Raw genomic sequence first — 71,245 nt, 5'->3', positions numbered from 1 at the left:
CATATTGCAGTGCCCCTATATTGCTTCTGTGAAGTTTCTGATTAGTGTCAGGCTCTCCAACGTTTTTACTCGGTTTAAAACTAGAAACCATAGAAGTTGGGCATCCCTTAGCCCCAACCATATTGGCTTTCTCTAAAAGATATTTGATGTAAGAAGATAGACAAAGATGTAACCATTCTCAGTCTTAATGACTTCAACCCCAAGAAATAGATTCACCTCCCCAAGATCTTTTAAATAAAAGTAAGAGTTTAAGTGAGATATAAGTTTCTAGATTGAGGAAGGAGAATTCCCTGTCCCTTCTTTGCTTGAAGAAAATGGAAGCATCAGCTTTAGACTATGACTCTTTGAGAAAAACCCAAAGATAGAGCACATAATGAACAGTAAAACAACCATGCCCTTGATGCCTATTTGAGCACATTTATAGCCTTTTTCATTTTGCAAGCCAAGTGTTGCCCCTCCCCTTGCTCAAATCCAAATGGTTATTTCATATAGATATCTTTTTCTAGATCACCATTTAAGAATACATTATTAATGTCCAAGTGAGTGTCAGACCATCCAAAAGAAACAGCCAGACTAAGAATGACTCTGATTGTTGTAGGCTTAACAACATGACTAAAAATCTCAGTAAAATCAAAACCGGACTGTGAAAACCCTTGAGCAACTAGTCTAGCTTTTATGTCTAGAGATTTCTCCAGAAAAATGAAATTTCTACTTAAAAATCCAAGTATGTCCAACGAGGTTCTTTCCTGGTGGAGTGTGGTTAGAACCCAAGTATGATTCTTAAGAAGAGCAATGACCTCAGATAGCATAGTAGCCTTCCTAATAGGGATCAAAATGTCCTCGAGAGCAGACCTGCGAATGAGATTAGGCGAGAGAAAAATAGAGTAGATTTTTGGTTTAAATGAATAAATATTTCTATCATGTATTGACATGTATTACGGCAAAGAATTGCGGTCATCATGTGCCCTCCATCCTAAAAATAGATAGTATACTTGGTAAATAACATGATACTTTAGGAAATGTCGTTTTGTGTATTAATTAGACAGAGAAAAAAATATATTTGTATTAATATCAGAAAGAACTCTTCCTTAGAAAATATAAATCTTTTATATTATAAATTAAAAAAAAAGTATGACATCTATTATGAGATGAATGGAGTATTATTTTTCGGCTAGACGAATACTCAAAAAGCTCTGCTTTCATTCACTTGAAAAAGTAAGCATCATCCAAACTAGGCATGCACAACGGTTCCAAACCGCCGGTTCCGGTTCATGAACCGGCGGTTCACGGTTCATCATATGCATGAACCGGAACCGGCCGAGCCAAGGGTCCCAGCGGTTCCGGTTCCGGTTCAAAAATCCGCCGGTTCATGAGGCGGTTCAAAACCGCCGGTTTTTGGCATGAACCGGCGGTTCAACCGAAAATTAAAAAAATACTTTTTATTTATAAAAATTGATTTTTATACTTAAAAACAATTTTTACAAATAAATAAATACAAGAAATTCATAATAGCCCATAGATATTTGATGGGCTTGTAAATTTATGAAACCATTCTTGGTTGTTTCTCTTTTATAGAGACATCCTTGAATGTTTTATGTTTCACTTTCAATGTGGGACAAAATCATTCTTGGTTGTTTCTCTTTTATAGAGACATCCTTGAATGTTTTATGTTTCACTTTCGATGTGGGACAAAATCATTCTTGATTGTTTCTCTTTTATAGAGACATCCTTGAATGTTTTATGTTTTACTTTCAATGTGGGACAAAATATGTTGAAGTATTTTCTTTTATAACTACATGTTTAGAGCATTCATTCATCTTTTTCCAATGTGGGATACAAAACTTTCTTTCATCTTCTACTTTTCTTCATGTTTTGTATAATATATATAAACAAAATTATTATTCAAATATATTCTTGATTGATAAAAATAAAGAATTATTGAGAAATATGATTTGTATATAGAAAATATTTATTTGTATAATAATTATTGTTAGGTTTATACAATTTGTATAAGAATTACTCTTTCAATGTGTATAATATTATTTATTAGTTAACCGATACATAAATTTATAAACCTAAGCAGATCATTAATGATAAAGAACCAATGAATAATAGTTTATGTAATAATATTTGTTGTTAAATTATAATAATAGAAGATAGAGTATTAATATAGACGAAGAATGATGGACGATCTATAATATACTTATAAATAAAGACTTTTATCCCACATTGAAATAAAGAGTAACACATCCAAAATGTGTAACTATAAAAGAGAATAATTCAATATACTATCTTCTAAATTAAATAAAATCCAATATACTCTCATCCAAGTATTGACATTTTAAAAATCAAATCCAACTTTAAGTATGGAGTAATTTTTTTTTTTGTCTTTTTAGTCTTTATTATGTATAAAATGTGCTTAAACAAATTTCAAAAAATAAGGTGAAAATTACAATTTTATTGATAATAAATTTGAATTAGACTAAAAATTACAACTTATAATGAATATATTTTATTTACAAAAACTAATAAGCACTACTTAAAGTTAAACCTTTTGATTTTTAAAATATCAATACTTAATATTGGACTTGAGCATTTAAATTGGAAGAGAGTGTATTGAATTATAGGGAAAACACTACTTGAATTATAGAGAGTGTATTGAATTATAGAGAGTGTATTTCAACTTATAATGAATATATTTTATTTACAAAAATTAATAAACACTACTTAATATTTTATTTATCATTAATGATTTGCTTATGTTTATAAATTTATGTATATGTTAACTAATAAATAATATTATACACATTGAAAGAATAATTCTTATACAAATTGTATAAACCTAACAATAATTATTATACAAATAAATATTTTCTATATACAAATCATATTTCTCAATAATTCTTTATTTATATCAATCAAGAATATATTTAAATAATAATTTTGTTTATATATATCATACAAAACATGAAGAAAAGTAGAAGACAAAAGAAAGTTTTGTATCCCACATTGGAAAAAGATGAATGAATGCTCTAAACATGTAGTTATAAAAGAAAGTGCTTCAACATATTTTGTCCCACATCGAAAGTGGAACATTAAACATTCAAGGATGTCTCTATAAAAGAGAAACAACAAAGAATGATTTTATCCCACATCGAAAGTGGAACATAAAACATTCTAGGATGTCTCTATAAAAGAGAAACAACCAAAAATGATTTTGTCCCACAACGAAAGTGGAACATAAAACATTCAAGGATATCTCTGAAACAACCAAGAATGATTTTGTCCCACATCGAAAGTGGAACATAAAACATTCAAGGATGTCTCTATAAAAGAGAAACAACCAAGAATGAGTTTGTCCCACATCGAAAGTGGAACATAAAACATTCAAGGATGTCTCTATAAAAGAGAAACAACCAAGAATGGTTTCATAAATTCGCAAGCCCATCAAATATATATGGGCTATTACAAATTTCTTGTATTCATTTATTTGTAAAAATTGAAATATAAAAATCAAATTTTATAAATAATTTTTTTCTAAAAAAAATCGGTTGAACCGGCGGTTCAACCCTGAACCGGCGGTTTGAACCGTTGAACCGCCGGTTCAAACCGGTAAACTGCCGGTTTTGAACTGCCGGTTCACGGTTCACGCATCCTTCGACCCTGAACCGGCCTGTTGGAACCGGCAACCCGCCGGACGGTTCAAACCACCGGTTCCGGTCCCGGTTCCGATTCATGAACCGGCGGGCCCGAACCAGCGATTAACCGCCAGGCCGGTTCGGTTTGTGCACGCCTAATCCAAACAATAAAGTCATTATAATTCTGAAACTAGATCTTGTGAGCTCATATAAATATAATTTGCAGTGACAAACTGACAAATTTAATTCACAAGCACTAATATCAAAAAGATAATCAAGAATTCCCCAAATATGAAAAATAATCAAGATTTAATATTATTTACGAAGAATGTCTAGTGTGATGTTATTATTTATTGTAATAGAATTAAATTATAACTAATTGATTTTTTTACAATAAATCTTTATCTCAAACACCTCTTAATATAATACTACTATAAATTGACTTCAACTCGAAAACAATTAAATGTGATAATATTGTAGAGAAGACTTTTCTCTAAATTATTTTCTCTCTTCAGTCCCTAAGCATGAAGAGATAAAAGTTGAAGAGGAAAGGAAGAAGCAAGAAAGGAACTAGCCGTTGGAGTTAGTTAGTTTGTTAGGAAATAGCCGTTGGAAGCCCTTGTTTCTTGATTCTTGATTCCATTCTGTTAGTGGCAGTTACCACAATTGTATGAGCTTTAAGTAGCTCAGTTTTCACTTGTATTCTAGGTTAGGAATCAATCAATAAAAGAGAATCCTTTTTCTCCAAGAAATCATCAATCTCTCTTCTTCTTCAATTAGTGTGTGTTCTTTGTGTGTGTGAGTGTTCATACTGAGTGTGTGTGAGTTACTCGGAGAGTGTGTAAGTCTTGTGTGCTGATCTAACAAGTGGCGCCGTCTGTGGGAAGTTGAGGCTGATTTGCAGAAGTTCAGATAGTCTCAGAGATGGCAGCAAGGCTAGATGCAGAGAAATTCACATGCAAAAACGATTATGGCTTGTGAAAAATGAAGATGAAGGCAGTCTTGATCCAACAAGGCTTAGCAGCAGTTCTTGCACCTGCAACAGAGAAGGGAAAGACTCCTTCTCTTGATGAAAAATCGCAGGCCAAGTTTGATGAGATGCAGCTCAAAGCCCATCCTGTAGTCATCTTGTGCCTAGGTGATAAAGTGTTGAGGGTGTACAAGAAGCCAAGGCTGCAGTGGAGATCTTGGAGAAATTAGATAAAGTCTATTTGGCTAAATCCTTAGCAGATAGGCTTTACATGAAGAAGAGGCTATAGTCCTACAGTTTTACTGCTGAAAGATCAGTAATAGAGCAACTGGAGGAGTTTAACAAGATCATTGATGATCTTGGCTCTGTTGATGTCAAGATTTCAGATGGAGATAATGTTATCTTGACACTCAATGCCTTGCCTAGCTCTTATGATCAACCGAGTGATGCCATCATCTATGACAGAGATAAGCCAATCACCTATGTAGAGGTGTATTCAGAGAAGTACCAGCAAAGACTCTAATGTACAAGCTGCAAAGGCCTTAAATGTTAAGAAATTCAAAAAGTAGAAATTCAAGAAGAAATTTGAAGATTCTAAAGCCTCCAGCTCTGATGCTCAGAAAGAAACCAAATCTTGTTACTGGTGTAAAAAACCAGGGCACTTAAGGAAGGATTGTTATGCATGGAAGAGGAAGCAAGCCTCTGAGGGAAAGGGACAAAATACTTCTGATTGTGTGGAGAGTGTAGATCCTCCAGCTCAACTTCTGAATGTAGTTGATAAATGAGTCAGTCAGAGGTGGATCATGGACTCTGGGTGCAGTTTCCATATATGCCCCAACAAGAGTTGGTTTCATGAGCTTCAAGAAAGAGAAGGAACTGTTCTCCTAGGCAATAATCATATCTGCCAGATTAGAGGGATAGGGAAGGTGAAGCTGTGCCTACAAGATGGTTCTATAAAAATTCTTGCTGGAATGAGATTTATTCTTGAAGTAAAAAGGAATTTCATCTCATTAGGAATGTTGGAGCAGAAAGGCTTCAACATATTACTGAATCAGATGTCTGTGAGGTCTGGGGATTAAGTGGTGATGGAGGCTGGCAGAGAGCATATCCTTTATTATGTCACTACTAAAGCTGTTGATGGTGAAAGCAATGCTGTGTCAGATGATGAGCTTGAGGCTGTGGCACATGAGATTGGGCCATCCAGCTGAAGGAAGCATGAAAGAACTGACAAAGAAAGGCCTAATTCCTGGAGATAACAACAACAAGATGGATCCCTGTGAGCAAAGCATCCTTAGAAAGGCAAAGAAGGCTCCCTATCCTACAAGTATTTTTCCTCTACATCACCTCTTGACTACATACACAGTGATCTTAGGGGCCCCTCACCTGTTAATTCAGTTGGTGGTGGGAGATATTATCTTTCTATTATTGATTATTATACTAGAAAACTTTGGGTCTATATTCTTTTGCAAAGTTCAAAATGTGGTGCAAAGAGGTGGAGTTAGAAAATGGAAGAAGTGTGAAATGCTTTAGGACTGACAATGGCCTAGAATATCTTTCTACTGAGTTTGATTTGTTTTGCAAAGAGAAGTGCATGAAGAGGCATAGGTCAGTCCCTTGCAATCCCCAACAAAATGGGGTTGCAGAGAGGATGAATAAAACAATACTTGAGAGAGTAAGGTGTCTGGTTCTTGGCTCTGGTTTGAGCAGCAGGTTCTGGGGTGAGGCAGTGTATACAGTTGCCTATCTCATCAACAAATGCCCTACTACAGCCTTAAAATCTGAGACCCCAGATTATATGTGGTATTGAGCTCACAGTGACTACTCAAAGTACAAGGTGTTTGGGTGTGCAGTCTATGCTCATACTAGGCAAAGTAAGCTTGAAGTTAGGGCTCTAAAGTGTATCATGTTGGGCTATCAGAAAGGTGTTAAAGGGTATAGGCTCTGGTGTATTGAGCCTGGAAACAGAAAGTAATCATCAGTAGGGATGTGGTGTTTGTTGAGAATCATATGCCTTACTTAAAAGAAAATAAGAACTCTGATGAAGCTGACAGTGACTTCTTCAAGGTGGAGTCTGTGGGACTGCTGAGCCAAGGTGCAGGTGGAGTTAGTGACTCAGAGAGTGAGTCTGAGATAGAGAATGATGATGCTTCAAATTAAGGTGGAGGTAGTACTGAGACTACAGCTACAGATACCAGAGAGTATCAGATTGCCAGAGATAGAGGAAGAAGAAATGCTAAACCTCTTGAGAAATTCTCTGATGTGGTCTATTATGCTCTTTGTGCTGCTGAAAACATTGATCTTGCTGATCCTCTCACTTATAAGGAAGCCATGAGAAGTAAAGACAGAGAAAAAGGGATAGAAGCCATGAATGAAGAGATTGAGTCTTTACTCAAGAATAAAACCTAGATTTTGGTGGATAAATCTCTGCTCAAATCTGATGGGAAGGAAAGGAGATTAGTAACTTCAAATGGGTGTTTAAAAAGAAGATTGAAACTACTGATAAAGACAGAATTAAGTTCAAAGCTCGTTTGGTGGCTAGAAGTTTTACACAGCAAGAAGGTGTGGACTTCAATGAGGTGTTTGCTCCTGTTGTGAAGAACACTTCCATTAGAATTTTACTAGCTGTGGTGAATCAATTGGATTGGGAATTGCAGCAGCTTGATGTCAAGACTGCTTTTCTCAATGGAGATCTTGAGAAAACTATTTTCATGGATCAGCCTGATGGTTATGTGAAAGTTGGAGAAGAAGACAAGGTTTGCTAGCTGAAAAAGAGCCTTTATGAACTAAAACAAAGTTCTAGGCAGTGGAATAGGAAGTTTGATGAGCATATGAGGAAAATTGGTTTCATAAGGTCAAAATTTGATGACTGCATTTACATAAAGAAGAAAGGCAGTATACCAGTTGCCTATCTATTGCTTTATGTAGATGATATGCTCCTTGTTGGACCATCTATGGCTGAGATACAGAAAGTCAAGGAAGATTTGAAGTCTAGTTTTGAAATGAAGGATCTGGGTGAAGCAAGGAAGATCCTGGGCATTAATATTCAGAGGGACAGAGGCTGTAAAAGGTTATGGCTGCTTCAAATTGACTACATTGAGAAAGTTCTGAAAAAATTCAATATGGACAATGCTAAAGCTGCATCAACACTTCTATCATAGAGTTTTAAGCTGTCAAAGGAGCAGGCTCCTAAATCTAAACAAGAAGCACAGGAGATGGAGTCTATTCCTTATGCTAGAGTGGTTAGAAGCATTATGTACACTATGATCTGTACAAGGCTAGACCTGGCCCATGCCATTTCTGTTACCAGCAGGTATGTGGCAAATCTTGGGAAAGAGCATTGGAATGCTCTTAAGTGGATTCTGATATACATGAAGTGGACTAGTAGCTGGGGAATTGTGTTCAATGGCTGTGATAAGGTGAGTGAGGAGGTACTGGTGGGCTACTGTGATGCAGATTATGTAACAAATTAGGATAATAGGAAGTCCCAAACTGGTTATCTCTTTACCATATTTGGAACTGTGGTTAGCTGGAAATCTGGGCTACAGAGCAGAATATATGACTCTCACAGCAGCTGTGCAAAAGAGCTTCTGGATTCAGGGTGTGATATCAGATTTTGGTTTTGATCAGATAACTATGGTGGTGCATTGTGATAGCAGTTCAGCTATATGCTTGGCTAGGCATCAGTATTTCCATGAGAGGAATAAGCATATAGACATCAGACTACATTTCATTAGAGATGAGATTGAAAGAGGAAGAGTGAAGGTGGTCAAGATTGATACTTTGCACAATCCAGCTGATATGCTCACCAAGTCTCTGGGAAGAGACAAGTTTGATCATTGCAAGGAATTGATCAAGGTGTGTTGCAAGAACTGAAGTGTGTACTCAGGTGGAGAATTGTAAGAAATGAGTTCACATTCAGTCCCTAAGCTTGAAGAGATAAAAGTTGAAGAGGAAAGGAAGAAGCAAGAAAAGAACCAGTCGTTGGAGTTAGTTAGTTTGTTAGGAAATAGCCGTTGGAAGCTCTTGTTTCTTGATTCTTGATTCCATTCTGCTAGTGGAAGTTACCACAATTGTATGAGCTTTAAGTAGCTCGGTTTTCACTTGCATTCTAGAGTTAGGAATCAATCAATAAAAGAGAATCCCTTTTCTCCAAGAAATCATCTATCTCTCTTCTTCTTCAATTAGTGTGTGTTCTATGTGTGTGTGAGTGTTCATACTGAGGGTGTGTGAGTTACTCGGAGAGTATGTAAGTCTTGTGTGCTGATCTAACATTATGATTTTCCTAAAACGAGTGCAAAGAAGAAGCGACTAAGCTACGAGGGAATGGAGGTAGTAGTCACTTGAGTTTCTCGATCGAGCATTAATTAAACACATATTCGAGTCTATTAATGTACTCCCTCTGTTCCATAGTAATGGAGCCGTTTCTTTTCTGCACGGAGATTAAGAAAATTGTGTTAGGTGAGTTAAGTAAAGGGAGAATAAAGTGGAAAATGAAAAAAGTAGAGAGATAAAGACAGAATAAAGTAAGAGAGAGTAAAGTAGGTGTGGAGAAATGTGTTGACTTTTACTAAAAAGGAAAATGACTCTATTACTATGGAACGTACCAAAATGATAAAATGACTTTATTACTATGAAACGGAGGGAGTAGCTTATAAGAACTAAAAATAATTGCAAATGAACAATCTATTATAATATAGATAAGGACAATATGAGTATTATATCCATATAGACAAATAATAAAACACTAACTAATGCAATCGACACTTGAAATACTATTTGAAAAATCAAGACTTTGGAAAAGGTTTTATAACTAAAAGGAAATTAAGGCAATTTATATAAAAACCAAGTAAATAACAGGATTGGTCAAACAAAATTGGAAATTCTATAATACTGATTTCACTAACTCTTAATCCAATTAACTATTAATTTAGATATTTTATGATAAATATTGGAATTAGAAAGACGATCACTTATGTATACTAACTAAACCTTCTGTCAAGCAATCTGGAATATTGATAACATTTAAGGGTCCATTAAAGATCATACTCTATCTCTCTAATAAAAATAGGAACTTTTGGGATAATACAAGTTTTAATGCACAATTAGTAAAGTAAGAAAGAGTTAGAAAGAAAGAGTAATTGTAATATTGTTAGTGGAAAATGATGTTCACCTCATTAGAGCATCTCAAAAGAGGAAAGGTATATAGAAAAGGTATATCATCCATTTACCTTCTTAAAGAGAGAAATATACCTTTACAAGAACTTACAAAGTCTAAAAAGAAAAATAGTACTCCCTCCGTCCCGTGCTACTCGCACGTTTGCTTTTCGGCTCGTCACAAAGTCCTTACACTTTTTATAATTTAAGTTAGAATTAATGCATTTAATTAATATGTTAGTTTAAGTTAAGAGCTCTTTTATTAAGTGATGTCTCATTACACCTAAAATTCTTTTTTAATTACACAAAAAAATCAATCCCAAATTTACGGCCTAAAATAAAAAGTGCGAGTAGCATGGGACGGAGGGAGTATATAGAAAGCTAAATTATGTTATAAAATAAAAAAATAGTACAAAATGCATTCCAAAACGTAAAAGTATAATACCTTCTGAAATACATTCCCTCTGGAGAATATTTTTTTACGGAAAGAAGACAAATATGGTAGTCATAAAGATACCTCTTTAAAATGGGAAAATATATATTATCTTCCAAAATACATCTTCTTTTGGAGAATAATTTTTCATAAAAAGAAGGCAAATATGATGGTTATAAGACTTTACTTTTCCATTACCTCTCCTCTTGGAGATGCTCTTAGAGAGAAATCGGTTACCAAAATAGAAGTGTGTTATTTTTATGGAACGGACGAAAATGGATAAAGTTTCCAATTTTATGGGACAAAAGGAGTATGTTGTTATTATTAATAAATTCAACTATTTTTTCTTTTTCCATAAATACTTTCAATTAATTTTTTTCAGTTAAAACACTATATATTCTAAAATCACATACTAGCCAGCAATCATCATCTTTTTTAAAATTGGAGTACCTCACATCTAAAATAATTTGTCTAATAAAAAGTTTCCTTATTCCATGATTTACTTTTCTCCATCTCTGTGTCCCTTTCCTTCAAAACTATATCCTACATTTTGATTAATTACTCCGTATATTTCTTGTTCTTGTATCCTATGATAAACATAGATGTCTCACTCTGTGGGGATGGGGTGTGTGTTTACTTTTCAAATTTGTATGAAGCATGCCATTACACAAAAACATAAAAATACAACACCGACTGTTTATACTACTTCATATATGAAGAAAATGGTATAGAAGAGTCTGAATGCTATTCGAGCCGCGACTTGGCCTCATCCAACAGCTTGGCCGCCTCGCCGTCGTTGGGATTCTCTCTTACCAGCACTTGACAATCTTGCAAACAAGCTCCCCAGTTTCTCATCTACGGCCACAACCAACTCATTAGTCACTACATATTTATACATATCGTATGGTGTAGGGATGTCAATCGGGTCGGCCCAGCAGGTTTCGGACCAATCCTATTCGGGTTGCGGCTCAATCAAGTGCGGGCTAATCGGATTATTTTTCGGGTTGTAAAAGTTTAGCCCTAACCCTAAAAGATCGTGTTTCGGGATAGCCTAACGGGTTAATCAGGTTGCGCTACCGATAAAATTAACACGCAATCAATCCAATAAATAATGATGAAAATATTTATATTTGTAAAATGTAAAATATTTATTTATGATAAATTTGAGATATATGCTTAAACTCAAACATAACATTATCAAATGCTAATATTTGAGATTTGTGCAAAATAAAACATAGACATATTTCGGAAAATTTTAAAGCATGTTTTAGAAATTTAAATACTCCATCCGTCCCAATAAATCTGAAACATTTGGTTTCTAGCATGTGATTTTATACAGCATAGTTTTGTGAGTTAATGAATAGAGAGTAAAATAAAAAAGAAGAAAAAGTAGAGACAGTGTTGTTTCCATATTAGGAAACGTTTCATTTTTAATGGGACAACCAAAAAAGGAAAACGTTTTATTTTCAATGGGACAGGGGAGGTATTTTTTTAGTGAATCTGAAGTTTCTAATTGAAAGTTATTTTTTTAGTTATCGATATTATAATAATAATCAATGAAGTGTTGGATTAGTAGCTAAAAAAATAGAACAATTGAAATTTTACCGGGTTTTCGGGTCAGTCCATCGGTTTTCGGGTCAGACCCTAATGGGTTGTGGGCTAATCGGGTTGTAACTTTATCGGGCTAGAAATTTTCAACCCTTGCCCTATAGATTTGGCGGACTATTCGGGCCAGCCCACAGGTAGCGTGCCACATTGACATCCCTAGTATGTGGTTTTTCAGCTTATGAAATAAATATGTACCTTAGCGTAACAGTCGGCTCTTCTTAGTCTTGCTTTGGTATAACCCGGTCGAATGCTGAGTGCAGCGTTGCAATCCTCTACCGCTTTGTTGTAGTGGTTGAGTTTCGCTTCACAAGCAGCTCTGTTGCATAGGAGCAAGGCATTGTTGGGGGCATGCTCCAGCCCTTCTCCATACGCCCCACGCGCCTCCTCGTATCGTCCCGCCTTGAAATGATCGTTCCCCTTTGATCTCGCTGCGCTCAGTGCCTGTGCCCTCCTCGTCGCACTTCTTGCTTCTTTGTTGTTGGGGTCGAGCCTACACGCCCCTTCCGCTGCAGCCCAAGCATCGTCGAACCTCCCTTCTGCCATGGCCACTCGAGCTTGCATCACTAATAGGCTTGCGCTTGCAATAGGCCCGAAGAACTTTGTGCACTCCTCGGTGTCTAAATCTGGGCCGTCCGCCATGGCTTGGACCGCTTCTTGATGCCGGTTCAGCTTTAGCAACGCCTCGGCTTTCAAAGCAAATATCTTTATCCATAAAAAAAAAACAAGATTTACTGAATTGCCATAGTAGATTGAGTTTTACTAATCTTATCTCTCGTTCGATTGTGCTTTTCTCAATATGTATCTTTGTCCGCCTTCATAATGCAAAGATTTTATTTATCTAATGATTAACCACTACACTAACTAACCCCCTAAGACTGATTCAATCATAGATACTACCTCCGTCCTGCATGAGGAGTCAAATTTTACTTTTCAGTACTCGTTTTATAAAAATGATAATAAATAGTTAAAGTACAGAAATAATAAAATAAGAGAAAGAATAATTTAGAGAAGACTCTTATCCACATTATTCTCTCTCTTAATTTATGCGGGACGGAGGTAGTAAATCACATTGTGGCTTATCTCATATTGTATCTCACTATTATCTTGTCTAACGAACTGAACATCACCGAAATAATTATCTCATGTATACATACCAAGGGAGCAGAATCAGCACCGGCGCTTGTAGCCAATGCGGTTTCCTTGAATAACGTGGTCCAGTCGTGCTGCCTCTTTGCCTCGGTGCACTTGTGCAAGTGGCTCTGAACCTTTGCAGCCCTATTCATCGCATCAGGATCGGCCTCAGGCCCGGCCTGTTTGAAATGGTACAACCCTTTTTCAGGATCTCCTAATCTGCCAAAACATAAGGGACCGTTTGGTAAGGAAGATGATACGCCAAAACATGATAACGATACATATTTTAGACCAGATAAAAGAGTTAACCAATAACCTGACATAAAGCGTTGCCAATCTATTATGAGCTCGTTGGTAAAACGGATCAATCCTGATAGCTTCCCGGCACTCCAATGCAGCTTCTAGAAGCTTCCCCATGGCCGTGAGCGCGGCACTCTTGTTGCTCCGGTAAGCTGCTTTATTCGGATCAACGGAGATTGCTGCTTCATAGAGAGACAGAGCCTCTGCAAAGTCACCATTCTTGTAATGCTCATTGCCTAATATCTTGAGCTCCTCTGGGTCCATCCGTGTCGACAGAGCCCTACAAAACACGTCGCCCTTTTCGCTCTTCTTGGCGGCCTTTCGAGGCGCTTCATTTCTCCTTGCATAACTTCTCTGCTCAATAACCTCATTGGGCTGCCTCAGATTCCCCAGATTACTATGCAGCATCACATTCCCTGACGACGCCCTCACAAGACTCCCAGCCCCCTTCACCATCTGATGATCCTTGATCATCGAGTCCAGCTCCCCGGAAAGGCCCATCCCGGGGAGAGGCACCTTCCTCCCCTGCACCGGCTCCACATTCCTAGGAGGAGTCGCGGCCTGGGGCGGATGGTGCTGGCGGACGGGCTGGGACTTGTAGTTTGGGCCGGGACGGGGAATGACTCTGTCTCCCTGCGTTTGATCATTAGATGGATCAATTTTAACATTAGGCCTTTGGACTTTGGGTGTTTGAACAGGCGTTGGAGAAGGTGATTTTCTTGGCCTTCCAAAGACTGCGCCAAGTAGGCCACACCCTGATCTTCTCTCAGGAGAGCAGTCCCCCATGAGAGAGAGATTAAAAGTTTGGTTGGAAGGTGAATTTACAATTCATCAATCTTGTCTTGTTCATTTTTTATTTTTTTTAATTTCATTTTTTGCTTGAGTTTCTTACATTGCATCCGAGGAATTTGGAGTAACTAAGATTAAATTCTACTATCCTTTGTGTGGAGGGAAATCGAGCGCGGATCCTATAAGAAATGAGGCCCTCTAGATTTTAAGGAATAGAATCATAGTTTAAATATCTTATACACTTTCTGTACTATGATTCATATTAGGCTAAACTCCTCCTGCCACATCATCAGCACTTAAAAACTCCTCATGCCACATCATCAGGACAACCAACTGAACAAGCAATAGGCTACCTACAATAAACAAAATTATAAAAACAAATAATTAACAATCACACAAAATACGGAATTAAATTTACGACACAGATACGAGATAATTCAATAAAAATATTAAAACTAAAAAAACATTAATTAAAATAATACACTGGAGTAGACCCGTTGTTGTGCTCCATTGGACCCCATCCACTTCCCACGGGTATCGTGGGAGTTTGAGACCCGCTCGTCACTGGAGTAGACTAGTTGTTGTGCTCCATTTCGCGTTGTTGCTCTTGTACAGAAATTAAGATAGAGAGAAAACTCGTTAAAACAAGTGGTGTGAATGAAAATGAAGTGCAAATCGCGTATATATAGTGTTTCGAAAATTAAATAAAATAAAATAAAAAAAATCGGCGTCATCATGAGCTATCCCCATTCGTACACTGGAAGTGGCCACGTCGTGGCTTGGCCCGGCGGCATCTTCATTCGTCCAATTAGTCAGTTTTGGACCTTCTTGTTCGACGATCATGTTGTGCATGATAATACACGAGTACATGACATCAGCAATGCAGTCGTCATACCACAAACGGGTTGGACCCTTCACCGCCGCCCATCGACCCTGGAGCACACCAAATGCTCGTTCCACATCCTTGCACGCTGCCTCCTGTCGGCTCTCAAAGTACATCTTCTTTTCGTCGATTGGAGATCTAATCGTCTTCACAAAGACGGGCCACCTAGGGTATATCCCATCCGCCAAATAGTAGCACATATCATGTTGGTTGTCATTGATGACAAAACTGATGGCCGGACTGAAGCCCATGCACTGCTCGTTGAAAAGGGGCGACGGCTGTAGGACGTTGATGTCGTTGTTCGACCCGACTACCCCAAAATATGCAAGCCAAATCCACAGACGGTAGTCTGCTACGGCTTCGAGGATCATTGTGGGGTTCTTGCCTTTGAAGCCAGTCGTGTAGTGCCCCTTTCAGGCGGTGGGGCAGTTCTTGCAATCTATACTGCCCAACATCTCGGGAAACCCACGCACCGTCCCGTGCATATCCATCAGATCCTGGCAGTCTTGGGGGGTAGGCTTCCGCAAGTACCTCTCCCCAAATATTTGTATAACACCCTGACAAAAACACTTGAGACATTTGCAGGCAGCCGTCTCGCCGATGTGGAGGTACTCGTCGAACATGTCGGTCGCGCCTCCATAGGCCAACTGCCTAATTGCAGCAGTGCACTTCTGTATAGGCGAGTGACCGGGTCTGCCACTCGCATCCTTCCTGAATCGGAAGTACTTGTACCGACGCTCTAAAGCATTCACGATACGCATAAATAGATCCCGGTGCATCCTAAAACGCCGCCGGAAGATGTTTTCTCCAAACCGTGGCTGCTCAGCGAAATAGTCGTCAAACAACCGTTGGTGTGCAGCGACGTAGTCGCAGTGTACTACAGCTCGATGCTGGATGGGGCGAGGTACCGCCGGCTGCTGCTGCAGCAAGGCCTCCCTCATTAGGTAATTTATCTCAGCGAACGTATTGGCCCGTATATGTTCACGGATTCGCAGCGATACTTCATCATCCCAGCCACTGCCACCCGTACCACTACCACTACCACCTGCACTACTACCATTAGCCATTTCAGGATGTCGAGAAATGCAGAGACAAAGAAGATAAACTCGTTAATACAAGCGGTGCGAATGAAAATGAACCGAAATGAGTCGTATATATAGAGTTTTTTTAAAAATAAAATAAAATTGCTCTCGTTCGTCGAGGACCCACAGTAGCGGACGAGACGACGGACGAGCGCCTTATCCGACGGGCGAGAGGTCGTCCGTCTGGCTCGTCCGTCGCGCTCGTCCGCCCCAAGAGTGGACGTCCCGGACGGACAACCCGCTCGTCGGTCGGACGTCCGCCGGGACGTCCGCTATAGTTGATGCTCTAATCATCATTCTCATCATCTCTGTAATTTTACCAATTATACATTAATTCTCATATTGTTCTAAATATTCTTATTTTTTGAGACAATGAGTATAATATAAATATATTTCCATAATGTACAACCCCCCGTGTGGTAGAGTGCAAAAAATGATGTGATCGTTGATTCCAGTGGCGAACGGAGTTAAGGACAAGGGGGTACGACTATACCCCAAAATGCTGAATAGCCTAGTGGTAAAATACTCATATTTTATAGTGTAAGACGCAGGTTTGAATCTACTAGGTGTATTTTTTGCTATTTAGTCTTTTATTTTTACTTTCATTTGTTAACTGTTTTGTTTTTATTGCTATTAGTCTGTATTTTTGTTTGCATTTATTAACTGTTTAACTTTTACTATTACGTATTACTGAATTTAAGTATTTACTATTATTAATAATATCTATCTAATGTACGATTAAACATAGAGTAGTATAATTTATTAGTTGATTTTTTCATTTGTTTTTTACACAATAAAAGCATGTGTATAGTTGAATCTAATCTTTATTATTTATAGTTTTCAATTATGTTCATATTTGAAATTCTGTAAATTATATGATGCATTTTCTTTTATTTTAAATATTAAAAACTATTTTAAAAGTGAAATAAGTTCTCAATTAGAAAAGAACCTCTATTTAAATAGTACTCCGTAGTAAAAATATTTCAACTAATAACACTTTAATATCATCTATTTTTATATACAATGAAGTGACTTGCTAAAAAAATTGAGATAACGACTAAAAAAAGTTACATCTCCATGCCGATTTAACTATATATCGCACCCCCAATCTCAAGTATATGGATCCACAACTGGTTGATTCATATTAACAACCGATTCCATAGACAAAAAATGATGAAGAGGACATGCACCTTTTTCTCAATAGTTTGACCATTTCTTCTCAATAATTATTGAAACACTTTACCATTAATTAGAATAAGTGAAATTATTACAAACTAAAATGGCTCTCTATTCGCCCCCTCCCATATATGAGTTTTTCAGCAATACAAGATACGCCCCGGTAGTGTTCTCGGATTGGCGTTTCATCTCCAAAGATAAAACGGCTATGTTGTATGATGCAATACAACATAAGTTCATGTCTCCAAAGATAAAACGGCTATCTCGGATTGGAGTTTTTTCAGCAATACAAGATACGCCCCGGTAGTCTCCCCGAAATTCAAGCATGAATGCAGCCCAACTGAATTTTCTCCTCAAAATATGGTTCATGTTGTCGGTTTTGTCAAGTTCGTTAAGCACTACACATAAGTTCATGTTTCACTCAAGTCACCTCTTAAAATGTAAAGGTGTTTCTCTCAAAACGCACCACATGCAATCAATAAGATATCACTTAGTCAAAATAGCTCGAAAGGGGCTTTGGTTGTAGTGAGGCTTTTGGACCTTTTGAGTTGCATCGGATGGATCCTAGGGGTCCTAAGCTCGATGTAAAGAATGAAACTACGCATATGAAATGTGTGAACACACTTACAAAAATCAAAACCAATGCATGATGAACTTATGAACTTCATATATGACTTTGTCGCACATCAACTTTCTTCTTGCTTTTTGTGCTTCATTCTCCTCTTTTCTTGTTCCTCTTCTTTTTCTTTATTTGTCTTTTCTTTTACGTACTTCTTCTCTTTCTCTTTCTTCTCCCTTTTTTTTCTTTCCATTTCTTGATCTTTTCTATTCTTTTCTTTTTCATTCCCTACTTTTTCCTCTTCTTTCTTTATCTTTTCTTCTTTTTCTTCTTTTTTTCCTTTTGTCTTGTTCTTGACTCAAGGTTTCATCTTTTTTCCTTTTTTCTTGATCTCCTCTTTTTCTCTCTTTTCGTTTCTTTTCGATTTATTCATGTTCTTTTTCTCAAAAAGGTTCTCAAGGCAACAACATTCTTCATCTTCAAATCGGATAAGATTCACCACATTCGGATTGACTAAACAAGTGTGTAATATGCATAGTTGGGGTATGGATGTAGGCATTAATGTGACTAAGGCAAATACTTTCTGGCTATCAAATGAACAAGGCCTAAGCTTCAAAATAGATCACTAGAGACAGCTCATTAGGGAGGATTATCAACACAATTGAGGCTCAAGTGGCTATCATAATGCCCTCAAACGTTTGCCAAATGATCAAGCGATATCCAAGATTGTGAAAGTCACACACACTCAAAAACACTTACAATAAGATAGAAGAAAGTATTCTACTTTAGAAACAAATCCGGAGGTTAAAACAAATGAGTAGTGCTCTACTTTTTCATTATACAAACGTCATCCAACAACCCATTATTTGGAAAGGGAACTTCAATCGCATTCAAGCTCATTTTAAGGGAAAATATTTTGCAAAGTCTATACATCAAGGTTTGACTAAAAACACAAAAACCTTTAAAAAACAACTGGGACTTACTTAACGAACTGATTTGCACAGTTAAATGATGAAAAACAAAACTACTAAAAACAAATAATCCCACTCCTCACACTTAGACCTTGCTTGCCCCCAAGAAAGTTTGTTTAAAGTGTTAGAAAATGAAACATTTGACAAAATCCAACATTGAAAAAGAAACCAACTAAAAACACAACACATCGTCGGCAAGGCCACAAACACAAAGCATGCAAGGCCAGCTAGGCCACATATATGCAAAATAAGGTCGGCAAGGCCAAAATTACAGAAAACTTTAAACATACATCACACAATACATACATACAATAAATACAAGAAAGAGTTGGATAAAGTTCACCCCCACCTTTTGGGAGAGGGGTACGAGCTGATGCGGCAGGTGGTGGTAGCTGGTGCAGCTCCCTCGAGGGCTGGTTGGGAGCTGGTTCTGGAGTATTGGATGGTGCAGGAGCAGTGGATAGTGCAGGAGCTGGTGTAGAGAATGGTGCAGGAGCGGGTGTAAGTCGAAGCTGGGCTAGTTGCCCCACAATTAGCATAAGTCTCTCAATGTCAGCCTTGAGATCCTTTTGGCCTTGAGCTTGAGCGGCCCGAGTCTCGCGTAGCTCCCGTGTAACTTCCTTATGGTTGTTTATACAACCGTCAATTTCTTCTCCAGCTTTTTGAGTCGTTTGTAGGCTGCTTTCTTGTCATTAGATGCTTGAACCTATCCACTCCTGCACATCTACAAGAAATCATCATATTGGGGTTTTGCCCACAACGTAGAACCGAGGGCCACCCCCAAGGATGTGAATCAAACCTGCATCCCTTAAAATTTCTAAATTGAATTTCTTTGGTAGAGGAACTTGGGGGTTAGTTTCCATGGGGGATGGAGAGTCACCAAAATCAAAATTATCATGAATGAATTTTTCAAGAAAATGACACAAAGTGAGAGGGACCAAAATCAAAATTATCATGAATGAATTTTTCAAGAAAATGACACAAAGTGAGAGGGACCCGACTAGCTGTATTTGATATGATAAGCTTTTCAAAATACTAGATGCACATGCACACCTCTCTTTATACACCAAATGTAATAAAGTGTAGCTGCCGAGATCCGAGAATATGAGGTAGACATGCCTATGAGGTTTGTGACTAGGTATGTTTGAAACAAACATAGGAGGGGTCTAGGATGTCTTGCCCAAAGGCGTGTGTATTGTGGTAAGTTCTCTTTCTCCCCGTGATCTTCACCCATGCCTCATTTAGGTCACTCAATATGTGTTTCCGGGCGCTCACACTCTAGCCCAGTAGCTTCACCACTTTTTATTTCTCTCATAGAATACAAACCATGCTCACACTCAACTCGTGAAGACTCATCCGATAGTGAGTGCTGAAAAGCCTAATGTGTACGCTAGGTGTGGACAAATCATTGGTCACCTCAAACCGAAAAGTCGTGAAAAAGTCATCCACAAGTATGTGTGTTAAGTTGCGTGACTCCAAAAATAATAACCAAGTAAACCCTTTCATTTTTATATATTCAACAAATTTATCTTGCACTCGTTATTCATCAAGGGTGGAAAAATCTACCGTACGACCGGATTTATAGAACTTGAGGTTTTTATCCCGTTTTTCATAGGTGTCCTCTAGCTTGGGATCATAAAATTCAGTGAGAGATCTCACATTTTCCATGTTGAACTCCACGTAGAACTTGTCAAAGCTATCTGATAGCTCGAGGGGTGCAATTTCAGGTGTACGAAGATGTCTCTCCTCCTCAGAACTGGAGGAGCTATCGGTAGATGAATTCCCTTCAATGGCACTATCCAATGGAGTACGTATCATTGGTCCATGCAGTCGGGGTGCCCTTAGGGCAACTATCGATAGTCTTGTCCCCTAGAAAATCATCCACTTCCTCAATGGAAGGGTCCCCACCCTCGTGTTGCTTCCCTTGTCCTCTAGGAATCGCAAGGAGGTGATGGTGGCGATTCATTCTCTGCTTCTCCTTCTTCGTCGGGCTCACTTGCAGTATGTCCGTCTTCTGGAACTCTGTTCACATCGAGGTGGTTGGGCGTTTGGCACTCTTGGCTTAGGCTCTTCCTTTCGACATCTTTATGGCTTTGGATGTGGATTTGGTCCTTGTCACGCCCTAACTTTCTAAGGATAGAAAGCTCGGGTTATCGCAACTAGTGGGGGATTAAAGAAAAGGGGAAGAAGAGGGAAGACAATTTTATAATTGGACTTGGCTCAAAATCATAGAAATAACTTGAATAAAATCAGAGTATCATCTCGAAAATTACACGAACTCGGAAGAAATATTATTTAGCGGAAGCGTTCAAGAGCGAATGACATCATGTATGGAGACACGATGCATCCAAATACTATCGAAGGAAATTCATCATCTCTGCTCAACACCGCCCATCGTCATCACTACTCAACCTGCATATTTTTAAAACATATGCAGGGCTGAGTACTTGATATACTCCGTGGTCACTTGCCAAAATACATTTTCATAAAAATATCATGTCAATCCCTTATTGATTGAGTGACATCGGGGTTTTAACTTTGAATGAGCCCGAGTACACTGAAAACATTTCCTCTTAAAAACATAGTTGTGCAGACTAACTTCCTTTCATCATTCACCATATCTGAACTATACATGACAGAGAATGTTGCCACATTCAAAGTCACTAGACCGGCCAACTCGAAAGATGACGGTCAATCTACATGTTGTGTACACTAGTCCGAGTAGAGTTTGCAGCTCTACTGGGACCCGAATTTGATTAACTATACATGGCAAAAACCACTTCAGATAGGCATTCCATAAAACAAAACATGGCATGACATAACATATATTTTCTCATAGAACGTGCTTGAAACATAAACCATATTTAAAAAGAAAGCCCACACAATAATGTAGGATAGAAATGCCCACCTCGTTCGCATAAAAGATCTCGCAACTTGTAAATTCCTCATTCCGAACTTAGAGTCTCACAGAAAAATCCCCTTTTAAGTAACAAGGTAGTAACACAACAATTAGCGTGAGAAAACTACTAATTAGAATGCATGCATCCTAATTAAAGTCTTTTATCTCGTTTCTCGGTTTTTCGCATATTTTTTATTATTCGGCGGCCGCCCAAGGCGTCGCGTGTGACGCCGGTCGGCCGCTTACACCCATAATTCCTCCATTGGCTCCTCGTATTTTCCTCCATGATATCGAATTAAAAACCCAAAATTATTGAAGCGCATAACTAAATTATCGCAACAACTTCCTGTCGTAATTATATTTATTTCGGACTTGGGATAAAATTATTTGTACTTCGAAAAATTCCAGAATCAATTAAATTATCAGCCCAAAGATTTAATTAATTTGGCCCAAGATTGATTTTACTACCGGCCCAACAAAAGATAACAACCCAAACCACCTTATTCCTCCCATTCAATTAAAATTATGAGGTCCAATTAGAAGTCAAACTTACTCCCTTCCATCACTATCGCTATTGGAGAAGGATTGTCTGCTGTGGTTAAAACCATCATGTGCAACAAAGCGCAAAAATTTTCTAATAAAACGGCAGCAACCATTTAAGATTCATTTCATCCCCTCACCCCCACCCCCACTCCCTACCCCTACCCTACGTTTTCTATTAATCCATTTACATTTTGTTTGAATCCAGCAAACACTTATATATTCTTTTCATTTCCCACAGTAAGTTGATAAACAATTCTTTTAATCTCCACTCAACTTTATTTTTTTAATCGTTTGGCACGAAACTTGGCATGAACTATTTCTTTAAATTCATTTATGCTTTTAGGTAACAAATTCTGTTGAATTCTTATCATAATTATAATACTTTTAGTTATATTTCTTATTGAATTCATTCACATTAATTTAATTTTTTGTTACATTAAAAATGCCATTGAATCCTTTGTAATAATTTTCTTAAATATTTCATATTTATTAATTATTTTTGTAAATTGACTATACTATGATTGAGTTTCAATAACAAACATTTGATTTAGAAGTAAATTTTTGGCTAGCCATTTTAATTTTGCTCATTTTGATAATTAAATTTAAGGTATTTTTTACTAAATAAACAAATAAAAGTATACCATAAAAAATAAAAATATTAAGGAAAAGAAGTAAATTTCTGTTAAACCACAACATACACTTTTTTTCTTTTAATTATTTTACGGAATATCTTTTAATTTGTAATAACTAAATCTAATTTAAATATCAAAATGACTTATAACTAAAAACATTAATATATAAAATACTATATAACAAAGAAATCCTAATAAATAGGAGTAACAAAGAAATCCTAATAAATAATTAAAGGATTTAGTAGTACACACCTCTTAAGTATATATCCAAACAAAACGAAAATGGATTAAAAGGAAAACATGGGGTAGGAATAGGGGGTATGGGGTGGGATGAAATGAATCTTAAATGGTTGCTGCCGTTTCATTAGAAAACTTTTGCGTTTTGTTGCACAGCAGAGGATCCTTCTCCATCGGTCCCTCCTCACCTCACTTTCTCCGCCCCACATCGTCGATCCCCAATTTCGAAGAAGTTTGTCGACTCCTCTGCCACCGCCGCGCTGCTCCGACGCCACGCCGGCGGGTCAGTCTTCGCCAGCTACCGTCGCTGCTGTCCGCCCTCACTACTGCTCCGTTATCGGCCGGACAACCATGATTCATTGCTTGACAGCCCCAAAACGACACCGCAGCCCCCGATTTCAAACCGAAAACCACCCCGAAAAGATGAGTTGTTTACCAAGTTATGTTCTTTTTCTTGTTTTCAGTTCACTAATTAAGGGGTTGTGATTGTTGGATTATCAAGTATGCAAATCCATGAATGAATGCGATGGACTTGACGTTGAGAGTGTTCATACCTTGTTGGAAGAATTGACAGAATAGGATGGGGGAGGTGTCACTCTTCAATTTGGTTTCAACACAGAAACGGAGAGGCAGATTGTGTATGGGATTACCTTGAATTGGATTAGGATTGACACAGGAATTGCTGTGAACTCTTTTTCAGGAAATTGATTGTGTGATTCAGAGACGGAGAGAACGGACGGAAAGAAAGCTCGTATATACTGATTCGGCTACAATAGCAATTCAATGGTGGTAATTACAATTTTATTGAATTGATGGCTGTTTAAAATCTGGTAAAATTAATTGGAGATTAAATCCCAATTACTTGGGTAATTAGTGGCTGAAATAAATTGTGATTAATCACCATGATTAGAATTTATTTGGTAATTAAACTCTTGCAGATAACGGAGGAGTGGAGTAGAAGCTGAAGCATTTCTGTGAAGGATACAATTCACGTTTGGAGCAGACAAGTCACCAAGAAGAAATTGGGCTTCAAAGATTTATTTGCACCACACTTATTTATTCATTAGCTTATAGGCCCAAGGGATTTATTTTTTATATTGCACTCTTTTATTTCCCCATGGCCCAAAGCCATCTTGTATACAACACGTTGGAATTAATAGTATTATTTATTTCGCAAGCCCAAGCATGACACTTTTATTTCCCAAATTTTTTATTGCTTAAAGTCCAACGGAAGACTTTAATTAATCTCGTGGTCCCGTACCTCGAACAAAATATTAATCCGCCTAACGTCACCAACAATATAATACTTGGTGTTATTCCACGTACTAAACATAACCCGGAAATTCTTCTTAAAAGCCATAAGCATAAAAATTTTCCCTTATTCGACAAAAAGAAACGAACTTGAAATTCAATCCAAACAAACGATGTCCTTCTGAGAATAACTAAAGAGATAGAAAAGTCGAGGTGTTACAGTCCACGCCTTAATCCTTTGCAAATCAGCCGCCAAGAGTGTAGCGGCTTGGATGAGGATTTCTTCTGTGGAAATTGTAGTTGAGTCTAAAGGTGGCGGTGGCACAGCTTCGGATGCGGGAGGTGCTTCCTGTTGTGGTTGTTTTTCAGCAACAAGTTCTACCACGGGGCAAGTCTCATACTCATCAATCACCTTCATTACATCGTCATCTTCTAAGAGCTGCTTCTGCCAGACTAGGATTATGAGGAAGAGCGGTCTTTGGCATGAGACTTGTGGTCTGTCTTAGGCTTCTTGACAGTGGCTTTTGCCGGAGCGCAATGGAGGTCTCAGCCTTTCTTGTTGCAGCGGTGCGCCGCGTGATTGGTGGTGCAGTTTTTTCTGGCAGCTTGGGCTTCGGGTTCCAGTTCATCAAAGGGAAATAGGTTGTCTGGCGGTGGCTTATAAGGGTGTCCACTATAAGGCGGATACGCCCAATAGCCCCGCCCCAGTTTTTGTCCATAGCCCCAATTTTATTGTCCATAGCCCCAAAATTCTATTTCCGCCACTATAGTGGACATCTCCAATAGCCCCCAAATTCCAAATACAAAATTCAACATTTTCACAGCCGCGTCCTCGCCCCGAACGCGGCTATCCCGCGTCCGCCGCCCCAATAGCCCCCAAAAGTTGTCCGCCCACCTTCCCCACTATAACCGCCCGCCCGCCCACCGCCCACTGCCCCAGGACGCGGCTATAGCCGCGTCCTACCCATAGTGGACACTCTAAGCTCCAAGAGCAACATCTTCCTCCAACGTCCTCTTGAGTCGTCGGGGTGGCATAGTGAACAGTGGGCAGCAATGTAGTGGGGGTAGACGTCACCACGGTTCCGGAACCGGCGGTTCACGGTTCGGAACCGCCGGTTCCGGTTCAATAAATTGATGAACCTGAACCGGCCCGGCCAAGGTGCGGCGGTTCCGGTTCGTGAACCGTGGAACCGCTTGTGATTGGCCGGTTCCGGGCAGGTTCGGCCGGTTCGGCGGTTCGTTTTGATTTTTTTTTTCATTATAAATATGTAATTCAAGTAAAAAATGTAAATATATTTGCATAAATAAAATTAGAATAAAGCAATTTTAGAGATACAAATTACAAATACAATTTTATTGATACAAATTACAACTTCAAAATTACAAATTACAACGGTAAAATTGCAAATTACAACTTTAAAATTACAAATTACAACTTAAAATTTACAAATTACAACTTAAAATTACAAATTACAACTTCAAAATTGCAAATTACAACTTATTACTTAACATTACAAATTACAACTTTAAAATTACAAATTACAACAATTACAAATCGAAAAATTTAAATACAAGTTACTTACAACAATTACAAGTTACAACAATTACAAATCGAAAAATTTAAATATAAGTTACAACAATTACAAGTTACAACAATTACAAATATACAACTTACAAGTGTTGACAAAAAAGACTTAGAAGATCATTAAAAGATATTCCTCATTTGATAAGTATCTTATTGGTGAAAAAGTGGGTAATGGGTATCTTTGGGGCAGATGGTACTGGAACACAAATTTATATATGGAATCTGGATGAATGAGGATCAGATTATAGTTTAAAATGGGAAGCTGAGTTCATTGGCGGGAGTTCGTTTCATCGTCAGACTCGGATGAATATACCACCCTTATGGCCTGATGAAACGAACTCCCGCCAGTGAACACAGCTTCCCATTTTAAACTATAATCTGATCCCCATTCATCCAGATTCCATATATAAATTTGTGTTCCAGTACCATCTGCCCCAAAGATACTCATTACCCACTTTTTCACCAATAAGATATTTATCAAATAAGGAATATCTTTTAATGATCTTCTAAGTCTTTTTTGTCAACACTTGTAAGTTGTAAATTTGTAATTGTTGTAAATTATATTAAAAAATTTCGATTTATAATTGTTGTAACTTGTAATTGTTGTAAGTAACTTGTAATTGTTGTAAGTAACTTGTATTTAAATTTTTCGATTTGTAATTGTTGTAATTTGTAATTTTAAAGTTTTAATTTGTAATGTTAAGTAATAAGTTGTAATTTGCAATTTTGAAGTTCTAATTTGTAATTTTAAGTTGTAATTTGTAAATTTTAAGTTGTAATTTGTAATTTTAAGTTGTAATTTGCAATTTTACTGTTGCCCCGATCACCACCACGACGAGATGAAGACATGATATCATGGAAATTGGAAGTAGAGAATAGAGAGTAGTGTTTATGTGAATATGATAACGTGAACAAGAACAACGTGAGTAAATTATGAGCGCAAATAACGTAAACAACTTGAGAGAATGAGGATGGAGAATAGAGAAATTGAGATTGAGAGAGAAATTCTTATCAACACAAGAATGGGATAAGTAGAAAATGAAGAGGAGGGGGTATTTATAGGGGAAAATTGTGATTAAAAAAAAGAAAAAAAAATTTCAAATTTCAAAATTTTGAAATCCGGCGGAACCGCCGGTTTTTGGTCAGAAACCGCCGGTTTCGTCAACGGTTTTCTAACGAAAACCGGCGGTTTCTGACCCGGTTTCTGAAAAGGCTACGTATAGGCCGGTGGTAGCCTGAAAAGGTGTCGGAACCGGCGAACCGGCGGTTCAGAACCGCCGATTCCGGTGAAACCGGCGGTTCGGAACCGCCGGTTACGGTTCGCAAATTTCTTGAACCTGAACCGGCCGGTCGGAACCGCCGGTTCCGGTCACGGTTCGAACCGCCGCCGCCGGTTCCGGTTCCGGGCCGGTTCGGTTTGGTGATGTCTAAGTGGGGGGAATCTGAAAAAAAAATTAAAAAAAAAAAAGACAAATTACCGATAAAGAGAAAGGATGAATGTACGGTGAAAAATAAGAAAGAAATTAGGGATGAAAAGGTGTTGTACTTTGTGTTCCCTATTTTCTATTATAAGATGTGCAAACCCAAAACAAGTGCTACAAAAAGAACTAGAGTATTTAAACACTACAAAAAAACTACAATTTCACCCTATGGTGAGAAAAAGATGGTGGCTGTTCTGCAATGAAAGAGAGTATATTTTAGAGAGAATCAGTTAAACTAAAACTAAAGATAATAGATGAAATAGTGGTAGTTGGTCTAAAGCTATGTTTAAATATTTTTTTTGTTACAAAATTTTCCTTATATAAAAGGATAATTCCCCTTCCTCATGCACTAGGTACGAAAATGGACAAGTGTCACAAAAGGAAACGGTCTTGTAATTGTGCTCAAGTGGCTTCATGCAGTTTTCCCCGTTGGGTCCAGATTGGCCAAGCTGACAGGTTTGCCAATCTTCCTCTTTTCTTCAAATTCTTGCACTTTTTGCCTCCTTTTTGGATCATTCCACCACATATACGTTTCTACCATGCCTCGAAATCATAAGCTCCATTTCCTGCCATAACACACATCTTCTAATGAAAATATTCAACTTAATAGTGCGAAAAGTGATCGAATCCAAGTGACGAAAACTAGCCTATCATGCACCATGGGATCGGGAGCCGTCCTTGCTAGTCAACCGATCTCGCAGGCAAAAAGTATGGCCACACTTTTGTTGTGCTATGAATTGAGATTGATGAGTATGGGTAGATAGCGGTGGGGAATAATACCGAAATACCGGAATACCCGATTTACCGTACCGAAAAAATACCAAAAATACCGATATTTTGGTATACTGTAGTTTTCGGTATACTGTACCGAAAGATTCGGTGCGATAACGGTATTAGATTTCCAATACCGCGGTATACCGTGGTATACTGATTGATTATTAAATATATAAACATGTATATATATTTTTTATGTTATATGTATACTAAAATTTAAAAATAGCATTCTCTATTATACAAAAATAAAAAATAGAATTGGTTTTTTTGAATATTTTGGGTATAATAGATTTTTTTGGCGGTATACAGGTATAACGGTATGTTGTACCTCAGTTCGGTATACCGCAAAAGTACGGTAAACTGAAATGCGATACGGTATACCGAAATCACGGTATGATAACGGTATCAAAAACTACCTTACCGAATTTTCGGTATACCGAGTTCCAGTATGCCGAAAAGTTCAGTACGGTATCGGTATGGCGTTTTGTCATACCGTAACTTTCGGTACGGTATACGTGTTAGGGTTTGATACTAGAAATCGTCTTTCGAGTGATTAAATACTGTAAGGGTTTGATACTAGAAATCGTCTTTCGAGTGATTAAATACTGTAAAACTCTAATTATTTTTTTCCAATGAATGCAACAGATTATTTTTGTCATAATGTTGTTATGTTTTACATTTAATGGATGTTTATTGCATATTTAAATGTATAAGCGAACATAACAAAGTCTAAGTCTTTGTTTTAGTAGACCAGTTGTGGGCATCGTCCAATTTAAGGTAACACGGTCAGTTCTGAACAAAGAAAAATAAGAATTTCACAACCTAGATAGGCCTAGACTACCTATCGTGAAAGGTTGCAATGTCAGTCCGATTATTTCTAAGCCTTATTGAAATAAGATGACGTTGGTGTGGTATAGCACTGAATTGGATCTAAACGGCAAGACGAGTCTTTATGCTATCTACTGAAAGACGAGGTCTTGATAATTAATTTCTTAATCAATGTACGTTAGTATTGAGCATACGATATTGAGTATCTACTACTTTGACTTACCAAAGGTGCGGGTTTTTCGTCACCCAACGATCCAGGTATATTGGGTAGTGGTGATCATTATCTAGCGGTGCTAGGATTGCTATTATGTTGAATCGTGCGTGAAGAGAGTCTCGTTTGATAACATCCACAAGAGGAGCTCGAAACAAGGTTTTATTATTCAGAACCTAGTTAGTTGGAGTTTGATTACTCTATGAATAATAAATAAGAGTTTTTTGCTAAGTCCACTCTTGGAAATTAAAATATGTTAATTAATTAAGTCCATAGCAGACATTGATTAATTAATGGATGTTTCTATCTTAAGCACGGGAAATAAATTAAACACACAAAAGGAAATCCGGAATACTTGTAATTTCGGATTTGGAAATGCAGTGTAATATTACTTCTGTAGTGGCTGCTTGTAATATTCCAATATAAGCTTGTATTAAATTGTGGGTTAAATTTAATTAGTAGAAAGCTAATTGGGTGAGGTCATGTTCAAATTCTTCCTTAGATCCCTGACTGGGCCCAATATGTGACTTAACATAAATAGGAGAATAAAGGAGACAGAAAATACACTTGTGCACATCACAAATTTTCGTTCCCCTCCATCTAGAGAGAGAAACGAAATTTGCTCTCATTCCGTCAGCAGGATTCTGCTTTCTTTATTGAAGTCCCAGTACACTGATGAGATTTGACCACACGAAATTTGCTCTACTTTGCCCACACAAATATCAGTCCGGGACAACAGTCAGAATATCCGAGGTCGAGTTCTCAAGATTTTCACGTGGAGAAGACGCAAGCCATCTTCGATTCTTAAGTGAATCTACGAGGTAAATTGGCTAACTCCGTAGCAAGCATGTTTTAAGGATTATTTGTGCTAAAGCATGTTTAAAATTCAAGTTATGAGCATGATACATGTGATAATTACGCGAATAGAATTTATCTAAATAATCTGCTAAATAGATCAGTATTATGTGATTCGTTAGAACGCACGCTTCCGCAACCAACCCCTTCAATACGGTATGGCATTCACGGTGTGGTATACCGTACCGAACCACCCCTATGAGTAGATTGTCCATTGACGTTCAAATTATTTTGTGTTTTCGTTAATATTTCTAAAGTAAAACTCTAGTTCACTATAGTATGGGTGATATAACTGTTTTCAAATATTTTGGGCATAGGTCCACTAAGTATACCAAGTACTCAGCTCTGCATGTGTTTTGTATGTGCAGGTTGAGTGATGATGTGCAGGGATGTTGAGTTGAGCTTTTAGAATCATATTGTTAGTAGTACCGATGACATTGAACACCTTTTGATATTCTTTTTGAATATTTCATTTAATGAAGTTGAGTTTGAGTTTAATGTTGTAATTTAATTCTTCCCCCTTCACTGCTTCTTCGTTTCCTCCTCCAATCACAAGTCCCTCCCCCACTTCCCCCTGGTCCGCCATTATCCATAGCGAAGGAGGGCCACATAGGTAGTGTGTAAAGCTAGTTAATGATTAAGTTCTTAATCCTTCACAGAAATAAGTACTTTATCCGTCCCATAGAAATATGCCATATATTTTTTTGTTCGTTCCATAGAAATAGTTCATATACATTTATGACAATCTTTTTATTCTTCTCTCTTATTTTACTCCCCTAGTCCACCAAAAATAGACATAGTTGTGTATGATGCTGATTTTAATGTGAAATTGGTAAAGTAAGTAATGAGTAGTGTTAGTAAATTGTAGGTTCCACATCATTAATAGTATTTAGTATTTAAATGTATAAAACTTTCCATATTTGGAAAGAAGTCTAATTTTGGTGGACGGCCCAAAATGGTAAAACTTGTCTATCTTTTTGGACGGAGAGAGTATCATTTATGAGCCCCACCATCCACTATACAATTTCAGCTACATTTTCTCATTCTCTCTTACTTTACTAATTACACATTAAAACTCCTGTCAATCCTAAGTGCCCGTTCGGTTTAGCATATAAAATAATAGTGGATACAATATAGGATATGATCGGATGGGCTTTATCTAAGATTATATTAATTTAAGCTCAATTCAGCGTAAACGAAATGAAGAATTCAAGCTCAATTCAACAGAAACGAAATGAAGAATTCAAGCTCAATTCCACAGAAACGAAATGAAAAATTCAAGCTCAATTCCACAGAAACGAAATTAAGAATTCAAGCTTAATTCCACATAAACGAAATGAGGAATTCAAATTCAATTCCACATAAACTCAATTCAGCAATTAAACGGAGAAGAAAGTGAAAAGGAAACTGGCGATTGGGAGTAGTGGGATCATGCCTTTCCCAAAAAACATCAAGCAGCGTATCATAGCTGCACTCCTTGGGGTCGTACTGAACGCGGACGACCTCGGAGTGATTGGTGGTGCCGCCTTTGCCCTGTCGCCGTCCACGTCGATCCCTTATTCCTCTTTCTCCGGCGATGATGGAGAGGGGAGAGGAGAGAGGGAGAGAAGGGATCGCCTATGGGTGTTTGTTGGAAGCTCTTATTCCTCTTTCTCCGGCGAATCGAATCGGTACATCATGAGCGAGATTTGAAGAGAGAATGTAGCCAGATTGATTTAGTCGGAGGGGGTAAACCAAGATTAATAGTCTTATACAGATAGAGGAATTGCATTATTTTTGTGGTCTTCTATGCGGGCCTCTTACGAGTTGCGGGCCGTAATTTTTATATATTATGCCAACCGAACACAAGACAAGATTTATTGTGGGCCGTAATTTTTATGTATTATGCCAACCGAACGGCCACTAAATGACCTATTTTTATAAGACAAAGGGAGTATTTTGATCCTTCGGTCTCAAGAAATTATGTTAAGTGGAGAGACAAAATATATTATTATAACTATATCTTTAAAAGAAAACTTTTTCTAAAAAAATATGATATTTTTTGTGAGACAAACCGAAAAAGAAAATGTGATACTCCTCTCGTCCCATAAAAATATACTCCCACTGTCCCACAAGAATATGCACTCTTTTCTTTTTAGTCCGTCCCACAAGAATATGCACTTTCTAATTTTGGAAACTGTTTTCTCTCTAATGAGGTGGAACTCATTTTCCACTAACAATACTTTATTTACTTTTTCTTTCTACCTCTCTCTTACTTTACAAATTCTGCATTAAAACCCGTGCCGAACCCAAAGTGCATATTCTTTGGGGACAGAGGGAGTATGCACTTTCTATTTACTTATGTCCCATAAAAATATGAGTATTTCTATTTATGGAAAATTGTCACCTACTCATACTCATATACATCAATTTATTTACAACCTATACACTATGACCCACCATTGCAACTCATTATATACAATATTAATGTGAGTTTTACTAACCCTTTTTTTCTTAGTCTACTAATTGTGTATTAATTTTTATATCATATTAAATACACATTTTTTACGGTAAGGAGAGAGTATATACTTTAATATTGAGGGAGTAAGAGCATCCACATCCATGCTCTTGCAAAGTGCATGGATGTGGGCCCAGACCCACTTTTATTCATTTTTTACTCCTTGCTCTTCTGCAAGAGCACAACACCCACATCCATGCTCTACCGCAAGCTCAAGGGTCCCACCATTTTATTATTCAATTTAAATACTTCAATTACTAAAAACATTTCCAAAATATTAAAATCCATTAAAAATACCCGAAATATCATTATAAATTACCAAAAAATATAATTTACATAATTAAAATCCTAAAAATTAAAAATTATATAATTAAATTCATAAAATTAAAAAAAAACTCACTACTCGTGGCCGAATTTCGCCCGAATGTGTTGGATTAGGTCTTCTTGTAGTTCAATGTGGGTTTTGTTATCGCCCATTGTGTGTCTTCTTTCGATCATCTCGCGCACCGTCGTATGCATACCTCGGCGTGGGGGAGACCTTGCGGTTGAGCTTCCGGCTTCATCATCGTCGGAAAAGTTAGCCGCCCTCGGTCCTTAGTCAGCTATAATCATGTTGTGCAAGATAATACACGTGTATATGATGTCGGCAATATTATTAACGTACCACAAACGAGCCGGGGTCTTCACAATGTTGAATCGGGCTTGAAGGACCCCAAAAGCTCTTTCGACATCTTTCCTAGTAGCCGTTTGACGTTGCGCATAAAGAACTCATTTCGGGTTTTGCGGCATGTCGAACGTCTTCATGAAAGTCGGTCACCTTAGGTAAATACCATCGGCGAGATAGTACCCCATGTGGTATGGATTTCCGTTGACGGTGAAGTCGATCATCGGTGCTACACCATTCAAAACATAATTGAAGAGGGGTAAAGAATAGAGCACGCGTAAGTCGTCATTGGATCCGACCATACCGAAATATGCATGTCAAATCCATAGGCAGTAGTCGGAGACCACTTCAAGGATAAGTGTTGCCCCCTCCAAGAATTCAGACAATTCTTCCACCTCCAATGCATGCAGTCAATGCTGCCAAGCATACCGAGAAATCTGTGGATTGTTTCGTGAAGATGAAGCAATCGTTGACAATCTTCGGTGGTAGGTGCCCAAAGGAATTCCTCACCGAAAGCAGAACGAACGCTGGCGCAAAATTTTTTAAGGCATAGGATTCCAGGTAACTCACCCACATGCAAATATTCGTCGAAGAAGTCAGCCGTTTGTCAGGTAACAAGTTGTCGAAGGGCACAAGTACACTTCTGCAATGCCGAGAGACTTTGCCAACCAATTGCGTCTCTACGTGATTAGAAGTATTCAACACGGGCGGACAATGTGTTGACAATACGCATAAACAAGCTTTTTGACATGAGGAAACGGCGCCGGAAGTAATCTGCCGAAAACTGCGGCTCGTCGGAAAAATAGTCGTCAACGAGCCTTTCGTGGGCTCTCTCCCGGTCACGAGGAATGTAGCGGCGATTTGATCTCGTTGGTCGAGGAGGAGGGGCGGGGGCAGCTGTGGCGACATGGGCTTCATAGACTGCATGATATTGTTCATAGTATTCTTGTTCTTCGAGCTCCGCTTCAGCAACGATATCGTTCATATTCATTTTTGAATTTAGAGAGTGTTTGAGTGAGAGAGAAAGATGTAGGTGAGTTGTATGAAAAAATATGAGAGAAGCTTGAGTAAGAGATAATTTAATGTGAAAAATGGATAATGAACATTCATATCCACTGTTCATAGATGATTATGAGATTAAAAAAAATTAAAAAATCAAAAAATTTCAAAAAAATAGTAATAAAGTGGCTATATTTTTGGGAATCTGAATATATTTTTTTAATTTTTGGTATTATTTTCGATTTAAATAAAGTGGAAATTACAACGGAAACACCGTTGGCCAATCACGCCGCGCCACGTGCCCTGCTCTTTGATACGGCAGTGCTCGATGCATCGAGCAGGGCCGTGCCGTCGGCAAGAGCACAAGAGCGAGCAGGGTGCTCGCCGCGCCGTCGGCAGGGCACGCGCTCGATGCAAAGAGCACGCGCTCTAACGATTAACACAAAAATAACTCAAAATGGAAAGACGAAAATACCCTGACTCTACTGTGAGCGTCGCTTTCTTGACATTGTTTAACTGTATTCCATTTCGGCGGCTACTTTCAACTCTTACCTTCCGTTGCTGCTTCCTCACACACGCACCCCCTTTTCCTCACTCTGTTTTTTTAACTTCATCCCTTCCTTTTTTTACTTTGCTTTTTCCTCCTCGATTTCATCCTCCTTCGCGTTTATTGATGGAATTTTCCATTGATTTTTGATGAATTTGTTCGTCGCTGAGTGAATTACTGGATATATTACTTTGAATTGGGGAACTTTTCGATCCGGAGACGGGTGGTTAGGTTTTGGAGAAGGTTTGGAATCACCTGCTTTTAGTTGGTGTCATGGCCGCCGAGAATCGGCACTCTGCCCTCACTGCTCATTTAGGTGACGTTTTTTGTTTTCGTGGTTTTATGTACTTGATTTTGGGATTAGCTCTGAACAAGTTAAGTTTTGGACCTAATTGAAGAAGAAATTACTCTAGATTTTACTGATGTGTATTGTGTTAAGGGTTGTCTTTGTTGTTGTGGTGATCAGAATATGTGCTTGGAGCCACACTTCTAATGCTTATGTAGTTGGAATGGTTAATTAGTTGCTTTCTGTTCTATCTACTCTTTTAGTTGCCTACTCAAATATCTTTAATTATGTTTGTTTGTTTGTTAACATAGATTTTCTTCTTTCTTTTTGCTAATCTTACCATACGGTGTACTAAGAATTGTTATGCTTTGTATGCATTTAAAGGACCAAAGAATATGAGAAAATAAGAAAAACCATAATCAAGAACAAGATAATCACTTAGTGTGTTGGGCACGAGGAATTAAATGGCTATTGTTTTGCAGATATCCCACAGATACTTCTCGAAGCACAACATCGCTGGCTGAGGCCTGCTGAGATTTGTGAAATTCTTCAGAATTACAAGAAATTTCGTATTGCACCAGAGGCTCCCAATAGACCCCCAAGTATGGCTTTGTTGTAATCACGTTCTTTTTTGTAGGATACCTCAGATATTAGTTATTAATAAGTATAGCTAATATGTTAGAGAGGCTGCATTTGAAATCTCACTATTTTCAATTATTTCATCTAGTTTGACATAATTATTTGGATCTACTATCTTTTCATAGATGGTTCTCTCTTTCTTTTTGACCGGAAGGTGCTGAGGTATTTCCGAAAAGATGGTCATAACTGGAGGAAGAAGAATGATGGGAAAACAGTGAAGGAGGCTCATGAAAGGCTCAAGGTATATTTGATATTCAATTTTCTTTAATTTAGTTGTTACAGGTCTAGATGATCTCCCTTAAATTTTATAAGGTCTAAACTTTGTCATGTAAAACAATTTAAATTAGCTATTACTAGGATTCTTACAAGGATGTCATTGTCCTTGAAATCTTTGATTACCCAACCAAAATGACATATCTAGATGTCAAAATCTATTCAGGCTGGACGTGTCGATGTACTTCATTGCTATTACGCTCATGGGGAAGACAACCAAAATTTCCAAAGGCGTAGCTACTGGATGCTTGAAGAGTAAGCCTTACAAATGCTATAATTTTTTGTTCGAACCAAAAAACTTATGATAATGAAGCTGATCTCCGTCATGTGGATATAGTACTGGGTTCCTCTACTTTTATACTCCTAGTTCTTTTATATAGAGTGAAAAGATTGTATTTCGATGGACCTTTAGCAAATTACTCAGTTTGATGTATGAAATGTTTAAAAGTCTGTTAAATATTTGTAGTTTGTAATTTGTATTGATTTCTTTTTTCTTCTTTTTGTTCATTAAGCTTCCTGCTCACCAGATTCTTATTTTACCTTGACTTTCTTTGTTCTTTTTCCCATTTTGTTTACTTCTATGGCTGATTTCTGCTTCAGGGAAATGTCTCACATAGTTCTTGTCCACTACCGGGAGGTAAAGGTAATTATAATTCTTATGCATTCTGAATTCCCCCATATTTCTAAAGGTTAATTTCTATGACTTTTGTCTTAAATAATGACAGACTTACAAATATATTTTGTAAATGAAACTAGACCAGACGCAGCTATCATGGATGATTTGAACTTTTCTTTCTCTCAATTTGGTTCTTTTCTAGTTCCCATGTTTCTTTTTTTGAAGAAATCTCTGATATTTGTCTCTTCACAGGGGAACAGGACAAGTTACAGTCGCACTAGCGAAGCTGATAGTGTTCCTGCTAGTGGGCAAAGTGATGATGTATCTACTTCTGAGGTGGACAGCTCAGCAGCTTTTAGGTTCCAATCATATGATTATCAAAGAACAGCACCAATCACAGATACAACGAGCCTTAACCGTACTCTGGTGTCTGATCTTGAAGATGCTGAATCAGGTGTTACTGCTTGATATTTTATCTTTATATTAATTGAGATTGTTGAAGTATATATTGTATGTTAACTATTTTTTAATTTTGCTTGATAAAGTATTTTCATTGCAGCATACACAGACCAAGCAAGTTCTAGATTCCAAACTATTCTTGATTTGCAATCTCCTATAGTATCAACAACGGATGCTGGTTCTGTTCCTCGCCACCCAATTCCTGTATCAAGTAATAAATTACATGCTTGTGTTTATTCTATATTCACCCATATTCTTCTATATGTACTAGTCTGATTTTGTAAAGTAACTTGGGTATTTCAAGCATTCATGGTTTATTGGTTTTAAGTTTTTACAAGTAAAAAAATTAATAATGGAAAACAGTGGAAGATTATTAAGGTCGATTTAACTGCTAAGTCAATCACCTCTATTGCGTGGGTAGGGGAACCAGTTGTATCAGATTGATGATCTTAGCCTTTCTTTTTAGATTTGGTAACATTTTACTGTTATTGATAGCCAACTACCAGGGACGCTCATCAGCTATTCCTGGTATGAGTTTAGGACCCATCACACAAGGAGAAGAAAACAGAACTAGCATGGATAATGGATTGACATGTAATTTTCAGCAAGACATAGGATTCTCATCTTGGGGTGTCGCTGAAAGCAGCAGCACTAGTTATCAATCTGTAGATTTTCAGCTATCACTTCCTTGTACCCAATCAAGCGCAATGAGCATGATACCTGGACAAGATAATGAACTCCTTGATGATGTTTTCACTGATGAATTCATGAAAAAGCAGGAGTTCAGGAACCATTCTGATAGCATGGGTAATTGGCAGGTATCTTATGTTTGAAACAATTCAATGATGTTTTGCTAGCAACTTTACAATACCAGTGGTAGCATATAGAAACACAAAAATAGAGCAAGATTGAACCATGTTTGCCATTAAGGAGGGGACCTAGTAACTTTTCTTCCTCTTGTGCAATGTGGTGGAGTTAGGTGTTCAGTGAGGAAGTGAGGAACATAGCAAGCGCCTAGATTAATGGATAGTGATGGATTCTTTTTAAACTAGAAGTTATTCATACACTATTACAATAAAGCAGCTGCATGCAGCCTCTGTAGTTTGGAACCTTCTACTGGATTCATATTGTAGATGCTGTTGGATTTGGTAGTTGTGTAATATAGGTGCTATTAGTAGTAGGAGAGAGATGTAGGTGAATGTTTGTTTTAGCTTTATGGAGGAGAGAGACTACAGCAATATTGGAATAAAACTTTGTGGTAAGAAGTTGTAGTCTTGGTGTAGTGTAGAAAGTACTTATTTGAATGTAGACAGGGAACTTTTTCAGGGGCTATGGATTTTAATACTCCCTCCGTCCCATAGTAGATGTCACACTTTCCTTTTTAGTTTGTCCCACAAAAATGTCACATTTCCTCTTTTGGAAAAAGTTCCCTCTCACATCAATTATAAAATTATATTTTCTCTCACCACTTAACACACAAAATAACATATCCTAAAATCTCGTGCCATCTCCCAAGTGTGACATCTACTATGGGACGGAGGGAGTAACTTTTTTATACAAGAATTCATAACTACTTATATACTTGAGCTATCTAGTCTAACCCTTTCTATTTTGTGGGCACTTGCTTTGTTTCTAATCTTGGGCCATTTATGTGTTCTAATATTTATATGCAACTAAAGCAATAAGATAATTTCTATTCTAGAAGCTAAGCTATTTTTGTAGCTGTAAAAACTTTGTTTAAGGTGGAATTATATTTGGAATATTCTCATGTAACTGTGAATGTGGGAAATGTTTCCTTTTATAAAACACAGGGTATGCTAGTCCTAATGTTCCACACACCTGTTTAAATGACGTACTAATTGTAGTCTTTGATTTGCCTAAACAACTATATTTCCTTTATTTTGTGCCAACATTTGAATCATTCAACATTGATTATAGTTATCGTGACAATGATGATGCAACTGTGGTGTTTCAAAATGAACAGTTGCAGCTGAGATCTGTGACTTTTTGTGCCCTCTCAAAATTGTAGTTATGAATTACTCCCACCGTCCCGCCAAAGTTGTCTCACTTCTTGGGTGCCACGGGATTTTAGGAGCTGTTGTTTTAATATGTTCGAGTAAAAAGAGAAAATATAGTTGAATGTTTTAATGAAGAGAGATTCAAAAATATGTCAAATGTTTTAATGAAGAGAGAAATTAAAAATTATGGTTGAATGGAGTCTTTTGTAATATCTAGTCTACTCACGGTATTATCAATTTATGATTCTGAGATTCTAACAGCCTACAGGAGGTGGATCACTGTGCATGTCAGATTGGTCTGTTGACCAGAAGCCAGATGGTAACCTCCTCAGTATAGGGCAGAACCCCAATCAACCACCTATGCAACAGCCTCTGTTGTATGATCTTACTACAAAACTGAATGATGCTAACGAAGTGGAACTGTCTGACTCAATAGCACTCCATAATATGTACCTTACTGATCAACGTAGACAACATTTGGAAAATGATCTTCAAAATCAAGCTTTGAATTCTGGCAGAAGTTCTCTTAAATTAGAACCTGGTGGAAACTTAAATGCAGGGGACAAAGCCGATTATCCGTCTCTAAGACAACCTTTACTAGATGGTGTTATGCGGGAAGGTTTGAAAAAGCTAGACAGCTTTGATCGTTGGATTAGTAAAGAACTTGATGATGTCACTGAATCAAGTATGCAGCCAGGTTCTGGGGTTTACTGGGAAACTGTTGGTGGTGGTGGAGATGATTCTGGTATCTCCACTCAAGTGCCATCGGACAACTATGTTCTCGGCCCTTCTCTTTCTAAAGACCAGCTCTTTAGCATTATTGACTTCTCGCCAAATTGGACGTATTCTGGTTCAGAAATTAAGGTATATTAAAGCTTTCATTTTGTATATCTCTACTTATAATTGTTCTAGCATATGAAGCTGATGCCTTATACCAGAGAAGAACAATATATTCTATGTCATGATAATTTTAGACAAGTTTTCTATTTAATATTAGGTGCATGTTATGGGGAGATTCCTGAGAGATCGAGAGGTGGAGAATTATAAATGGGCTTGCATGTTTGGTGAACTTGAAGTTCTCGCAGAGATCGTAGGAGATGGTGTTCTTCGATGCATTACACCTTTACATGAACCTGGAAGGGTCCCCTTCTATATCACATGCTGTAATAGGTTAGCATGCAGTGAAGTGCGAGAATTTGAATTCCGGGCTAGTTTTTTTGAAGATGTGAACTCTGATGAAACTCGCCTTTATATGAGATTTGGAAAGATACTCTCTCTTGGATCAGACACTCCACCTATCTCTCTCCAGAGCATTGATGATGATACTTCTCAGTTATTTAGTAAAATCAGTGCCTTGCTGAATGACGACACTGAGTGGGAACAAATGTCGAGCTTTTCTGAAAATGATGAATTCTCATCTGATAACGTAAAGAATCAGCTACTAGAAAAGCTTTTAAAGGAGAAGTTGCATAATTGGCTGATCCAAAAGATTGCTGAAGGTGGGAAAGGGCCTAATGTACTAGATGTGGAAGGCCTAGGTGTACTGCATTTTGCGGCTGCTCTAGGTTATGACTGGGCTATACCACCCACAGTAGCTGCTGGAGTCAGTGTTAATTTCCGTGATGTAAATGGATGGACTGCACTTCACTGGGCAGCATATTATGGCAGGTGACTTCTCGAGTTCTATTTTGAACATTGTTTTTATTGCCTCTGTGACTTTTTAAAGTCTGTGGAAGACATAATTATTTCAATACATTCAAAACTGACATTTAGCTTCCAAGATTGTTGTTCAATATGGTTGCCAATTTATATCTACTGACTTGTTTTTTTGTTGCTCACTACTTGCAATCATAGAGAGCATACAGTGGCCTTCCTCTTGTCCTTTGGTGCGTCACCTGGGGCATTGACAGACCCAACTCCTATACATCCTTCAGGAGAAACTCCTGCAGACCTTGCAGCTAGCAATGGACACAAAGGTATTGCTGGTTATCTTGCCGAATCTTCATTGAGCTCCCATCTATCATCACTGGACTTGAAAGATTCTGAGCAGAGTGATCGTAGAGAGAAGGTAGTAGAAACAGTTTCAGAGAGGATTGCAACTCCAGTGGGTGCTGATGATTTGCCCCATGGACTCTCACTGAAGGACTCTTTGGCTGCTGTACGTAATGCAACTCAAGCTGCAGCTCGCATTCATCAAGTTTTTAGAGTACAGTCATTTCAAAGAAAACAGTTGAAGGAGTGTGGCGATAGTGAGTACGGAATATCAGATGGACGTGCCCTTTCTCTTGCTCTGGAAAGCAAGAAGTCAGGAAAACGTGATGAACCAGTTCATTCCGCTGCAGCTCATATACAAAATAAATTCCGCTGTTGGAAAGGCAGGAAAGAGTTTCTGCTAATTAGGCAGCAGATAATCAAAATTCAGGTAGGATGGTAAATATTTACTCTCGTTTGATCATTGCATTCTATTCTTCCGTTGTATGTCACAAAACATTTCTCTACCAATTGATTGCTGAAATTCTAACTCTGTCTCTCTTACAAAAGGCTCATGTGAGAGGACACCAGGTGAGAAAGAACTATAAAAAGATAATCTGGTCAGTTGGAATCTTAGACAAGGTTATTTTGCGGTGGCGACGGAAAGGAAGAGGATTGAGTGGATTCAAGTCTGAAGCAAGTGTTGTTGCAAGCAGTAGCATGATTGAAGCAGAAACAAAAGAAGATGACTATGATTTCCTGAAAGCGGGTCGGAAACAGACAGAGGAGAGACTTCAAAAGGCCCTTGCTAGGGTGAAATCAATGGTTCAATACCCAGAAGCCCGGGACCAGTATCGCAGGTTGCTTAATGTTGTCTCAGAAATGCAGGAAAAAAAGGTACACAGACTTCTGTCTTCAGCAAGTCCTTATATTATAAGTATTACATTTTTCATCCTAACTAAAGAAAATGCATTATTCTGGAGTTTTGAATATAGAGCTCAGATGGAACTAGTTAAAAGTTTGTATTCCAAAAATTGAGAGATACATTTTTCATCGTAGATATGTCATTTTTTTATTTGTATGCATTACTTTGACTGAGTTAAGTTTATTCATTAGCTCTGTATCCCTTCAAGGCCAATGATCATTTGTATCAACAACATTCTTTATAATTTTCCTGAGAAATAAAATAAAAATGCATTTAAGTGAAAGCAGACTTCATCTTGTTTAATTGGATTAATCTTAATTGCTTGGGCACAGTAATAAGATTCAAGGAATAGAAATGGCAAGAAAAAGGTAGTCTTCATTCACTTATCCATGAATCTTGATTTCCACATAAATACAACTACTAGTAGCTACGGTTTCTTTTTGCTTTATAGGTTTACTAAGAAATACTACAATGCATTACAAATATGATGCATACTTTGATGTCTTCCTTGCAGGCTGCACAAGAACGGATGTTGAACAATCCGGAAATCGATTTTGATGAAGATTTGATTGATTTTGAAGCTTTGCTGGAAGACGATATTTTCATGCCGATAGAATAACGCGAATATTCCTGTAAAATCAGTGTGTGATTAGGCTGCACGGGTTTCACTTGTAAATTTGACATACTAATTGATTTAATCGTAGAGTTTGTCAAGAGAGAATTGATAATAGGGTGGGGTTCGTATTAGTGTGAAGTAGCTTGGGTCATGTATTGTGCAATTAGTAGTCCTATTTCAACTTTCGAATTGGTATAGTTTTTTTTTTTAACTATTGACCATGTCCATGAAATCATGTTCCAATTTTTGCTAGTTGCTACTATTGAACAATTTGGTTGTGATGTGGAGGAAAGGCACAAATAGAATCGGAGTGTGAATAAATGACCTAAAATAATTAAACTGAATGAAAGGAATTTACGGCAACCTTTTCCTCTTGCATGAGGCTATGATATTTCGATTGGTCCGTGCATATTGAAACTAGCATTCCATTCGTTCCATAATAAATGTCACACTTTCCTTTTTAGTTTGTCCCACAAAAGATTGTAACATTTCCTTTTTTTAGAAAAGTTCCCTTTCACATTAATAATACTATTTTCTCTCTCCATTCAGCACACAAAACAACATCTTATAAATTTTCATGTCATTTTCCAAGTATGCCATCTATTATAAAACGGAGGTAGTATATGAATTATGATATCCATATGGTGCAATTATTATATGACTTCGATCCGACCATACTCTTGTCAATTTACTCCCAAAAATCACTCTCTTTTAATATTAAACAAACATTTTTTAAGTGAAAAGTTTAGGTCGAATAAGGAGTGCAACAATTAAGGCCAATAATTAAGCCAAGATCATAGCTAGAGTAGATCAATTAATCAAATCTCTTTGTAATACTTCCTCCATTCCATATTAATTGTCACTCTTAATATGGGCATGAGTTTTAAAAAATGTAAAAAAAAGTTGGTTGGAAAAATTAGTGGAATGTGAGACCCCACTTTTTATATTAGTTTTATAATTAAATGTGAGTGAAATGAGTTAGTGGAATGTGGGATGAGACCTATTTACCATTTATAGTAAAAGTGAAGTGTGATAATTATTGTGGGACGGACCGAAATGGAAAAGAGTGACAATTATTGTGGGACAGAGGGAGTAATATTCATTCCTTGTATAGACATAGAATAGTCACATAAAAATGACGTATATAATGAAAAGAGAAATGATATGCTACATACCTTATGTGAGCACCACTCTCGTTTGAAGCACGTTTATCGTTGTTCGTTTCGATTTATATATTTAGTTTGATTCTAATACATTAAAAAATGTTATTGAAAATTTTAATTTCACAAGATTCATAAAAATCAAAGCTAGATTTGTTATTTTATTAATTTATTCAAAGTTATAGAGAAAATGAGTAAATCAAGCTTTGATTTAAGTGAATTTTGTGAAATTTAAAACTTCAATAACATTTTTTTACTGTATTAGAATCAAACTAAATATATAAATCGAAACGAATAACGTTAAACGTGCTTCAAATGAGAGTGGTTCTCAGATAAGGTACGTAGCATATCATTCATCTATAATGAAATACCATATTCTTTGATCGATATCATAAACCTTTTTTCCAATGGCCTTTATATCGTTCAACATAAATAACCATCAAACTGAATACTAATGTTAAATTCCCCCATGTTTGGACACCATCTTAATACAAATTTCTACTAGTGCAGTTTTCGATGTGAGTTTTATTTATAAAGTTTGAAATTTGTTTGCTATTAGTGGATAACCCTTATTATAATAGGAATGTTAATAATATGACACAGGCTATTAACAAAAGGCTGGAATAGCTCAGTTGGTTAGAGCGTGTGGCTGTTAACCACAAGGTCGGAGGTTCAAGCCCTCCTTCTAGCGAGTATGATTTTTATCACAATTTATTAAAAATCATAACAAAAAGAAATGCCTCTCGTTTTTGCATGGTTTAAAAAATTAATCAATTAGACAGATATTATTCGCCGATGCTAACTTTATTCTCTTAGACTTCCATTGCAGATATATTCTCCACAACTACCCAAGCATCCACATTTTGTAAGAATCAATGCTAAAAATAGAGCAGGAAATTCTTTCACAATTTCACCGCCAACCAGACTGCTATTCCCAGCCAAAACATTCCTGAAATTAAACAATTGTTCAGTCAAGTATAGTACACTATTCCCTCCGGTCTACTATTTAAAGAGTCCTTTTAACTTGGCACAAATTTTAAGAAATATACTGAAAAGTGGGTAAGAGAAAAGATAGAAGAATGTGAAACTCATTTTTTTTATATTAGTTTTATAATAGAATGTGATGGAATGAATTAATGCAAAGTGGAGTCTAACTAACATTTATAGTAAAAGTGGACCAAGACTATTAATAGCAGACGGACTAAAATGGTAAACTCGGACTCCTAATAACGAACTGAGGGAGTACTTATTATGCTGTTGGAAATTTTCAACTTTAAAATTTTGCTGCCTAATCGTGCTGCTACCTAGAGAGTATATTAATTGCTCTATCCGTCCTCCACTAATTGTCCACTTTGATTTTGACATGGGTTTTAAGAAATATAAAGAAAAATGAGTTGAAAAAGTTAGTGGAATATGAGTCTCACTTTTTATATACTCCCTTTGTCTGTAAAAAAGTAGTCCATTTGTAGACAACACAGATTTTATTGAGAAATTGGTAAAATAAGAGAGAAAAAGAGAATAAGTGGATAAAGTAAGAAAGATAAGAAGAAAATGTAGGTAAAGTATGAGTAGGGCTAAGAAAATATAACGAAATACCGCACTTACCGTACCGAAAAAATACTGAAAATGCCGAATTTTCGGTATACCGTACTTTAAGGTACAGTATCATACCGTACCGACAGTGTTAGGTACGGTAAAGGTATGCATTTTGTATATACCGCGGTATACCGCATCATACCGCAAATTTACGGTATATACCGCAAATAACACGGTATACCGCAAATACGGTAACGATATCTAAATTTTGGTATACCGACTTTTCGGTATACCGCAATTGTGGTATACCGACAAAAGCGGTACGGTAAAGGTATGGTTTTTGGTCATACGGCACGGTACGGTACGATATGCGGTATGACCATTTCGGCGCGGTATACCGTACCGTTCCAACCCTAAGTATGAGAGAGAGGACTTCCATTTTAAGAAATTGGACTATTTTTTATGGGTATCCCAAAATGACAAAATGAGACTAGTATTAGTTTTATAATAAAATGTTATTAGAATAAGGAAGAGAAGTGTGATGTTTACTTAGTATTTATGGTAAAATTAAAAGTGAACAATTAATAGAGAAGGGACAAAAATGGACCATTTCCGGGGTGTGATGGAGAGAGGAAAAAAAAGAGTGAATTAATTGAAATAATGAAGTGAATACCTGCACTTAATTTATAAGATGAGCTCATATAGATCCAGTTATAGCCATTGCAATCCGAAGTGGTATTCCCCGACTCACACACGCATACGAACGAATCCCTCGGCGGCGCGTACCCACACACGCCCCCGCTGAGCTCACACCCGCGGCACCCGGGCGCCATGCCGTACCCATCCAGCCCCACCGTGTATTTCAGCGCCACCCCGTACCGCCACGTGGCCGGATCGGTGGGCTCGTCCCCCACTGCCGCCACCGAGCTGTAGGCCGCGCACCCCAGCCCTGCCACGTCCAGCTCGTCCAGATTCGCCGGCGCGTAGACGCAGCAGGCGTTGCTGGACAGCGCCGCCGTGGCCGGGCACGAGCAGATGGTGGGGCAGAGGTAGGCAGACGACGTGGCGTCGCATAAGGAGGATAGTGAGGAGCAGCCTAAGAGGATGAAAGTGGATGGGCCGAGCTGGAATGGGCCGGCCCAGTCGAGGCCGAATTTGAGGGAGGTGGGCCGCATGGTGGTGCAGTTGGACATGCAGGGAGGGGAGATGGTGAGGACGGAGGCGGAGTAGTCGACGGAGGTGATGGGGTAGGTGCCGGTGTGGGTGGTGAGGAGGAGTTGGTTGGTGGGGGCCGAGCAGGAGACGTAGGGGTGGAAGCGGGGAGAGCCGCAGCCGCGGCCGGAGCCGAAAGGGTACTTGATTGGGGTTGGGCCGCAGGATTTCTTGCATGGGGGTTCGGTGGCGGATGTGAGAATAATGGAGTGCAAGATTAGGGAGACAAGGACACTACTATTCTTTCTCTCTCTTGACATTTTGCTATGCCTTTAGTTTTGACAGAGAATGAAGGGCCTTTTATTCTGTGCTATAAAGGAACAAATTGTTGGGTTATAGACTTTTGAGCATCTTCAACAAACAAATGCTCATATTTCATTGCTCCTCATTTTCTTTCATATGGACTATATGTATAATCGCCTAAAGATAAAATAGACCTGTAATGCTAAGTTGGTAACCTCACATAGTTGTATATATTGGGATTTGGGATGTTAACCGGGTCATGCCAATAGGTTTCAGCTCAACCCTACTTGGATTAGGATTTTATTAGGTTAAAAAATTTCAATCCTACCCTAAATGTAATGTTCAGGTTTCGGAATAGCCCAACGACCTAAATCAGAGTGATCAATTGAATACAGAATGATGAAAATTAGTCATATTCTAAATATTTAATTATGAGAAGTTTGTGATGCATGCTTAAACTAGAATGTGAATGAATATTAATAAGAGTGTAAAAATATATGACATGATAAGAATGATATTTAGTAAATCTTGAGTTAATGAAAGATTTAATATAAAATGGAATGTTAGTCTTTCTAGTTATTTATATTGTAAAATCTATTATTGAAATGTTAAATTAGTTGTTAAACAAGACAAAAAGATAGGGCACCAAACTCAATACAGGGTTTTAGCCCTTCAGATTTTGAGTCGTCTATATATGGATTATGGACTATTCAGGTTGTTATTTTTCTGACAACTTTTTTTTTTAATTTTTTTTTTTTTTGGTTTCCAACTTTTTTTAATTTAACCCTCTAAATTTTAGCAAGCTACTACCTCCGTTCCACATGAAGTGTTACATTTAATGTGACCGCGAATTTTAAGAAATTTAAAGAAAAGTGAGTTGAATAAGTTAGTAGACTATGAGTCTCATATATATATATATTAGGTTTATAATAAAATGTTAGTAGAATTGATTGGTGGAATGTGTGGTCTACTTACTATTTATGGTAAAAGTGAAATGTGACTCTTATTGTTGACGGATCGAAATGACAAAATGTAACACTTAATGTGGGACGGAGGTAGTATTTCACATAAATTTTGGTTGCACTGACCTCCCCATCCCCAATTAGGAGGCTGGAAGGAATAACTTTTTAGTAAGCATTTCTTGGTAATATTTACTACCATTAACGAAAAAAGTGAGTTAAGATAGAAGTACTTTAGAATCAGATGTTGTATATAAAATGTAATCCATCCAACAAAAAGATGGACGTCCACGAACAGAAAAGATTTAAAAGCATCTTCTGCTAAATAAGAATTGATTAAGTATGTATGTTTCTTGTTTATAATCATTGTCCAACATAGTAGCTAGAATACATTATAAAATAAGGGAATATAAATTTCAATGTATTTGAAAATGCACTATTATTTGGGAAGAATATAATTTTGTAACATTCGTCATACATTTACGGATTTTAGTATCTTTTGTTGTGAACAAGATTTCTTCACACCTAGCTTGAATTATCAATTTATCACTACCTAGCACGTTCTTATATAAGGATATCTTTTGTGGTCACTTTAATAATTCTTTCAAACTTGATCATCATACTTCTATAGTATTAGTTGAAGGAATAAATTAGTAAGTACAAGAATACTACTAAAGTGAAAAAAATGAGATAATGAAAACAAGGTAACAAAAATGTAAAAATGGATTTCAAACTTGGGATATCGTACTTCTATATAATTATTAGTTGAAGGAATGAATTAATAATAAAAAGGTAAAAAAGTAAAAAAGTAAAAAAGTAAAAAGGTAAAAAGGTAAAAAAGTAAAAAAGTAAAAAAGTAAAAAAGTAAAAAAGTAAAAAAGTAAAAAAAAAATGGGGTGAGAGAGGCTCGAACTCTCGACCTCAGGATTCCTCAGAAAGCTATGAGACCTACGCGCTAGCCAACTGCGCCACCACCCCTTATACTTTCACGTATTCTATAAATAAATTAGATTTGTTAATTGAGTAGTAAATAAACCTAATGTTCAAGTCTAAATTCAGTTTTCTATCTTCCGAGAATACCCTAACAACAATTGAATCACACACACAATCATACAAGGTCAGACTGCTAATTAGATACTAACTCCGTCTAATAAAAGACAAAGTTATAAATGATACATATTTTAATTTGCAATTAATAAATAAGAGAGTGATATGAAAAGTAAGAAATGACAAAGAGGAAAGGTATTGGAATGATTGTTAGTGGATTATGGAGTCCATATTATAAATGATACGTATGATTATTATTTGTTGAAAACTTTCCATATTTGGGCTTAGTCTAATTTTAATAGATGACTCAAAATGTTAAAACTAGTTAATTTTTCGTGGACGAAGGTAATAGCATATTTTAATAATGGTAGATTGAGGTTTTTATGATATTTTGGATTTAATTGATTAAACTGAAAATACATATATTATGTAGTGTAAACTTAATCAGTATGTCTTTTGTTTCATAAGCCATATTTAACATGATCCGTTTTAAAAATGTCAATGTTCCTTTTGAACACCAAACAATAATCAAGTCATCAAGTGTATAAAATGCAAAATAAAAACTCAAAATCTTGAAAATGGTGGACTAAGCCTTGGGGCATGGGGGTTCTAGGTCATTTGAATTTAAACCACTATATCATCTAATTGAATACAATTCTTATCAAGTATTCATATAATGAAATTAGTTGGAAAATGCGTTTCACATTAAGAAGATATGGGGTACTAATCTCACTTCTTGCACAATGTAAATATTCAATTATATATAATGTCATATTTTATACATTTAACTAATACTGTTATCCTTATTGAACTTTATATGATATTATAGTACTTTCCTTTGTCCCCTTTAATTGCCACAAATTTCATTTTTCATTTTGTCTCCTAATTGACATCTTTACTTTTTACTACTTTTGGTAGTGTATCTCACACTCCATTAACTAATAGTAGTAACTCACATTTTTATTATAAAAATAATACATTAAAATAGGACTCATGTTTCACTAATTTTTTCCACTCACTTTTCACTACATTTCTTTAAACTCGTGTCAAATCAAACAGTGTCAATTAATGAGAGACGGATGGAGTAATATAACATAACATCTTAATGCTTATTTTCATTCCTTTTATTATTATCACTATAAAAAAAATATGTAGAAAAGAAAGAAAAAAAGGATAATAGGTATAAAAATATTTTAAGAAGCCAAGAATAACGTTGTTACAAAATTACTCAAGATTGTCAATAGAATTTAAATATATTCATCATTGTCAACAAAACTTTCAATTCCAATTTCCAAAATGAAAAGACTATTAGGTATTCCAGTTGGATTATTCTTACTTCAGATTCAGGATGTGTTTTAGAAAGAACATTACTAATTTAGGGTTTAGAAGGAGGTGTGGAAGAATAAGGAGTTGACCAGGATTACAAAATCTGCAAAGAAAGACCGACATATTTTAGGAAGAAGATTTCAGAGACCCAAAAACCATCGTCCAACATTGCGACGATGTCGCAAGCACCGTGCTAATTTCAAGTCATCGTGCGAATTTCCAGTACACAACGTTTTCAGTCACCCACCCACCATGATATGATTTTAATCTTCTTAACGAGTATGAGCAACATATATGAGGATGTGCGTATTTATAATTTTTTCCGGATTAAATAAAAAATTGAGACCCAAACTCTACCCACCCACTCATCGAACTTACACACTATGCATCCGTTGTGGATGCTCTTACGGTAAGAAAGAATGAAAAATTTGATTTATGTGAAGGTGGCCTTCTTGAGTGATATAGCCGACAAGGCTATTTCAATGATAGGCGAGCAAGTGGCCCAAGGCCGCTGCAACATGCTATGCGGGCGTGATGCAGCGGTGGCCATGAATCAATATCCGGCGATGTAGTAAGGGAGGTTGATAGAGAGCTGGACGAGCTTGCGTCGTATACCGTTTCCAGTCCCACTCCAACTGCCACTGCTATAGGCATTGGTACTTCCATTACGTTTCCGGCGACGCCCTGATGTAGACAAAAAACTTTTATATAAATTAAACGGCTTGTAAGCCCATTCCTGTCTAGCAGACACACTTATTTAAACTATAACTCTTGCAACTCCATTCCTATGTAGCGACTTATTTAATTATGTAATTTATTTTTTACTCTCTTCGTCCCCTATTAATTATTCACTTTTGTCATTTTCGGCCATCCCCCATTATTGTCCACTTTCACTTTTTACCATAAAATGGTAAGTAGGTCTCACGTTCTATTAACTCATTTCACTCACATTTTATTATAAAAACAAATATACAAAAGTGAAACTCATATTTCATTAATTTTTTCACTCACTTTCCTTTACATTTTTTATAACATGTGCTGAAACCAAAGTGGACTGTTAATGGGGGACAGAGGGAGTATTTTTTAAGGATTTTTAATATGTAATTTTTTGTTTTTAAGATTTTAATTATGTGAATATTTATTTTTTTAAGGATTTGTATTGTGTAGTTTTTTGCCTCTCTAAGTAAGTATTTTTAGTGAATTGCCAATTTAAATTAAGTAAATTTTAATTAATATAAATAAAATTTGTGCAAATATATAGTTAAGTGGAAGAATGGTTTAGGGTGTAGGGTAGTGAATGAATGGATTTTGGTGATGGGTGGCCTTACCACCAAAACCACACAATGCCATACAAAAACTTCGCTCCCGAGCTACATATCTTTTTGCACACCGTAGCTTACTGTTATAGTGCTTGCTACATATAAGGAGACGACAGCTGAGATAGTTAAACGTAGGAGTTCGAAAACTGATAGATAATCATAAATATTGAAACTATTGTCGTTGTTGCCTTTAAGGTGATTGTCTCTGTGAGGGAAGAAAGGGGAGAAGGAGGGGCATTTGTGCAAAAGGATACCTCATAGTAATTAGTACTCCCTCCGTCCACCAATAAACTTTCCATTTTGCCATCTTTATCTGTCCACCAATAAACTTTCCATTTGTTTTTTACTATTTTTTGGTTATGGATCCTCCATTCCACTAAATTATTCCCATTCACATTTTATTATATAAACTCAATTTTGTCATCTTTATCTGTCCACCAATAAACTTTCCATTTGCTTTTTACTATTTTTTGGTTTTGGATCCTCCATTCTACTAAATTATTCTCATTCACATTTTATTATATAAACTAATATATAAAAGCAGAGATGACCCACTTTCAGCTAACCTTTTCAACCAACTTTCTACTACATTTCTTAAAATCTGTCTCGGGTCAAAACTCTCATAGAGGCCTCGAACCTGAGACCTTTGGCCTCAAACAATAACCTCTCTACCACTTGACTAACTCACATATACTAAACTGTGTTGGGTAAACTATTTATAGTGACTGATTTCACCGCACTGCGGCCCCATATTCCATAAACCCCCATCCTGTCTGGCCTTACGGCTTGGCTCCCACTTGGCCCTACGCATATAAAAGATCGGGAGGAAATTCAGTTCCACTAATGTGGATAAGAGGGCTCGAACTTGACACCTAAGTCAACAATGTCTTAGCCTTTTGCCACTAGGGAAAAGACTCTGGATTGTAAAAACTCTCCTTGTATTGGTAGACGAAGGGAGTATAACTTTAAATTAGTATTAAGATATTAAGAGGATCAACAACGACCGCAAGATGAGCCACCGAAAGCGGATGCCACCACGAATTGCCGACAAAATTCTTGAAATGGGCATAAGTGGGAACTAGATACCTTAAATGGTACGCTTTTTGTAGTTCTGTGGTATGAATTATGCATTATGCGTAACTGATTACGAATCTGAGAATCTCTTCATCTCAAGGTATTTAACTCGTATTCTTTTTTCAGTTGTCTCAAGGTACATGAATCATTTTTTTTGGAAAAAATTTTCTCTCACTTACTTTATTTCTCCACTTTAACCTTTAATACAACAATTTCTTAAATCACGTGTCCAAAAGAATGTCTCAACTACCTTGGGACGGAGGGTTAGAGAGAGTATAATTTCACAGAATTTGAAAATGCTCCATGTAATTAAATTTTACCACTTACAAATTCCTAAATTTGAAATTTACTCAAATTTTACCTAATTTTGGGCAGAAGATATCTTGAACAATTTTCCAGATTAAGGTTAGTAGTGCATTTTGTTGATATATAGGGTTTCTGATAAAGTGTATTTTGTGTTGTTAAAATGGGGATAGTAAATATGTATATGTATTGCTGAATTATAAGTTTGTTTGTGAATTTATTTTGAGATGACAAAGTAGTCCAAATTGTTGGAATTGGTGTGCCTTATGATTTGCCTGTCTGCCCTTTATCTAATTCACTGAGTGTTACGTATTCTAATTCACTGAGTGTTACGTAGACATTACTAAATGCACGTATGTAATCTTCAATCCGTTGATTAACCCATATACACAATACCTCTAATAATGCATAATATACTGAGATAATGACAATTAACAGCTACATAATGCACTACCTAAACCAAATAATGCACATACGTATATTCCAATAACAACAATTTGTTAGTAATGTCTACGTACTATACCCTAGCCCCTAAGCTTATTAAACCCTTAGGGGAAACAAGAAACGTGTGTCAAACATCATAACATGGTACATCTTATTCGTATGCATTGCAGTTCACATATTGTGCATTATATAGTTAATAACATCCATTACTCGTGACAATTTGGTGAATTATTCGTATCGTTTTATAATTTGTTATTAATGCGTACGTACTATACCCTAGCCCCTAATCTTATTAAACCCTTAGGGGAAACAAGAAACGTGTGTCAAACATCATAACACAGCACATCTTGTTCGTATGCATTGCAGTTCACAAATTGTGCATTATATAGTCAATTATATTCATTACTCGTTACCATGTGAAGATTACATACGTGTCTACGTAGTATACCCTAGCCCCTAAGCTTATTAAACCTTTAGGGGAAACAAGAAACGTGTGTCCAAACATCATAACATGGTACATCTTATTCGTATGCATTGCAGTTCACATATTGTGCATTATATAGTCAATTATATACAGATACCAAAATGTGGCAGTTACTTTTCCGTCAAATGTCAATAATAACCCTGTAATGCATACAACCACATTCTATAATGCAACACGGAACCAGTTTTATAGAATCAATCTGATTCGTTGATGCCTTACATCTAACGCGTAATATTAAGAAGGAAAAAGGATCTAAGATGTGAAAAGGAGAATAACGCTCCCCTATATATATTGGGGTATATATATATATATAGGGAGATGATTTTAAACTTTAATATGTATTGAATTTCATTATGTTTCGATATAATTCGATATATCGAAAATATCGATATATATCGTATATTCGAAATAAAACGATATATCGCGATATAAGGAAATTCATATCGTTATCGTATTGAAAACTTACGATACGATATTGTATCGTATCGAAAATTACGATATACCGAAAATTCGATAATTTTTTGATAATTTTCAATACGATACGAGCGATATATCATTTTTTCGATATTTTTCCCTAGCCCTAATGAAGAGAGAAAAAAGTAAGAGAGAGTAAAGTAGGTGTGGAAAAATGTGTTTACTTTTACTAAAAAGAGAAATGACTCTATTGCTATGGAACGTACCAAAATGACAAAATGACTCTATTACTATGGAACAGAAGGAGTAATCTTTTTCTCTCTCTTACTTTACTCTCTCTTACTTTATTCGTTCTATTTTATTCCCTTTTTACTTTCTTCTCTTTATTTTTTCCATCTGTTACTTTTTTTATCTATTTATTTAACAAACTCAATGTCCATTTCTTTAGCTACGGGCCAAAAAGTCTAGTCTCAAATATGAGTATAAAATTTATTGCTTAGTTTGAAACAAAGATCAGTGATGTGAAAGCATTGTTATAAGATAAATAAATACATGGCAATGTCTGGATCAATGTACCATCAACCTCAGGTTTCATTCATGTTACAACAGAAGCACGATATTAAATAATTAAATTAGATAGTAGGAGTAGTACATGAGATGAGAGAGTGACCACGAGACAAAAATGCAACCACGTGATTTATTCCAAAAGAATACAGAAAATCTCTTTATTCACAAATTAAAGATAAAATAAATACCACTTGAATACCATATAACACAAAGCATATTCCACTAGACTAGACTGTTGTTGTACTTACCCACTTGCATTCAAATATTGAACCTCAGTTGCTACTATATAATTTATCTAGTGTAGAAAATCTAAGAAAGGAGAGGTTGAGCTGCCATCCTCTTCTTCCTCAACCTCTCCGAAACGATGAAGGCCAGTTCCAGTGACTGCGATGCATTCAGTCTCGGGTCGCAGTGTGTGCGGTAGCGTGAGCTCAGATCGTCAAATGTCACTGTCCTTGATCCTCCGATGCACTCTGTCACGTTCTGTCCGGTCATCTCCAAATGGATTCCACCAGGGTGGCTGCCTTCTTGCTCGTGAACATCGAAGAAAGCCCTCACCTCCGCCTGCGAATATGCCAAACAAAAACATTACTACTAAATGAGTCAACAAAGAAAGCAACAGCTCAAATAATGCCACACCTAACTATTGTTCAACCATCTCAACTAAAAAATGTGGTAGCTCGAGAATTTTTTATTATAGAAGCAATTTTACTATTCATAGTCAAAATTGGTACAACCATTTTAAAATGGGCAAACCCCACACGATTTCTTCAAGGTATTGACTAATGTTGATGTCAACAGTCTACCGCATTCTGGACTTTTCCTTATAACAAAATGTCTCAACTTGTATTTTATTAGACCAATGTATCTGTACATCAAGTGGTCTAATTCTTATGGTATATGATTCATTTACAATCTCTTTTGCTTTGACGAAAATAAATAACACGATGATCAAAACCTATCAATTAAGTTCAAACCGAATTTATATGTGATGACGAGGAAAGAAAGCGAACATACCAAGATTGCATCAAAAGCACGGGTCTTGAGTCCGCAAGGTGCCTTGATAGTGTTTCCGTGCATAGGGTCGCATACCCAGGTGACAATTTGGCCGGCTCCACGGACTGCCCTCACCAAATGAGGCAGCTTGACTCTCATATTCTCAGCACCCATTCTGACAATGACAGTAATCCTTCCTGGCTTGTTGGTTGGATTCAAGATGTCGATGAGTTTATTAAGTTCCTTGGGGTCCATCTTTTGGCTCACCTGCAAATTGGATTCCATACATATATGTTGTGTAAATTGGTAAGAATTACTTCCACAACTGTGTGTTCAAGATATCTACCTTGATGCCCAGAGGGTTAGAAACTCCTCTCAAGAATTCGACATGTGCACCGTCAAGCTGCCTGGTACGTTCACCAACCCAGAGCATGTGGGCTGAGCAGCCGTAGTATAGACCAGTCGTTGAATCTTGACGGGTGAGTGCCTGTTCATAAGGCAGAAGCAAACATTCATGGGAAGTCCAAAACTCTGTCGTTGACATCACAGGGTGGTCGATTGTGAGTCCAGCAGCCTCCATGAACCCCAAGGCTTCGTCAACCCGGTGAGCCAGTTCTTGATACCTATTGAACCATTCAAACACGGACTTTTAGCAAATGAACGGCCTATATATTGTACTATTATCCAAACAATTCACAAAATGAGATCATACTATCGAACGCTGATCGTTTCAATGCCATTCATTATGACACACCTGTCGCCCTGTTCGCTGTTCTCGACAAAATCAAGATTCCACTGAGTAACTCTCTGCATTGCTGCATAACCTCCTGTAGCAAAGGCTCTGAGAAGGTTAAGGGTCGATGCAGCCTGGCAGTAGGCCCTGATCATCCTGTGAGGATCCGGGATTCTTGATTCTGCCGTGAAGGCATCGCCGTTAATGTTATCACCCTTGTAACTAGGCAGCTTAACTCCATCCTTCTCCTCCATAGGGTCTGATCTTGGTTTGGCAAACTGCCCAGCCATCCTCCCAACCTAGTGAAGACCATCCACACAACTATTAGTCACTGTCAAAACACCTTGATACAAATCCACTTGTCAAATTAATGAGAATTTAGCAATTTGAATTCTCAATAGCCTAGCATAACAAGAGCATGCTTGATCGTCTACTCGAAAAAAAGGCATGAAAACACAAATTGTTCTTATACTACTAATTTAAAGCAAATGTAGGTCAAACCAATAAACGTTCAGAGTTTATTTTGAATGGAATTGAAACCCCCGAATTGTAAGCATCTGCCTATCATGTTAATTGAGACCTTCATTTCGGTAGCTTCGATGTACTAATCCAGATCTAAAATCAGCAATTCGTTAACCTAATCTAGCAATGAATACATTCGATTGAAAAATCAATGCCGGAAATTTCACCTTGATAACCGGCAATTGACCACCGAAGGAGAGGACGACGCTCATCTGGAGGAGAATCCTGAAGGTGTCGCGAATGTTGTTAGCGCTGAATTCCTTGAAACTCTCGGCGCAGTCGCCGCCCTGGAGGAGGAAGGCATTTCCGACGGCGGCCTCGGCGAGGCGATCCTCGAGGCTGCGGACCTCTCCGGCGAATACCAGGGGCGGGTAGGCCGCCATGGTGTGGAGCACCGACTCTAGCTCCGCCGCATCGGGATACTCAGGGAGCTGAAGAGCATTCTTAGTTTTCCATGTGAGCGGGGTCCACACGGCTGAGGAGGAAGGCGCCGGCGCCGGCGCCACCGCGGCGGCCTTGGCCGGCTCCGCAGCGTTCACGGCGGAGATACGGCGGCGGGCGCAGGGGAGTGAAGGGGAATGGGCGGGGAGGAGAGATTGGGGCTGGATGATGACGGATTTGGAGGAGAAGGCAGCGGTGTTGGGCAAAGCAGCCATCGTCACTCTCTCTCAATCAATTTGGGGGAAATGTGGGAGAGGATAGCTCTGCAACAAACTGGAATTGCAGATTGGATTTTATAGTATGTAGAGAGAGTAGGAGTTTGGTAGGTGATTTTTTTTTTTCTTTTTTCATTTTATTTTAGTTTTATTGGGGTTGGTGTAATCATTGTCAAACAAGTTTTTCTGAAGGTTAGTTGTGTCTGCTGCTTTCCACAAACAGGTTGTGTTGCTCGCTTCTTCTTCAACATTTTTTTTGCCTAATTTTTATTCAAAAGATTAAAATACAATATGTAATTGTCATGTGTTGCCTCAATTTTATGTGAACTCATCTTAATTGTCTTAATAGTTTACTTATTTTTTCGCATAAGCATCCACGATATAGCAAAGACTTCTCCACGGACTAGCACTAGAACTTTTCAAAAGCACATTCTGTCATATCATAAGGACTTCTCACCCCACTGCCACATCACTATGACTTCCCACTTCACAATATTTGACTAGCACTAGGACAAGCACTAGGACTTCCCAACAACACAATTTCATATTTTTATACTGAATTTAATACGAAATTCAAAATTCGACACGAATACGAGAAAAATTCCATCATAATTTCATTATAAATTAAAAACATTAAAAAAATACAATTAAAAAAACAATTACATCATATTATCAACGTGCATTCTTCCGCGCCCACAACTCTTCAATTATATCCTGCTGGAGTCGAATATGGGCTTCTTGTTGGCGTAGGTCGGCATCGGCTTGGAGCCGCCCGGCGTCATCATGAGGTATCCCAATGCGTACATTGGTGGTGGCCACGCCGTGGCTTGGCCCGGCGGCATCTTCATTGATCCAATCAGTCAGTTCTTGACTTTCTTGTTCGACAATTATGTTGTGCATGATAATACACGCGTACATGATATCAGCAATGCGATCGTCATACCACAAAGGGGTTAGACCTTTCACCACCGCCCATCGAGCCTGGAGCACACCAAATGGCCGCTTCACATCCTTGCGCGCTGCCTCCTGTCGGCTCTCAAAGTAGACCTTCTTATCTTCGAGCGGACATCTGATCGTCTTCACAAAGACGGGCCACCTAGGGTTTAATACCCGCTTTTATTTTTATCTTTTTAAGTTAAGATTTTTGTTTTAAGAACAAGCGAGTGATAGACCTTGAATAAAATACCGTGTTTGTTTCGATTGGTTGTGAATGGAAATAGTGAATGCTTGAGTTATTGTTGATTAATTGTGTGGTGTAAGTTGTCGACGAGATTGACGTGAGAGTCGTCGATGGGAAAATTTGGGTGTTCGTTTACAATGTACTTGGAATAACACCAAAGTACTAAAATAATAAAACACCACAATTTAATCAATGTACTAAAATTATATATTTTTGGGCCTATCACTTTTGTCTATTTTTCTTAACCCATTTATCCTTATGCAATTGGGCTACTTTTAATATAGCCATTTATTCATAATTCCTATTGAATTCCTGCAGCCAACATAAATCCCTTCCTCTAAACCCTTCTACATGTTTTCCTTATTCACCAAAACCTAAAATCTCTCCAACAACCAAATAAATCAATATCCATCAGTTTAATATCCCACATTCACGTCTTCCCCATCCGAGAAAAATCTGTGAGAAAAACCTAGTGCAGTTTTCTCCTCTTCCGTGAAGGTAATTTCTTCTCCTTCCATTGAATATGAAAATCTCCAATACTTGTTGATTCCATAACCAAAAATCTCAAACATCACAGTGTGAAGGAGAAACCGAGGGAGCGTGATTTTTTTTTTCAATACCTTCTGTTTGAGCAATTTTCGTTCCATACCAAAGGTATACCCATTAATCCCTAAACTCTCAGCACTCTATTTCATTCCATAGTTTCACATATTCACGGTAGTTTCACATATTCACTGTAATTTTTCTGAAACTTGTTGAATGATGATACTCCCTTCTAAAGCTTCGATCTTTAATGCTTAGAAGGTGCCTTTTGTGTTTCTCTGCAATTCCAATTCATAAAATTCCCTTGTCTGCCCAAAAAAAAATGTTTGAATCGAACAAATTAGAAAACTTAATAAAAGATTCAGTTTGGGGAAAAGGGGAGAGGGACTTACCGCAGAGAGGGATGAGAATTTCAGTCTGTTTCCGTTTTGAATTCAAGAGGAGAGGCCGAGAGAGACAGAGAGAAACTGTTATGGTCGAAATAAGGAGGGAGATGAGCTTGTAGTTTCTGAATTGTAAATTTTAGATTTATTCCAGAGAGAGAATTTTGAGAATGATGAAAAAAGAGAGAGACGAAGAACAGAGGGTGGCGAGAATGAGAGTATATGTACTGACACTTATCCTTCTCATTTCTTTAGTTTTATTAACTTTTATGATACTGATCATTTCCATTTCGTTGGTTTTAATATTAGTTTTATTGTTAGTTGTATTATTTCTTTAGTTTTATTATTATTTGCCAGCTAAATTGTTGTGTGGGTTGGCAGTATGGTGGCTGAGAGTTTTTTTTAGCTACTGACTCTTTTCTCTTCATTATTTGTTTAATTGGTGGCTGAATCAGTTTATGTATTTTCTGATCTTCATTATTTGTTTAATTGGTGGCTGAATCAGTTTATGTATTATCTAAGTTATGAGGTTGGAATTGAATCTTTTGGCCTATTACAGATTAGTGAAAATCGAAAGAAATGAGTATTGGTTGGGACCGTCGTATTTAATCTGTTTGCTAATTCCAGATCCGTTGTTGGACAGAGTTTAATGTATGAAGTTTATCTATATGTGGACAAGGATAAATGGAGCACACACTTAGAATGCATGCATTTTTTAAAAATTAATTTATTTTGCAAAGTCTGATTTTTGCATATCATGTTATTTCGAAAATGGTGAGCTTGTGCACGTTGTTAGCGGTGGGAACATAAAGTGATTGAGGAGTAAGCTTTTGAGGTGGACTTTCTTTTTTAAATAAGGACTATGTCCTAAATATATTTTTATGTGAAAGGAGGTGGAAAATGTTTATCTTGCCATGTTTTGTGTTTTGATGAACCTATTTGAAGTGGCTTTTGCCATGTATGTTTAATCGAATTCGGGTCCCAGTAGGGCCGCAAACTCTGCTCGGACTAGTGTACACCCCGTAGATCGTGTGCTATCTCTTTGGAGTTGGCCGGTCTAGTGACTTGGTTCATGGCCACGTTCCTTGTCATGTATGTTCAGATATGGTGATGGTGAATGTGGATGGAAAATGGTTGGCCGACCGAACTTGTGAAATATATGTTTTTGATGTACTTGGGTTTCTTTTAATTAAAACCCCAAGGTCACTTGATTATGGCTTGACAAACTATGTTTTGGCATGTGTCCACCGAGTGCATCAAGTACTCAGCCCTGCATATTGTTTTTCTTAATGTGCAGATTGAGCGGCGATGGACGTGGAGGATGTTGAGCAGAGTTCATGGATTGTTTTGTCATGATTAATAATTGTTGGATTTGTCGTGTCTTCATACTCGGCATTTTCCGTGTCTTGAACGCTTCCGCTAAGAGTCCTTTTCTTTAGAATTGTTTATTCATGGAGAGTCTTACTCGTTTGAAAATTGTCCATTCTTTATTTACTTAGAGTTGGTATTATTGTTAGGATAATATTATGACGTTTTCAAAGTTAATCCAGTTATTAAATTTTTGGTCAAATGTGTATGTTTTCCCCTTTCTTCCCCGCTTCTTTAATCCTCCCCTAGTCGCGATCAACCGTGTTTTCTATCCTTAAAAAATGCGGGCGTGACACCAAATGACCGCTCCACATCCTTGCGCGCTGCCTCCTGTCGGCTCGCAAAGTAGACCTTCTTATCTTCGAGCGGACATCTGATCGTCTTCACAAAGACGGGCCACCTAGGGTATATCCCATCCGCCAAATAGTAGCTCATATGATGCTGGTTGTCGTTGGCGACAAAACTGATGGTCAGACCAACGCCCTGGCACTGCTCGTTGAAAAGGGGCGACGACTGAAGGACGTTGACGTCGTTGTTCCCTCCGGCGACCCCAAAATATGCATGCCAAATTCAAAGCCGGTAGTCAGCTACGGCTTCGAGGATCATCGTCGGATTCTTGCCTTTGAAGTCGGTCGTGTAGTGACCCTTCCAGGCGGTAGGGCAGTTCTTCCACTCTCAATGCATGCAATTTATACTGCCCAACATCCCAGGAAACCCGTGCATCGTCCCATGCATATCCATCAGTTCCTGACAGTCTTGGGCTAGGCTTCCGTAGGTACGTCTCCCCGAATATTTGAATGACGCCCTAACAAAAATACTGAAGACATTCGCGGGCAGTGGTCTCGCCGATATGGAGGTACTCGTCGAACATGTTGGCCGTACCTCCATAAGCCAACTACCTAATTGTAGCAATGCACTTCTGTAGAGGCGTGTGTTCGGGTCTGCCACTCGCATCCCTTTTGAACCGAAAGTACTTGTACTGATGCTCTAAAGCATTCACGATACGCATAAATAGATCTCGGGGCATCCTAAAATGCCGCCGGAAGATGTTGTCCCCAAACCGCGGCTGCTCGCTGAAATAGTCCTCAAACAACTGTTGGTGTGCAGCGAAGTTGTCCCGGGGTACTCGATGCTGGATGGGGCGAGGTATTGCCGGCTGCTGCTGCTGCTGCGAGACCGCCCTCATCATGCGGATTATCTCAGCGGACGTATACGCCCGTATCTATTCGCGGATTTACCATGATGCTTCACTATCCCAGCCACCACCGCCCGCGCCACTACCACTATCACCCGCACCACCACTACCACTACCACTACCACTAGCCATTTCAGGATGTCAAGAAATGTAGTTGAAAAAGAGAAACTCGTTAATACAAGTGGTGCGAATGAAAAAGAACCGAAACGAGCCGTATATATAGAGTTTAAAAAAAATCAAAAAACCACTTGTCCGTGTGCTCGTCCGTCGGGTGCCCGCAATAGCGGACGAGACGGCTGACGAGCGGGATATACGAGGGACGAGGGGTCACAATAGTGGACGAGCGCGACGGACCGGCGGCTCGCCGGTCGCTCGTCCGCCGGCTCGTTCACTATTGTGGATGCTCTAATATCGGATATCCTACTATCCGTCACTGCCTTCATTTTCTAAAAATAAAAACTTTGAAAATGACACGGTTTTAATGCAAAATTAGTAAATTTAAAAGAATAAATAGATAGCATAAGATAGCGGAATAGAAAAAAGTAGAGATTAGATTTAATCTATTGTGAGATCTATTTTCTAAAATAGAAGAGTTTTCATTTTTAGGAAATGAATTAAAAAGAAAACAATTTCTATTTTTAGGAAATAGTACTATTTAGAACCATCATGTAACTGTTATGTGTCGTGAGGATTTAGTTTTAGTTTTGAACGTGCGGTACATGTAATGTGATTTGTATTTCATAATTTCAAAGTTTTGATTGGGCAAAATATATATGTTGGGATTGTTTGATGAGATAATATCGAAATATGATAAGTTAAAATGTTTTGTCTATGATTAAATTAGTCTCATACATTTTACTCTAAAGACGGATCAACATTCACTATCATATAGCGGTTTTTGATAAAATAAAAATAAAACTACGAACAAGAGATAATAAATAAATAGTGTAAAAATGAGAATTATTAACATAACTATTACCCTAATCTGTCCTCATCTTAATCCAATCCAACTACTACTGCAGAGTCTGCAGCCTCTAGTTGCTGAAGTTGGTGGGCAATTGGATATATACGTCATTATATTCAAATAGAAAGGGCAATATCGGAATTTGATAATAGAATCAAGCACATGCTCCAAAGATTCCAGCCGACAGTATGGTCTTCATCACAAAATAAAAGGTGCAACTAGGCATGCACAAACCGACCCGGCCCGGCGGTTAACCGGCGGTTCGGAACCGCCGGTTCATGAACCGGAACCGGGTCCGGAACCGGCGGGTTGAACCGGCAGAAGGGTCGCAGGGTCGGAAGGGCCGGTTCAGGTTCGGCAATATATTGAACCTGAACCGGCGGTTCGGCGGTTCGAACCGCCGGTTCAAAGGGTCGAACGGCATAGGGTTCGTAGGGGTTCGTAGGGATTCAAAGTAGGGATTGGTATGAACCGGCGGTTCGCCGGTTTTGGGCGAAAACCGCGGTTTGAACCGGCGGTTCCGACCGGTTTCCGCCGGTTCCGGAAGCTTTTCAGGCGTAGGGGCTAGGTGAGGTCAGAAACCGGCGGTTTGTGTCGGAAAACCGTGGACCAACCCGCCGGTTTTGTGGAAAAACCACCGGTTCAGGCGGTAAACCGGCGGTTCGGCCGAAAATTTGAAAATTTGAAATTTGAATTTTTTTTTATTTCTTCCAATTTTACTCCTATAAATACCCCACTTCTCCTTCATATTTCCTTACCCCATTCTTGTGTTAACAAGGATTTCATTCTCAATCTCCATTTCTCTATTCTCTCCTCATTCTCTCTAATTGCGCAAGTTTAATTCTACACTTTCTGCTCACTACTATATTTGTTGTGCTCATAATTTACCACTTATTTTATACTTTATACATATTTCATTCCAAGTCAATATTACTTTTCATTTATCAATATATTCAATATGTCTTCTTCTCGTGGTGGATCGGGACGTGGTGATCGGGGCAAGGGAATAGCCCAAGATCAAAGCACTACGCGTCCCTCAAAATCTCGACGACCTTTTAATTTAAGTTGAGCTCAAGTCCTTTTTCTTTTATTTCTTTTTTTTCCCATTAATTCCTACTTTAAAAATATGCAAATACAATTACATAATTGTATTTGTATATACTCTAGTCGATGAAGTATATTTCTCTATACGGCTAAATGAGGGAAACTTTTGACAATTCTACTATAATTGTTGATTGTTAGACGAAACTCAACATTTAAAGTTGAATTGCTAAAGGTGTCCTTAATTTAGTTATGTAGAAAGATCTTCTTAGCCGGTTAAGAGTATATATATAATACACTTATACATTTAAGAACTTCAACGTCATTTCTTGTCATTTGTAATTAGTTCTTCACTAGTAGTCTCATTTGTATTTAAATTTTGTTTAAGACTTCAAGACCGCCATATGTTTTCAATTTGTAATTGTTGTAACTTGTCACGTGTAATTTGTAAACATGCAATTTCAATAAAATTGCAACTTTAGCCGTATTTTTTTCAATTTTATTTACTCACATTGCATACAAAAACAAACTTGAAAAGTGTAAATTAATTTGATTAAAATTGAAAAGTTGAAAAATGCAAAAAAAAATAAAAATAAAAATAAAAATTCGTCGAACCGGCCCGGAATCGGCGGTTCAAGCCGAAAACCGGCGGTTTTGAACCGCCGCGTAACCCGCCGGTTTTTTGAACCTGAACCGGAACCGCCGGGAGCTAGGCGGGCCGGTTCAGGTTCGGCATTTTCTCGACCCTTGAACCGCCGGTTCGGGCCCGGAACCGGCGGTTTACGACCCTTGTGCATGCCTAGGTGCAACATTTAACTGTCTCTTTCACGTATTTGAAGCACTCCATATAATTTCTTACCCTAATTTACAAGGCAATACATAATTTTCATTTTCATCCAATACATTTTTATGGGTTACGGGGATACACCTCTGTCTCTTTATATCATAGACATTTCTTTTCGACACAATAGTTAAAAAAAATGTATTAAGTGAGTTAAATAAAGTGAGAATAAAATAGGATTAAAATATAATAGAAAGATAAAGAAAAATAAAATAAGAAAGAAAAAAGGTACTCTTTCGATCCGCTATTAGGAGTCTCATTCCTTAGCGGCACAAGTTTTAAGAAATATTAAGAAAAGTGGATGGAAAAGAGTTAGTGAAATATGAGTCTCACTTGTATATATTAGTTTTAAATGAAATGCGAGTGGAATGAATTAGTGGAATGTGAGACCCTATTATCATTAATGATAAAAGTGAATCGGGACTCCCATTTACGGATGGACTAAAATGAAAAAAACGGGACTCTTATTCGCAAATGAAGAGAGTATCATTTTTTAAAAAAAAAATGAATAACTCAACTGCACTGCAGTCTGCAATGAAACAACTGAAAGGAAATGCGACTCTGCCAAAGATTAGAGGAAATAGGATTCAAATTTGGTAAAGCTTAGCCGTCTCATTATAGCCATCAACAATATTCCACACAATTGTATAATAAGGGTGAACATAAAAAAATATCTTAGCATGAGGCTTCATTATACATTTATATTACAGAATAATACTATACATACTCTCATATCAAGTGATACAATTTTATTTTGCCACAAAATTTTAAATAGTACTCCCTTTGTCTAAAAAAGAATAAGAACATTGGAATGACATGAAAATTAATACACAATTTCCATCACAGTTTATAGCTTCTGCGACTCCAGAATCTCCCAATTGCTATAACTTAATTTTCCACAATCTGTAAACTTAGAAATCCTTTTCAGTTAAAAGATAATAGTATATCGAAACTAAGGAACAATAATTTCTTGCTAAGTTTCTATTTAATTTCCTTGTTTTGTCAAGGAAAAAAATCCCAATAAGCACAAAATATAGTTATAAAATTACATAATCTCATAACTTGACATTCATGTCAAGCAAACTAAACCAGCCTTAAAAATATGTGCAAAGCTTCACACAATGAAATACAAGGCCAGAATCCAATATTCTGAAACCATTCAATTTTTCCATGTAAAACCATTCCTCATATCCTTTAAATCATCAAATGAAGCAAAATCCAAGTATTTAATACTCCCTCCGTCAATAAAAAAAATAGGCTTAGCAATGGACAACACAAATTTTAATGCAAAATTAGTAAAGTAAGAGAGAGCAAATGAGGTTAATTTAGAGTATTTCGACTGGCGCCAAAAAGCAAAAGGTGTTCATTTGAGTAGTTATATCATAGCAGCACTGTAAAAGATTCATCACGAGTTACTTAAAAACGTAACTAAATTTTACAATTCCTGAAGATTGAAAATAATTTTCTTAGACAAAAACAGGTTGATTCAGTAACTTAAGAATTAAAGAGAAATTAGACCTTGAACAGAACCCCTCTCTTTCTCAACTTTGGCTTGCATTTCACGCTCTTCCTCTTCTGTCTCCTTCACCCATATAAGTAGTCTTCTTTTCTCATTTTGATCAGTCCCACAAAAATAGTCTCTTTCTATTTTTAGCAAGTTTTTCTCTCTTATAAAGTGGACCTTATTCTCCACTAACAATATTTCAATCACTTTTTTTTCTATATCTCTCATATTTTTCCAATTTCATATTAAAACTTGTGTCATGTTCCTATTTTTATGGGATGGAGGGAGTATGAAATTAGGCCAAACAAAATAACGATTTGAGAATAAATAAGGAAAAATAAAAGATTGATCGATAAATACCTTGGCTGCAGCATCATTGTTGGCCCGCGGCACGTCGACGTCTGCATCGGGTTCCATCTTGGCTAAGTCTGGTATATCGGCACCATACACCTCATGCTCCTCTTCCTCCATCTCTCTCTCTCTAACATAATGTGCTTAGTGTATGAGAGAGCGAGAGGAATTTTATTGATAGAATTGTAGTTCATACTTGCATATGTGAATACAGTGATGCTTAAAAAGTTCAAATTTTTATTATAAAACGAACGAATTGCATCATATGTAGGCACCAAATTTGTGGAGATAAGAAACATAGACGAAATAGATTTTAGTAATTCAGCAATAATTCAATACTGAAAAATGGAATTTAAATGTACTCGATATAATATGCTGTGGCTCATGCAATTGAAAGAAACCAGTACAATCTCAAAATCTTTCCAAAATTAAAAATAAAGGCAAATAAAGGATCCAACAACATTCATCATAAAAGATTCATGTGCAGATCAAAGTCAATCATGCAGCAGCAGATTTAGTTGCAGCAGAGGCTTTAGAGCGCCTCTTGGCCAAACTCTCGCTTCTTCTGTCTCTCTGTTCCTTCAATCGAGTAGCAAGAAGCTTCTGGTACTCAGCAGCCTCCGACTTGGCCTTGACGATCCTCTTCTTCTTGTCGGCAATTCTGGCTCTCTTTCTCTGCAACGTCAGAGGGGTCACAAGCCTTTGAATCTTGGGAGCTTTGCTCACTTCCTTTCCTGTTCAAGGACACAATTCGCAAAGTAGGATATTTATCCAATTGTCCAATTTCAAAATCACAGGTCGATTAACATAGTACTACATGGAAAAACAAGTTACCTGCTTTGGTGGTGAAAGTTCGGCGGTAAGTGTTGACATACTTCCTCACATCATCCTCCTTGTTCAGGTTAAACAGCTTGCGGATCTTTGAAGCCCTCTTGGGACCTCTCATCCTCGGCTTCTCAGTATCAGTGAGTCCTGGAAGTTCGTTGTCACCCTTTTTGACAATCACCAAATTCAGGACAGAGAGATCGGGGCTAACAATGCACCCTCGAACAGACTTCCTTCTGCGCTCCCCGTTCCTCCTTCCATAACCACGGAAGCAAGGAGTTCCTGACGAATAAACACGTAAGCCCTCATATAGTACATGAGATGACCATAAACCACAGCAAGTCGCCATTACAGCTACCACGACATACCTCTGTGCAGCAGAAGCCTGACACGGCCAGTGGTCAACACTCCCTGCTTCATGGGAAAACCTTGTTTGTCACAACCTCCCATAATCTTGAAGACATACCCCTTGAACTCCTGCAATGATCAATCAGTGAGTTACAACATAAGATAATGTATTAAGAATAATTTGAAAATCAAACTGGATATGAGTGAATAAAGCAAGCCATACATCTCCCATTGCTTCACCGTTGACTTCCTGGGAGATTCGCTTATCCCAAAACGCCCGACTGCAATAACAGATAGAAAAGCACATCATTCCATGTTCCTATCACGCGGTAGTTTATACATACCACTAAACTAGCTCAGTTTTACAAAGATGCGGAAAGTAATTATCAGAAACACGACAAAAATCTGAGACGGTTCATGACAACATGGCACATAATCAAGCCCGTACATCCCATCAAGCCAATGCCAAAAATTAATAACAAACACTATCACTTGTTGGATCAGGAATTGATGTAAAATGAACTGTAAAGTAAAATTCAAATTAATTCCATAGCATTTTTAGATCACTAATTTATACTATAAAAAAAGGGATAAGAAGCAAAAACCCTAGCTAACCAAACAAGGCATTAAAACAAGCAACAAACAGTAGAATATATTCAACAGAAAGTTACAAAGTTAGGCACAGTTCAGCAACTATGAATTTAATAATTCCGATACAAACACATAATATAAACATAACATAGATTTGCAAAAATATCCATAACTAACTCAATTAAAGATAAATACGTACAGCTTGAGATCATCGTCAATCTCGAGCTTCTTCTGGCATCCAGTCGTCGGGTTTGCAATGTTGAACTACACATTGAAGGAGTAAATTAGATAAAAAGAAAAGAAACGAACATAAAAATCACCAGAATTTTCAATGAGAAGAATATTCGACGAATTCATGAGAGCAAGGAAACCTTCATCTTTGATTGAGCAGCGCAGATGCGATACTGCTACTTTCAAACAGTCGGCTGTATCAGCAAATTAGGGTTCTTTTTGGAAGATGGTTTGGGAATGTTACATACACATCATTATATAGTGTTGGGTGGTAAGGTTTTTGGGCCGGCCCATTTGTTAAGTTTCGTAGTATTCCTATTTGGGCTTGTTTTTAAAATTCTAATTATAAATTATCTCAAGAAAAAGTATTTTTAATGTACTTTTCGTATTGGTATATAAATTCATTTCTAAAATTTAAAATTTGGAATCATGAATTTGGCACGTTCGTCAGACTATCAGACTTTTTAATTATCATTGCTAAATTGCCAAGTTAGACCACACCATATAAAATTATAAATACAAGGCAAAGAGGATAATTCTTCGTCTAAAATAGTTTATTGATGTCGATACATAACTTAAATCTGGTAAATTAACTAGCATAACTAAAAAATAAAATAAAATGTCACTTTCGATCCCTTATCCATGAAAATCTCTAATTAAACATTGCATTTGAGTAACTAGAAATTAGGCACAACCTGTTAATTATGTTGGGTTTCGATTTATTAACTGAATAATCGATTATTCTTTTTAAAGATAAACTCAATATGGTAGTGTATGGGAACGACTCAATAACTTAGAAAAAAGTCAAGATTAAATTGATTACATAACTATGTAATATGAAGGCATTAATATCGACTTCACTAAGTCAAAAACACGATATCACGATGGTAAAACAAGTATCTCAATACACTACAAAAAATATACTCCCGTTCAAGGATAAAAATATAGAAATGCAATAACTTGCGTTGTGAGATTCTAAAAAATAATTATAATTTAATACACAAAAGAAAATATTCCTAAATCAAGAATAAATAGTAGTAGTATTTTAAGTTATTGCTTTTATAGGATGTTTTTTTAATTGGGACACCAAGAATGCGGACTTTTTTGAAGTGTTTGTGATATATATTTAGAAACACATATTACTTTTATGAATTGCATAAAAAATATCCTTAGCCATTTCTTTTAACAGTGACAATAGTGTTATAGTCATATCTCTACATTTAAACAATGGTGTTTTTGTACTTAAAAATGAGAAATGTGAGCAAGCATTTCTCACATCGATCGGGGAGAGAAAGATGAGTGTAGGAATGATGTTATAAATAGAGGAGCTAAGCTTTTTATTTGTTTGGGCTTTATGGCTCTATGGAATTTCCATGGCATGTGAATAAATTCATATCAATTTTATAAAAAAATTATTAACCGTTTAATTGGTCGGTGTTACAATTGATTAGTTATTGGGACAATCTAACATTTATTTGGGTCGGTTTCAGTTCTTCTTTTGGGTGTATTTTTATCTAGTTAACTGATAAAGTATTTGGTTATATTTATATCGAACCAAATAAGCATTTACATTTGATAATAGATATGACAAGTCAAGATAGGATGGTACATGTAATAAGTCAAGTTAGAGTTATGTTTTATACTCCAATTACATATAAATTGAGTCACTTCTTTTCTGCACGAAGATTAAGAAATAGATATTACATATTTTTAGTGGAGAGATAATTAAGTAGGAAAGAGAAAAATTCTTGATAGAATAAAGTAAGAGAGAGAATAAAGTAAGTGAGAGAAAAAGTGTTACTTTTTACTAAGTAGGGAAATGCCTATACTATGATGAAACGTTCTGAAATAGAAAAATGACTTCACTATTATGGAACGAAGGATTAATTATTTTTGGAGTATAATAATTTTTTTATAGGTTGTTTGATTTGCACTTTTATTATTAGATGAAAAGAGCTCAGGTCTAAGGTAATTTTGAAGGCCCATAAAATATTGTAACTTGCAAAATAAACGCATGTAAAATTCAAATAAAAATTCTTTTCTTGACCTAACTTTCAAAGTTTCATTCATTTTGTTGATGATCTAGATCCAATTAAGTGAGGGACATATGTAGCCGTTTTCAAACTTCAATTGAAAATTCATGTGCTTTCTAGGTGGACTTGATGTGTTCTTAGTTCTTACTTTATGAATAGCACTAAAAGTAAAATCAAGAACATGGACACAAGGTTTTTGAGATCATCAATTTGTTATATATGAAATACTAAATATTTTTAGTTTGATCTAAAATTTTGGTAAGATGTTTAAAATGATGAGTAGAAAATGAATGTATTTACTATTAGACTTTAAAAGAAATTGAGCTCAACTTAAATTTGGTTTGATGAAATC

The 71,245-nt window shown here is 37.2% G+C and overlaps 5 protein-coding genes, 2 long non-coding RNA genes and 2 other non-coding genes across 12 annotated transcripts; 4 read left to right on the top strand and 5 right to left on the bottom strand.

The window, feature by feature from the left end:
• Positions 1–10,827: 10,827 nt before the first annotated feature.
• Positions 10,828–14,056, bottom strand: LOC121764809 (inactive TPR repeat-containing thioredoxin TTL3-like). Its single transcript, XM_042160835.1, has 4 exons — positions 13,251–14,056; positions 12,958–13,153; positions 11,999–12,505; positions 10,828–11,050 (listed from the first exon to the last, which is right to left on the bottom strand). Exons 1-4 carry the CDS (start codon positions 14,018–14,020, stop codon positions 10,940–10,942), a joined length of 1,584 nt encoding a protein of 527 aa, XP_042016769.1. The 5' UTR covers positions 14,021–14,056; the 3' UTR covers positions 10,828–10,939.
• Positions 14,057–22,973: 8,917 nt separating this feature from the next.
• Positions 22,974–24,182, top strand: LOC121763804. The gene is made up of 2 exons (XR_006042501.1): positions 22,974–23,794; positions 23,944–24,182. It is a non-coding gene; the product is annotated as an uncharacterized LOC121763804 (long non-coding RNA).
• A 10,506-nt stretch (positions 24,183–34,688) lies between these two features.
• On the top strand, positions 34,689–42,732 carry LOC121763534 (calmodulin-binding transcription activator 3-like). Of its 4 annotated transcripts, none has more exons than XM_042159568.1 (13): positions 34,689–35,013; positions 35,466–35,585; positions 35,748–35,863; positions 36,062–36,150; positions 36,496–36,538; positions 36,764–36,965; positions 37,071–37,181; positions 37,511–37,788; positions 39,250–39,852; positions 39,986–40,656; positions 40,843–41,410; positions 41,530–41,856; positions 42,399–42,732. In XM_042159568.1, exons 1-13 carry the CDS (start codon positions 34,971–34,973, stop codon positions 42,501–42,503), a joined length of 3,276 nt encoding a protein of 1,091 aa, XP_042015502.1. In that variant the 5' UTR covers positions 34,689–34,970; the 3' UTR covers positions 42,504–42,732. The 4 variants fall into 4 exon arrangements, with proteins under 4 accessions (XP_042015502.1, XP_042015501.1, XP_042015503.1 ...); XM_042159567.1 differs by having other exon boundaries at positions 37,466–37,788; XM_042159569.1 differs by lacking the exon at positions 37,511–37,788 and having other exon boundaries at positions 39,257–39,852.
• A 1,545-nt stretch (positions 42,733–44,277) lies between these two features.
• TRNAN-GUU lies at positions 44,278–44,351 on the top strand. Its single transcript has one exon. It is a non-coding gene; the product is annotated as a tRNA-Asn (tRNA).
• On the bottom strand, positions 44,297–46,758 carry LOC121763331 (LEAF RUST 10 DISEASE-RESISTANCE LOCUS RECEPTOR-LIKE PROTEIN KINASE-like 1.5). The gene is made up of 2 exons (XM_042159332.1): positions 45,870–46,758; positions 44,297–44,609 (listed from the first exon to the last, which is right to left on the bottom strand). Exons 1-2 carry the CDS (start codon positions 46,666–46,668, stop codon positions 44,563–44,565), a joined length of 846 nt encoding a protein of 281 aa, XP_042015266.1. The 5' UTR covers positions 46,669–46,758; the 3' UTR covers positions 44,297–44,562.
• A 1,744-nt stretch (positions 46,759–48,502) lies between these two features.
• On the bottom strand, positions 48,503–48,588 carry TRNAM-CAU. The gene is given in 2 exon segments: positions 48,503–48,538; positions 48,551–48,588. It is a non-coding gene; the product is annotated as a tRNA-Met (tRNA).
• A 6,112-nt stretch (positions 48,589–54,700) lies between these two features.
• Positions 54,701–57,566, bottom strand: LOC121763774 (phospho-2-dehydro-3-deoxyheptonate aldolase 2, chloroplastic-like). Its single transcript, XM_042159854.1, has 5 exons — positions 57,007–57,566; positions 56,339–56,616; positions 55,931–56,207; positions 55,606–55,851; positions 54,701–55,152 (listed from the first exon to the last, which is right to left on the bottom strand). Exons 1-5 carry the CDS (start codon positions 57,493–57,495, stop codon positions 54,898–54,900), a joined length of 1,545 nt encoding a protein of 514 aa, XP_042015788.1. The 5' UTR covers positions 57,496–57,566; the 3' UTR covers positions 54,701–54,897.
• Positions 57,567–59,005: 1,439 nt separating this feature from the next.
• LOC121763994 lies at positions 59,006–61,171 on the top strand. The gene is made up of 3 exons (XR_006042540.1): positions 59,006–59,173; positions 59,253–59,329; positions 60,899–61,171. It is a non-coding gene; the product is annotated as an uncharacterized LOC121763994 (long non-coding RNA).
• A 6,005-nt stretch (positions 61,172–67,176) lies between these two features.
• LOC121766066 (40S ribosomal protein S6) lies at positions 67,177–69,088 on the bottom strand. The gene is made up of 6 exons (XM_042162399.1): positions 69,001–69,088; positions 68,829–68,893; positions 68,262–68,319; positions 68,059–68,167; positions 67,700–67,972; positions 67,177–67,599 (listed from the first exon to the last, which is right to left on the bottom strand). Exons 1-6 carry the CDS (start codon positions 69,004–69,006, stop codon positions 67,364–67,366), a joined length of 747 nt encoding a protein of 248 aa, XP_042018333.1. The 5' UTR covers positions 69,007–69,088; the 3' UTR covers positions 67,177–67,363.
• Between the last annotated feature and the right edge of the window lie 2,157 nt (positions 69,089–71,245).

This window comes from Salvia splendens, chromosome 14, assembly GCF_004379255.2.
Source record: "Salvia splendens isolate huo1 chromosome 14, SspV2, whole genome shotgun sequence".
NCBI lineage: Eukaryota > Viridiplantae > Streptophyta > Magnoliopsida > Lamiales > Lamiaceae > Salvia > Salvia splendens.
Note: the sequence above shows the minus strand (reverse complement) of the source record. Positions and strands in the feature narration are given on the sequence as shown.

Coding starts and splice junctions, on each gene's coding strand:
- LOC121764809 (XM_042160835.1), bottom strand. CDS start 14,020: ATGGGGGACTGCTCTCCTGAGAGAAGATCAGGGTGTGGCCTACTTGGC. Junction 13,154..13,250: donor TTGGCAACGCTTTATGTCAG/GTTATTGGTTAA, acceptor ATGTTTTGGCAG/ATTAGGAGATCCTGAAAAAG. Junction 11,051..11,998: donor GAGCCGACTGTTACGCTAAG/GTACATATTTAT, acceptor TTGTGGCCGTAG/ATGAGAAACTGGGGAGCTTG.
- LOC121763534 (XM_042159567.1), top strand. CDS start 34,971: ATGGCCGCCGAGAATCGGCACTCTGCCCTCACTGCTCATTTAG. Junction 40,657..40,842: donor TGGGCAGCATATTATGGCAG/GTGACTTCTCGA, acceptor TTGCAATCATAG/AGAGCATACAGTGGCCTTCC. Junction 41,411..41,529: donor AGCAGATAATCAAAATTCAG/GTAGGATGGTAA, acceptor CTCTTACAAAAG/GCTCATGTGAGAGGACACCA.
- LOC121763331 (XM_042159332.1), bottom strand. CDS start 46,668: ATGTCAAGAGAGAGAAAGAATAGTAGTGTCCTTGTCTCCCTAATCTTG. Junction 44,610..45,869: donor ATCTTATAAATTAAGTGCAG/GTATTCACTTCA, acceptor GTTTAATTTCAG/GAATGTTTTGGCTGGGAATA.
- LOC121763774 (XM_042159854.1), bottom strand. CDS start 57,495: ATGGCTGCTTTGCCCAACACCGCTGCCTTCTCCTCCAAATCCGTCATC. Junction 56,208..56,338: donor AACAGCGAACAGGGCGACAG/GTGTGTCATAAT, acceptor ATGGTTCAATAG/GTATCAAGAACTGGCTCACC. Junction 55,153..55,605: donor GTGCTTTTGATGCAATCTTG/GTATGTTCGCTT, acceptor GCATATTCGCAG/GCGGAGGTGAGGGCTTTCTT.
- LOC121766066 (XM_042162399.1), bottom strand. Junction 68,168..68,261: donor ACGGTGAAGCAATGGGAGAT/GTATGGCTTGCT, acceptor TGATCATTGCAG/GAGTTCAAGGGGTATGTCTT. Junction 67,973..68,058: donor CAGGCTTCTGCTGCACAGAG/GTATGTCGTGGT, acceptor TTTATTCGTCAG/GAACTCCTTGCTTCCGTGGT.